The sequence below is a fragment of the Triturus cristatus genome, chromosome 3_2 (genome assembly GCF_964204655.1).
Source record: "Triturus cristatus chromosome 3_2, aTriCri1.1, whole genome shotgun sequence".
Taxonomy (NCBI): domain Eukaryota; kingdom Metazoa; phylum Chordata; class Amphibia; order Caudata; family Salamandridae; genus Triturus; species Triturus cristatus.
In genome coordinates, this window is record NC_140584.1 from 752,573,480 (window position 1) to 752,645,568 (window position 72,089).

A 72,089-nucleotide genomic window follows, 5' to 3' on the forward strand; every position below is an offset into this window, starting at 1 on the left:
TGCTGTAGCATCATCCTATTACTTAGCTCGTCCCTCGATACAGGTTTCCTTACACATAATGTAGCACAGAGGCCACATATCGCAGGAGCACACTGTATGCACAGACAGAACAGGAAAAGGATGGCTAAGATCATTCCAATGACCATCAGAACTTTCCAACCCCAGGCAGATATCAGTTCCCAGAACCACCCCACCAGTGACCAATCTCCTTTATCCACGTGTATGGATTCAGATATTTTATGCAGTTTGGAGATGGCTTGATAAACTGTTGGAGCGTTGTCTGGTATGAAAATGCAACAACTAGATTGGATAACCTTACATACCCCAAGGCAGTCTGCAAGTATAACATCTAGAACCATGCGGTTCTGCAGAGTCATGAGGCGATCCGCTTGGAGCTCAGCTGTCAAATTACCAAGGGCACCAGCCGTAACATTAACAGTGGATTCAACCACACGAGTCAGTTGTCTCAGGTTCCTACTATTGACCATAGGTCCCCAAAACGGCAGGAAACCCAAAAAGAAATCTCCCGCTTCCTGACCGGCAGTATCCTCCTTACTAATCACGCCTCTCACAACTCTGGTCTTGTGATAGTCAGAGGCAGCAGTAAATGTTGGCGGTAGCAAATTTGCCATATAACATGTGCCCGAGAAGTCAGGGGGCAACCATGTATATGCTCGGTCATTGCAGATAAAATATGTACCCTTGGCAGCCAAAAACGCAGGGGAAAACTGTGACGGAAAAGTGTACGTTTCAGTACAGTCACTTCTTCCCAGTTGAGCTCTAGGATTCTGACCATTACCTTGTAAACAGAACCGACCTATGTGGGGTACGACCCAGATTGGGGATGAGATTTTTCGCTGTCTTTCACCCAGACTAATACTATACCCCGTCGCGTTCCACCCTACATAAGCTCTCAATTCTTCTTTGGGAATAGATGAGTATGCATCGATATCTCTGCTCATATCGGCAACTCCTTTCATTAAAGCTTTGTTATTGGTGCTAGGTCTGATGGAACGCGGTTGTCGCGGGGAGTACGCATCTAGAGCAAAGAGAAACATGGTCTGGAATGCCCATGACGATCCATTGTAACTAAACGGCAGCACTAGATAGGGAATACCCTTATTAATGGTATGTGGCATTAAACCACACACCCAGCAATTGGTTGTATTCATGACTAGTTGGTGCTGGTGCAGGAGCTGAATAAACGAGTTGTTTACAAACTCAGACCGTCTAGCTTGTTCATGTTCAGGCAGAGGGTGAAAAGAGTGTGAGGAGACAGTAGGAGGAGGTATAGGCTGTACAGTGGGTGCAATGGGTTCTTGAGAGGAGAAGAATACAAATCCTACAGTAAACACTACCATACTACATAATATAAACAGACATACAAATACAAAATGTTTGCTCTTCATTATTTTACACATTCTTGCTTTAAAGTTCATTTCCTCAGTGAGTCTCTCCATCTTGAAAAACTCCATCCTCTAATCGTGCCGCTCGCGGCGGGTGAGTATCTTCTGCTAAGGAGTACGCCTGTTAGTCCAGGGAATGCCCTAGACCAACCAGAACCGTTGACCTAATGTTTTCGGCCTGTACCCCAAAGTCTTGGCACAGCGACCCTGCGGCTGAACCTGGATGGTGGTTCGAAAAACAAAAATCAAGAAAGTCCTTCAGATGGGAGAGCTCTGGTTATCAAAAAATAAAAAGGTAAAAGAAAAAGAATATTTATTTGTCTATAGGCCTTGGTCTTAGATTATAGTGGAGATGGCCAGGTACTGTTTGATCTTAAAACAAGAGTTCAGGCTCTGTGGTGTCCAATCGAATTGACGGTGGCACTGCTTCTTGCAAAATATCGTCACTCTGTTGTGCTGAAGTTGTGCCTTTTATGCGTGTATCACTGAGCGGCACAAAACGAGGTACAGTGTCTGTTTCAGAGTCAGCGATACCCTCCTGGACCCACTGGTCATACGGTAGAGGCAAAGGTATCCTTTTAACATGGGCGCCGTGGATCCAGTTCTTCTTCCCCTTTACTCGAACAGCTGATCTTGTAGATAGAAGTACGAGATGAGGGCCGATCCAACGAGGCTCATCGTTGCTCTTGCGCTGGAAATTCTTCACCAGAACCCACGTGCCAGGGTCGATAGGGTGTCCTGGAGCCTCAGAGGCCTGGGGAAGAGTATCGTGCACCTGTTGGTGTAAAACACGCAATTTAGCCGTCAATTCGTACAAATAATCAAGCAGTACTGGATGTTCGATTTCGCTGAATTTCGCCGGTCTTGGCACACCCCATACATTGGCCGGGCGGCCAAAAATGACCTCGTAGGGACTAAGTCCCACTCGTGAGTGTACGGTCATTCTGGTGGACAGGAGTGCTAGAGGCAGAGCGTCAGGCCATTTAAGACCTGAGCTCGCTTGGATTTTGGCCAGCTTGAGTTTTAGAGCACCATTGTAGCGCTCTACTAATCCAGCTGATTGGGGGTGATTTGCAGCGTGGAATTTCTGCTTAACCCCTAATCCCTCACACACATTCTTCATCACTTGACCCACAAATTCACTCCCATTATCACTCCACACCATTCTTGGCATTCCAAACCTAGGGAAAAATTCCTTCACAAGGGCTTTGGCTGTGGATAGAGCAGTGTTGTCTTTTAGGGGATAGGCCTCTATCCATTTTGAAAAAGCGCAGACAACCACCAATACATATTTCAGGTTGTTGCACCTTTCCATGTGGATAAAATCTAGCTGCAAAACTTCAAATGGATATGATGGGGGCGCAAAATGACCAGCTGGAGTTGGGGTTCCCCTACCAGGGTTGTACTTCAAGCATACCATACAATTCTTGACCACATTCTCTGCACACTTAGGAATTCCAGCATTCTGCCATACTGGAGCCAACAACTTACAGATTCCTTTCGTACTGATATGTGCCATTCCATGTGCCATAGTAACCACTGGAAGCACATATGCATCAGGTAACAACCATCGCCTATGTTCTGACAGATCAATCCAACAACCATTCTCATCCAACTTACCCGTACTTTCTCTCCACTTGCTCAACTCTTTCTCTGTGGCTTCAGCCTGAAGGGACTTTACACTCTCTATTGTGTTTTCACACATTCCAACATCACCAACCCATCTTGCAGGGCCTGCAACATACATTCGAGTCTTCACATCTTTTGCTGTTTCTTTCGCGGTTTCATCAGCAAACGCATTACCACGACCAACATCATCAGTGATTTTCTTGTGCGCACTGCATTTCATAATCGCAACTTGCAACGGTAGGGTCAGCGACTCAAGGAGATCATTCACCAACTTGCCATTCTGAATCTTAGCTCCATGCGAAGTCAGGAACCCACGTTCTTTCCACAATCGCCCAAAACTATGAGCCACGCCAAAGGCGTACTGGCTATCCGTATATATGTTCACTCTCATTCCTTCAGACAGTACGCATGCTCTCGTAAGGGCAATCAATTCTGCTGCTTGAGCCGAATTTTGTGGCACACGCGCAGTTTCCACAATCGTGTGCAAAGTCGTGATAGCATATGCAGCAGTCGTATCACCATTCGGAAGCTTAAAACACGAACCATCCACCCATAAAGTACCATCACACTCAGTCAGGGGAGTATCTTTAAGATCTACTCTCCCTTTCGTCTCTTCTTCGGTTCTGAACAGACAATCATGTTGCTCAATCTCATCTAGGTCTGCTGGAATTGGTAATAGTGTAGCTGGATTCAACGTGTTGCATCTCTTTATGTGTATATGGTTTGCTAACAGTGTCAGCTCATATCCAGATAATCGCGCAATAGTTAAGTGTTGTGTCTTGGTCCTGTTTAACAATGTGTCCACAGCATGTGGAACCATAACAATCAATGTATGATCCATCACTAGGCCAGCAGACTGTCGAATAGACATAGCTGCGGCGGCTGTGGCTCTCAGACAACTTGGCAATGCCCTCGCTACCGGGTCCAAGGTTGACGAAAAATATGCGCATGGACGCGGTCTATCGCCAAAGGGCTGTGTTAACACTGATAATGCGCAACCATCTTTCTCATGAACATACAATGTAAAAGGCTTGCTGTAGTCAGGGATACCCAACACAGGAGCTGAACATAATGCATTACGCAATTCCCAAAAACTTTTCTGACACTCTTCAGACCATGGGATAGGATTCGGTGTGTCTTTACATGTTAATGCTAACAAAGGTTTTGCCAACAAGGAAAAATTAGGAATCCAATGCCTACAGTATGAAGTAATGCCCAAGAAAGCACGCACTTCTCTCTGTGTTCTTGGCACACTCAACTGTGCAATGGCTTGAATTCGTTCTGGGGTCAGTTTCCTTCCCTCCTTCGATAAGAGATGACCTAAGTTGGTCACTTCTTGTCGACAATATTGCAGCTTTGAGAGAGACACTTTGTGATGAAAGGCAGACAAATGACGCAACAATGACAAGGTAGCATTTTTGCAAATCTTTTCAGTATCCGCGGCGATTAGTAAATCGTCAACATACTGAATAAGGATAGCGCCACTAGGTAAAACAAGTGCATCAAGCTGCGCTTTTAAAGCTTGACTGTATATTGATGGACTCTCACAGTAGCCCTGGGGAGCGCGTTTAAAGCGGAAGCTTCGGCCTTCTAAACTAAAGCCAAAAATGTCTCTGCTCTCCTCTGCAATTGGGATGCTAAAGAAAGCATTCTTTAGATCGATCACTGAGAACCATGCAGCGGAGGCTGGAATCATGGTTAACAAGGCAGTTATATCAGGGACAACTGGAAACTGTGGCACAACAATCTTATTAACCTCTCTAAGATCAATCACAAATCTGTAAACAGGTGGCTGTGAAGGGACCGTTCGTTTTAAGACAGGTAAAACAGGACTATTGCAAACGTTGCCTCTTGTCTCTTCAATTACACCCTTTTTAATCAAATCACTGACAATTGCTAAGAATGCTCTCTGACCTTCATTGGAGATCTTGTACTGGGGAATACGTGGCAATCTGACATTGGCTTTCAAAGTCACCACATATGGCGGTATTTCCAGGAGACCCACATCATTGGGACCAGTAGCCCAAAGGACATCCGGAAGGGACGATAATTCAGGTGGCATTGCATTCTTAGACAAATACATCGGGGAAATCACTTTCTTGCCTAATGTAAGTTGTACTCCTGAGGGAGAACAATATAGCGTTGCATGCAATCTTTTTAGCAAATCTATTCCTAGCAAATTTTCACCACAACCTGTTGTTAGGATGAGGGGTGCTTTTAGCTCACAAGGTCCAACAGAAAGTGACATAGGACTAGAAATCGGGTTCCTAACTGGGGCGCCAGAAAAACCTACTGAAACATTCATTTCGCCAGACAAAGGCGCGCCAGGGAGTTTTGAATGCATGATTGAACTCTTTGCAGCACCAGTATCCAGAATGAAAAGGCTCCGTTACATTTGCTGTAGTTACTTTAACATAAGGTCCGCTCTGAGCCACTGGCACTGAAACAACTCCCTCTCTCTGTCTACGGCTGTCCTAGTAATCGTTATCTTCTACATTGTCATCTTCTGCATAATAATCATTATTGTAGTACTGAGCTGTATTACCAGTCGCGTTGGCTTGCTGATCAAAGCTATTTATGGTATTTTGAGGCGGAAGAGGATGCGCGTTCTGGGGAACATTTCCACGCCCTCTGCCTCTAGGAGCTTGCTGACCACCTCTACCTCTTGTGCCATACGCATTACTGTTACGCTGCATTAATTTAGGGCAACTATATTTAAAATGACCTTCCTCTTTGCAATATGAACATTGGTTGGGACCTACAGGGATTCGTGGTTGATAATACCCATTCATTTGCTGGTTATTCTGAAATTGTTGGGGCTGCTGATAGATACCTTGTGTTTGCCTATAATTATTCTGTCCTCCACGTGGCGGATAGGCCTGCTGTAAAAGGACCTTTGTTTTCAGTTCTTTCGTTTTCTTATCTGTTCTATCCTTCTCATCTTTGTCTCTATTTTCATAATACTGTGCAGTAGCCAGTATTTGTGCTGAAGAGGAAACAGCCCAGGAACTTTCTGAGTCTTTTAATTTTTTACACAACTCGGGAAGTAGATTCTGCACAAATTTATCAACAAATAACCGTTGGCCACCTTCAGTGCTCATGTCTTGACCACTGTGGTCGATAAACGTTTCTTCAAACCTGGTGAAGAAATCAGACACTGTCTCATCTTTCTTCTGCTTACATGCGGATAGTTTATCCCAATTTACGCGCATCGCAGGCATTACAGTTTTCATTAAGGGTGGGCGTAGTTCGCGAAGTAGCACTTCGCGAAGCTACGCAAAGTGAAGTTCGCACTACGCGACCTACGCGTAGCACTTCGCGAACTGCGTAGTAACATGTTCGCACTGTGCAAGATGTTGTTTTCAATGATTGCACAGGGCGGACAAGCAACCGGCACTGTGCAATCATTGAAAATGGCATCTTGCACAGTGCGAGCTGTAGTTTTCTGCTGCTCGAGTAGCTTTTTACTCGAGCGGCAGCTTTCTCAGCGCGAACTGGTAGTTTCTCATCGCGAGCGGTCGCGAGCATACGCGACCCCTCCCAATGAGAAACCTGACCTCCTCGCGTTGGGAATCTCGCCGGGAGGTTTATTTTCCATGCTCGCGATAGCCAACTTGATGTTGCTGATCGCGAACAAGGAAAAAGTCTCGCCGGGATGTCATTTTGCTTGCTCGCGGTCGCCAACTTGACGTTGAGGACCGCGAGCAAGCAAAAAATGACCGCAGCACTACGCAACACTACGCTACGCGTGTTCGCACTGTGCTACGTGCAGTTTGCGTAGTGCGAAGTAGCGCGAACTTCGCAAACTACGCGAGCGTAGCGTAGTGCTTCACCCAGGCTTAGTTTTCATGTAGGTAATAATTTGACCAGGGAGTTCTGCTACCAAAGGATCAGGTTTTGCACCACCAACTTGTCTAGTGTCTGCGGCAATAATATTAGCCCATGTAGCACCTAGTTCTGCATCGTGGTCTACATTACGAATTGACCCCCACAAAGGCTGTGGAACAACATTTCCAAACAACATATCAATGTCAGCTAGATTCATGATACATGATCTTGCAGTTTGTGATAACTCCTTATAATATCCTGCAGGGTTTTTACGGGGGTCAGGCAATGTCTGTTTAAGCGCTATTACTTCAGATTGTTTCCAAGGGACATGCACCCAAACACGCTGAAAATGAGCTGGCATAGCAGCAATACCATTAGCGGCATTAGCCGCAACAGCTTCCTTCCATACCGGAGGGACTTCTCTCATAGGGTATTGTCGCGCTTTTCCCTTCTTCCCCACAGGGAATTCCTGTTCGAACAATGATTGCTGACAATCCCCATTTCTGAGGGACAGTAAAGTCGCAACTGCTTTATCTACATTGGGACCCACAATTGTACCTTTTTCAAAATCAAATCGCACTCGACACAATTCCTGTGGGTTTGGGTTTGCACCATTATTCTCCAATTCCTCACAGAGGAATTCACACATTTTGTCAAAGACATACCTCTGTGTTGGGGCATCCCATTGGTGAAAAACGGTAACAACTGATTCCACATTATAGAGTAAAGGGAAACCAATCCACCTACGCGCCAAATGATCTAACACCTCTTTCTCGTCGGGACCAGGCAGCTGACTGCGCAATTGCTTACGCTGTAAGGCAGGAGTCGCATTAGATGACCCAAAGAGAGGCGACATTAAACTAGTAACTGCATTAGCTAGTCGTTGTCGTGCAGAAGGAGAAGTTGAGGCGAGAACGGGGGGATAAACAGAGGGAAGAAAAACAGATTCAGATACAGGTACCTGGGTAGTGTAAGAAGGAGCGCCAGGGGAAGCCGCTGGCGTGCTAGGCAAAGTCGCAGGAAGCGCGGGGGTAACAGGTAACAAAACTGGCGGCCCTTGAGAGGGCTGCACTGCAGGGATAGGAGCCAGCTGAAGAGGAGCTGGCGGCTGTGGGAAGGCTTGCGGCATATTTACTGGAGGCTGCCCATTTACAAGCTGTGGAGGCGCGGTGGCATTTTGCGCATACGGGGGTGGCGAACTTAGCAAATGGGACATCAGGGAATCTTTCTCTTTCTCTTTTGTCTCATCTTACACAAGGGGTGACAAAACAGGGTAACATTTATCGATCCCTAGTTTGCGCTGTCTGTGCAATTGCTCATTCATTTGTTCCTCCTCATTATCTTTAAATTGCACAGCTGCTTGCATTACTGACATACCTCTCTCTCTCTTATTCCTTTTCGCTAGCTTAATTTCCTTCTGTTTGGCTTCCTTTCGCCATAGGTGGAAAGAATCAAACATCGCCGGCCGGGCTTTCTTTTTAAACAATTTCACTTCCAAATTATCTAAGATATCTGTATCAAAACTACCATTTTGGGGCCATTTTAAAACACCGTCCTTTCTGGTGTATCGGATCCACACTTCATTATATGCAATGGGGCCCACGCCATGTTTTACATAAAGCTCATAAGTTGGAGTTCCAATTGGAGGAACCGGACATGAATCCTCTAACTGGAAATCCCTTCTACAACTTAAACAAAACCAATTACCAAATACACTAGCACCAGGCATCTTCGCTCACTAGTCTAGTTCCCAACTTCAAAGGATTATCGATTACGATAGTCTCGTGAATACACGAGTCCTCTGGCTTTGGGGTTTGCAAACTCCAAATCAAAATAATCCCGAAGGATACCAAATTCAAACTGGGAGACGCTCCACTTGTACTTAACTGAATATCGATGATCAATGGCGTTACCAGAAGACTCTCTCGATTGTTTCGCTTTACCAAAATTGTCAAGGGTCCAAAACAGGGCGATTAATCAGGGCAGCAGTCCTTCGTAGCCGTCGGGACGCGGAGAACCTCGCAGAAAAGACTTTCGGACCACGTCGACATGCAGGGGTCGATGAAGTGGCGGCCTTCCTCCAGAATTTCCACACAAAGCTCCTCACGAACCTCTGGCTTGGACCGGTACCGCTGAAATCGTGCTGAGTTGGGCGCCAACTGAAGTACTGGGAATTTTAAGCCCAGCGGTGCAGGGGAACACACCCTATGACTTCGGGTTCTTCCTGTTTCAGACCTACAGAAACACAGAGTCTTCTGGGTGAAGTTAAAGATCAGTTTATTGGCTGCAGACCAATTACAGGTATCCTAGAAGTACAACAGCGTGTGTGTTCTCAGGAGACTGCTAAAAATCACAGAAACGGGCTTCTCCTTAAATACAAAATATCATGCTTCAGGCACACATTCCTTGGTTTACGATATGGCCATCTACATGTATCCATTACAAACGAAAAGGCAGAGTCATGATGACCATCCCACATTCCAGTTAAGCCAGCCCGCAATTATTTACCCAGCAAGGCTCAGATCCCACATCAGATATCGATAGGCCCCAATAAACATGAGCATCTCCTGTTTGGAAAACAAGCCATAAAGCAGGAACAGTCAGGTGCGAAAGAGATTAGCTGGAGGCTTGTGTAGGATGAAAAGACTTTATGGTGTGTCAAGCCCTGATGCTAATCACAGGTGGCCAGAGGACGGGGAACTCGTGAGACCGGACTGACCTGGGGCAGCGGAGCCAAGCTGCCCAGGTCACAGAGAAGTCAAAGGAAAGCACATGTGCTCTAAAAGGCCCGTATTTGCTTCATGATATGTAGCCTATGTGAGGGCAACCATAAGATGGCCACTGCTCTAAGATGGAACCCACGTAGTGATGTATAATAACGTATACACAGTGCATTCATAGCTAAAACGTTACACAAAGCACTTGTACATACCGCATTAACCATTCGCGGTTCACTAATACCGGGATAGACAGGGGTAGGGCCCTGCCTCCTACGCGGTCCCAAATTCTAAAGTACGACAAATCCAGTCTGTGGGGTTTGGCCTACTTCTGTCTGCATAGTCTCTCCTGTTTCTTCCTGAGGTGGCCCAGTTATGTCCTGATCTTTCCTGCAAGTTGTTTTCCCCATGGTGGAGCGATTGAAGTGAACCCACTGTCAGCAGCAGTATACAGAGTACTGTGGACTTTACTATTCCAGGGTGGGATAGTTGTGTGTAGTCTCCTAAAGCAATCAGCCCCTCAGGCATAGTCGTTTGGTGTACCTCCGGGTTTCCTCCTCCGCATGACCTCCCTGGCCCTAGTCCTGCCACATAAATTCCCCAATATATTTCACCAGAGTGGGGCACTCAGTGTCATAAGTGTGGTGCATGTGAGGTCACTCTCCCCTGCCCCGGGGCTAGGGCAGCGGCCTATTCTGCGTCTGCACTGCATTCTGGCACAGCCATGAATACAGGGGCCAGTACTCTTCATGTAGGCAGGGTTGCACCTCTTGGCTGTACTGGACGGGGTGTCCTCAAAACACAGTTCCAATGTCTGGACTGCCAGCTTCACACCATTCAAGGCTGTGGGAATAACATGGTTATTGCACTTTCCCTGGTAGGCCCAGCTAATTTCCACCTCTGGCCACCTCAGCAGCGCCGCTCACCAAATTGTCTGCAAGCTGCTTAAAGGCAATATAGGCTCCTCTCAGGCCAACCACATCAACCCATGTTGTATGTAGTTGTTCCCCACCAAACTGTCCCCAGTGCCAGTCAACAGTGTTCAGTTATACAGCAGTCCAGGATGACAGTTCCACTAACAAGGACTTTAGTGAGGTTCCAATTTTTAACCATAAAGTCGGGCCAGCCCGTTTACGTGTAGTGCTGGCTGTCCTGGGCTTTCAGGCTTGCAAAGATGGATATCTTCAATTTTCAGCCGTGTCCCAAATCATTGAAATGCACTGATTGGAACCTCAATAAAGTCTATCTACACTGCTGCTAACGTGTATATTATTTACATGTACAACCCTGGAGTTTCATCTCAGTTCACCTCCAGGTCGCCTTGTTTCTATCAATTGAAACACATCGAGACACTTATGGGCTCCCCATGTGGTCATTTGTGCTTATTAGTCAAAGGTTACCTACCAATTATTTTCCTTTTGGTGTAATTATATGCATATATTCCGGCATGATATCACAACAGGTTCCTTTTAATCATTTGAAGGAGTTGTGGCTTTCCTGAGCATGGCGTTTTTGCTGTAACATTCATAGAGACCTAAAGCCACCGTAAAATGGAAAACAAGAGAGTTATTGTATCCATGTCAAAATATTATCTAATGATCTTTAGAATATATGTAAAAAGAAACAAGAACATGGTGGTAAAGAATCAATTGATACAGAAAACGTCATGCATACTGTCTGTATGTCTGGGTGTGATGAGGATGAAGTGGAGTTTTTTGAAGAATAATTATTTGCACTTGTAGTTAATTAAGGATATAACTTTAATATAAACAATAAGGTAAATCTTGGTGATACTTATTTGGCTTCACCTGTTGCTTGCAGGTAGATATGCAAGGGACGTGGCGCCCGCCCCCTTAGTCAGCTAAGAGGCAATCAGGATTTCTCCCTAAAATTGTCCTGTGTGAGTTCAGCCCCACTTTTGATGGCTCTGTCTCTTTCAGTCTGCTTCCGAAGACCCAGTCTAGGGGATTGGTGGTGGGGTAGGAAGCCGCCCTGTCCAGCGTCCATCAGAGACAGTGGGGTTATGTCTAGGGGTGAGTGTAGTGGGCGTAGCGGGGTTACGCGGAGTGCCACGGAGACGAAAACAATATCTGCACACTCCGCGTAGCTCCGCTACGTGCCACCCGCCTCCCACCCGCGCTATTATCACTGTTGTTTATGTTTGAAAAAAGCGATTTAAAGATTATAAAAACTCCTTAACTTATCTGCGGCGTTCCTCTTCCTCCATCTCAATTTCTTCATGAAAACTGCGCATGCGCGGGCACCTGTGCATGCGCATTCCTCACGAGAAATGCGCAGGCGCCCGCTCATGTGCAGTTTTCATGAGTAAGTCGCGATATAGGAAGAGGGATGCCGCAGATAAGGTAAGGAGTTTTTATAGTCTTAAAATCGCTTTTTTTAAACATAAACTACATTGTTAATAGTGCCGGTGGGAGGCGGGTGGGAGGCCAACTCAGCTCTGCCGCGAGTGTCCGGAGAATTCCATGCCCCACGTACTTCGCAGAACAGGCAAAATTCTGCACATTCCGTGGGCAGAACGGAGTTGTCCGCCCACGCCTAGTTATGACCATCTTATGGTGTTCGAGGCTGTCCATAAAGCAGCCCAAGTCACCCAGATCTGTGTAGTCCTTCAAGTTGCAATCCGTTGTGATCCACATGGTCGCTGGTTCAATGAGACCAACTTTAAAGTCCTATTTGCGTAACTGTGATTGCAATGACAGGAAAGCCTTCCGGTTGGTGGTAGTCTCCACTGAATAATCAGCAATAAGCTGTATCATGTAGCCCTACAGATCATAGAGGTTCCGCTTTCAGGCTACTGAGAATACTTGGTAGGTTTGTTCATGTCAGGGGAATCAGGCGATGATCGGCTGGGTCTAGGAGTTAGCACCTCATGGATTCCTCCTGGACGCAATCCTGTGAGCCCTCTGAAATTCAATTTGCGGGTCAAAGGTAATGTCAAGCAGCTGAGGAAGAAGACACCTCAGCACATCACAGACATCATTATGTTGTTAAAATTTCTCTTGCACCTCATCAAAATCTGATGTTGTCCCAGCGGGCCCTGTCCTCCAGGCCAGTCACATTCTGTTTGAAATACCATATGTCTGGGCCCCAAGAGTCTGCGGAGTCCAGCAGGTATGTGCGCTGCACCAGACCCTCTACCTTGGTGTTAAAGTAGTCCTGATCTGCACAAAGAGTTTTAATTTTGGCCATTAATTCTGATCTCTTGGCATCCTTGGATCCCAGCTATGCACCCACCACAGAGATCTCTTTCAGAATGAGGCCCATTGCAGCTTTTTGGGCCCCACATGATAGATGTTCCTCTGGGGCATTGGGAACCATGGTGCCCTAAGGACCTGGCTCGAGTTAGATGTCTGGCAAGGAATCCCAGGAGGGTTTGGTGTGACCAATGGTATCCAAAAGCAGCCAGAGGTGTAAGGGGGCGTACCACAGGTAATACAGGGACAATCAAGTTATCTGTTGAATGACTTCTATCCCATTCCCATGAGACTCCTCTAAAAAATGATAGTCCCCATGGGGCACTCACTGGCCGGTATCATAGGGGAATTAGTATTAGAAACAGCAGTTCCTGTGTAAAAATAAAACCAAGTATTGGTAATAAAATGCACAATCACAATCTGCTGTTGATGGGCATCTCCATGCAGCCAGAGCTAGGGCTGCACAGTTAGAAGGGGAAAAGAGGCAGTATCAGCCCTTCTCCACTGGAAGAGAAGTGTCAGCCCCCACCCAGGCCCAAGGCTATGCAGATAGTTGCAGCAGATATCACATCTGGGGGCAGGAGGAGGAGGCGAGGTGAGCCCCCTATGTCTCAAACCATCTCCTCTACATGAGGGGGTAACTTGTCCACCACTGATGAGGGGAAATCGGATCCTCACCCCGCAGGCATGCAGAGCTTCATGCGCAGGCAGACATTGCTGTTGGTGGCCAGTAAATGGTTAGGGCAACAACCTATGAGAACGGATCCTTTCAGCTTAAGAAAACACTATCTTGCTATTTATGAGTCTTGTCCAATAAGAAAAACTGTCTTAACCCCTGGCAGATATGACATAAAGCTGCTAGCTTTCTGCTACAGAAATGTGTGTTAGGTTTAAGCAGCACCAAAGTCACATTAACATCTATAAACAAAGCAACACATTTCTAAAACAATTAAAAAAGGGCAAAAAATTTCAATAAGAAAAATATTATACGGTATATAGGATAAGGTCCACTGTTTACACAGATGTGTGGGTCAGAAATGAAAAACTCCACACAGTCCCAAATGCCCTTCAAATAAGACCTGGTCTCCTTTGGGACTTTAAAAAGCGTAGTGAAAAACATCCTGGAAAACAGAGAGTGGAACATATGTCTGAATGAGTCTGTGCATGCTGATTTAGTAGTACACATTTGTTATGAATTATGGCTGAATTCACTTACACAATTGATAGGGATCTCTTGGTCCTGATGACTGAAGAGGCAATGAATGGCCATACCATGTAGACGGATGATCCTGGAGTGCTAATACGCTCCCTGCATTCCTGGCACACTTTCTACTATTTTCTCCTTACCAAACCAAAGAATAAAATTATCTGGCAGGACTCTCCCTAGGTAATTTTAACTTACTCACAATTGATCCCTAGTAAACATCAAGAGTTCCCTTAAAAAGGTTGAGCCCCTTCAGATGCACTGCCATTCTGGATAGGACCTCAATGAAGCATGAAAAAGACAATCTGTGATTTCTGATGGACGCAGATGTACTTTGCTAACTACATTCCCACCAAAATCGGGGAAAGATCATATGTATCTAATTTCAATCCTACAAATATTAGAGAAACTGCATATAATGCGGTGAGCAGATTTACTATCCTAATTCAAGTTCCACATACGATGGGCCCGATTCACAGAACTAACTTAAGACAAAATCCTAAACTTACTACCATTTTGGTATTCACAGAAGGCACTAACTCATTTCGGTATTCACAGAAGTTAGGAGTCCTAACTTTAGGACTCCTAAATGTCTTCTGTGCATACCGAAAGTCTTAAAATAAGGATTTTTCTCAATTTTGTAGTAGTAAACTTAGGACTCCTAACTTTAGGACTCCTAAACTGCGAAAAATCCTAATTTTAAGACTTTCGGTATTCACAGAAGGCATTTAGGAGTCCTAAACTTAGGACTCCTAACTTCTGTGAATACCGAAATGAGTAAGTGTCTTCTGTGAATACCAAAATGAGTAAGTGCCTTCTGTGAATACGAAAATGGTAGTAAGTTTAGGATTTTGTCTTAAGTTAGTTCTGTGAATCGGGCCCATTGAGTCTAGCAAATTAACAAATGTAAATGGATAACTCTAAAACCAAATTATTAACATTACTTTGTGGGTCAGATTTAGTATTCTAACTTCGGTCACAGCAACACTGGAAACAGTTCATATATTTGGGGATCAGATTTACTATTATAACTCCAGTCACACAAACATTGGGGAATGTACATACATTTGGATGACTCTTACTAATTAGCAAATATAATTGAAGAGTTCTAAAACCCAATTATAATATAAGTGTTTTGATCTATAAAATGTACAAATATTTTATTTGTTATAATGAATATCAATACCTATACATTACGTCATATACGTTTACAAATAAAGCAAAATATGAAAAAATATGAAGTATGATATTTACAATAAAGAAAAAATATACCCATTCAATTCTACATAAACATATACAACACATTTTTAGATATATTGTAAAAATAGATAGCAAAATGTGGAACCCCAATTTCTTTTTATTATTATGAATCAATAAATCAATTCCATTTTGAAAAAATAATCAAATCATAATTAAACATATTGTTAGACCTGGCCCTTTTTGCAGGTTTATCCCCAAACTTTTTGCCCTTTGCCTCCTATTTTTCTGACCCTGTTTTTGTTTGCTATAGGATTCTGGGCACATTACCACTGCTGATCAGTGCTAAAGTACATATACTCTCTGTATAAATTGTGAATATGATTGATTATCCATGATTGGCATATTTGATTTACTGGTAAGTCCCTAGTAAAGTGCACGGTGTGTGCCAGGGCCTGTAAATCAAATGCTACAAGTGCCCTTGCAGCACTGATTGTGCCAACCACATGACTAGCCCTGTAAATGGATCTCAGACCTGCCACTGCAGTGTCCGCACATGTAGTTGTAAACTGCCATGTTGACCTGGCAAGTGCACCCAATTGCCAGGTTTTAACATTTTCTTTTCTTACACGTAAGACACCCAACAGGTAGGCCCAAGGTTCCACCATGGGCAGGGTGCAGTTTATCTGAAATTTAGGACATGTGCTGGTGTGTGTTACATGTCCTGGTAGTGAAATACTGTATATTTAGTTTTTTACTGTTGAACGGTTGTCTGTCCCATAGGCTATCATTGGAGCTACACTGTAACATTTGACATCTGTAACTTTCAATTGGGACAAGATAGAAAAATGGAGTTTGGGCTGTTTGAACTCAGAATTTACTAACACATCTTTTATTAAAGGTGTTTTTTAAATTGTGTGTTTGAAAATGCCACTTTTAAAAATAATCTTTTACAGTAACCCCTGATGAAGAACCTAACTGGTTCGAAATGCATTAGGTCACATGGAAAGTTGTAAAATTGCACATGTTTATGTTATAGCTTGGATGAGCTGCAGAAAACGTCTGAAAATGCATAAATAAAACATCAAGTGAATTTCAGCTGTCTCCGGATTGACTCTACATATTTATTAAGATGATGATGAGTACAACAGGTTAAATTTGATTGGTTCACTATGGATTACTTGGTTTAAAAATGAAAAATTGGATTATATGGAAGACTTTTTTCCTTCGCAGCAGTGCAACAGCTAGGGTCGCAATCAGCGTCACCTTTTTCAGTGTCTTTCGACATGCTGTGAGGGGACGTTTCACAGCGCTGCTTGCACGCATTCATTTGTGCAGTCACATCTACTAAATTAAAATACTGACGGGAAGGAGTGCATCCACCATTCTTGAATCTTACTTCGGTCTGCGTAATTGTGTATTCACTATCTGGTTTTGGAGTGACAGGAGCTGGGGTTGTGTATTCCCTCTAGACAGTCATAAGGGGGCTTTGGGGTATGTCCTGCCTTGCCTGGGTGACTCATTTCTAGGCTGGATAGACCTGATCTGCATTTAGAGTGGTGGGAAAAGTCTTGTTAGCACCTGAATAGGCTGTGTCTCCTTTGTTCAATGCTGTCTCCACCCCCTGTGGTCAAGCTGTACCATGGAGGTCAAAACTGGTTTGGACTGAGCTCAGAGACTCTGAAGCAAAGAGAACAATGAGAAAATGGAGTATAAGTATGATACCTTAAACCCCAGGACTTTAGTTTACGTCAGGAAACAAGAGGACCCTGCCAAGAAGAACAGCTTAAGAGCTGTGTGAGGAGCACCGCCTTTTCTGTGTGAGGGGTGGGTTGATCTGCAGTTGCTGCTTCTGTCTGTGGTGGAGGAAAAGGACTGACTCTTTTTGTCTTGCCGTGGTATCCCGCTTGCGAAGAATCTCAAAGGGCTTGTGTGTGCTTGCCTCCTGTTGGAAGTCTCAGGGAAATCAAAGACTTCAGGAAAGATCCTTGCTGGAACTAAAGGAAACCTTCCGAAAAGGAAAGCAGAAGTTCTGAATGAGGAGCACTGGCCCTGCTGTGTGAAGGGTGGGTTGGCCTGCATTTACTGCTCCTGCAGGAGAAGGCCTGGACTGTTCTTCACCCGTTTATGTTGAAACATGTATGAGGAGCGCCTTATCTTTGAGCTCAGCGTATGGGGAGTGCTTGCTGACCTCTGGGAAAACGTAGTGCTTGGTCAGTGCTTTATTTCGCCCTTTCCCCGGAAGCACTTCTGATTTCTACCCCAGCAAGTGGAGAGAACTCCTATTCCGTGTGAAAAGGTGACCACCACATTATGTAAGCCTCAATGCCGTCCCCTAGGAGGTTGCCACAGGAAAGAGGGAGCCGCAAAGCAAACTGGCCCCGCCCTCGGGTTGCCAGAGTAATCTAACTGTTGGAAGAAGCCAGGAATCAACAGAGAGGAAGCTCAGCATCCACTCAGAGTCCCCCACAGATACTCCAGTGCTGCTGAGTAGTTCCGCACTGTGAATGTTTTCAGGACCTGCCCTTCTGACCAGGGGGAGAAGTCGCAGAGGAGCGCATGCTCAGACGACAAGCATCGGGTGGCGAGGGATGCACCGCGTGTTTGCAGGCAGGCCCATTTGCTTATGATGGAGCAGGGTTTTCACGAAATGAAACATGCTCAGATTGAACCCCCATGATGAAAATTACTAATCATGTACAGTGTAAACTAAATGCGAAAAGTGGCTAACATAAGGGAAAATGAAATTGCGCAAGCGCAAACTAAAATGCTGGAGTAGGCCGCAAGTATTTATGACTAATGGCAAATGAAAGAACTAATGCTGCTTGTTTATTTTATACTAATATACGTTGGAAATAACATTAATTTAGGGGCACATGGGTAAATGCAACACAAAGGGTGGGTACATTTTGATATAGCATTGTAAGTGGTTAGTAATGGTTGTGTTAGTTTTCCATAGAAGTATGGTTTTCTGCTCTGCAGAAAAGACCCAAGTCATTTTAGAAAATAGATGCAAGAGAGGAGAGGGAATGCGGAAACTGTTCTCCTTCATGGGTCCTGTGTGCCTGCCAAAGTTTGCGTGGATAAACAAAATAATCTTCGGAGGAGGAACACTTCCTCAGAGAGCGGCTTAAATGATCAATTGAGGCACAAAAGTTGTTACATGACTGAGATGGAGTCAATTTGTACTATGATGACAGCTCGAATTTGTGTATTTCCTGGGCTGGAAGTTGATAAAATGAATAAAAAGGACAATGGACAGTCTTAACGAAGCATCATGACGTGAGTGGTGTGACAGTACGCCCCATTTTTTAAACCAATAGAATTAAGAGAAATTGGGTGTTATGATACAATGTGGGTTGGTCTTTTGGGTTTTAGAGTATAATATTAGGTACCCGGTGGGAGGGGTTTAGGAGGTTGCATGATTTTCTACTTTGCAAGAGGAGAGGGCTGTGTTGCTGTCTCCTATTCTTTATTGGGTTGGCTAGTTCCTGTTTGCTGATTCCTGACTTAGTCTTCGCTCTTCAAACTCTAATTGGGGGCCACAATGCTCTCATGGCCAGAGAGTAGTTTTCCTAAATTTCTTTGTTGGATAGTATGATATCTGAATTTGCATAATTATTTTGCAAATTACTATTATCTCTGATATTTTGTCTTTACGCCTTTCCACTCACTCATTACATTGTTATTGAGATGTTCTTTTGTCATTCTCATTTATTCTTCTGTATGATTATCTATGATATGTGCTGTGTTGTATTGATGAGCAATCATATTATTTTAGATAAAGCATTATAACTTTACAAGTGAGTTTGTCTTTATTAGAGTTATTGATTTGGTTTTGATGAGGGTTTCTAGATTCTGGTATTAGTTTGCCAAGCCCTGATTACATGAATAAAGATCGCATCGCCACAAAGATAATATGAGGATGATTTGGTAATCCACATTTGGTAAGTTTAATTATCACTCCCCCAGCGTAAAGGGACTTGTTGTGGGGTTATGAATCGGGCCCAGGTAATGGAAATGTGTTAGTCCCTGATCATTGGATCACTTATTTGGCCTGCGGGGGGCCCAACGAGGTCTCCCCACCAATGGTAGCAGTACGTGCTTGCCCCCGCCCGTCCTGACACCTACCTTGTGGCATTGACTGAAGTATTGCAACACAGGGCTGAACCTCGATGGAGGCCCCTGGTCGCCTTGAGAAAACGTGCCACTCTTTTCCCTATTCGGTAACCTACCATAAGACCCATAGTAGGTGCAAGGGTGCTCCTGTGGCCAACAAGTTATGACTGCATTTACTGGCAATGTTTAGGGGGATGTATGTGTTTTTCTCCCCATCTAATTGCTGCTTTTGTGGCCTGATGTTGGGGTACATGTTGAGTTTACTCACTTTTCCAGAGCTGGTATGGTAGGCCCAGCAGTTATGATTTATGTGTGGTAAAGCGTACATATTTTGCCCTGTTTAATGATATATGTGTGCTCACAATAGTGTATTGACAGAATAAGGATTACTCTGTCAGGACCCACATATTACGTAAAGCGATGCTGTTTTTCTGACGTGTGCAACCTATAGGTATCTGTTTGATTGCACTAAATGTGATCCCATGACATTTGTCTAGTTGGCAAAGGGATTATGATCTTTTTAATGTAATGACAATTGCCTAGTGCGGAAAGTATTTTATGTGATTGCGGTCTATGTGTTTTATATATAATATATGAGATAATTTTATATAAGCTGTTGTGGAGTCTCTTTTTGTGGTATGTGTATTGTGTCACTGGTGTGTGTGTTCCTCGTAAACGCTTTACACATTGTCTCAGGGATAAGCCTGACTGCTCTGCCAAGTGACCAAGGGGATGACCATGGGTTATCCTGGGTGTGTAACTCCTTAACTCGACTGGAATGGTGGGTTCTGCCTGGCTTAGGTGCATACACTAGCCACCCAGAAACCCCATTTCAAACACATATCATATAGATTAACATACCTTTTATATTAAGTACCAGCTCCTAAACCCATCAAAACTCAAACTCAAAATGACCCCTATATATTCAAATATATAAAATAATGTAAGAAACATACCCGTTGAAATTTTAGACAATTTTAAATAAATACATAAATAAATAAGAAAAGGTTAAAATTAACTATTATTATTTGAAATATATTTGAAGGAAAGCAATACTCCCCAAACCTTCAGAAAACAACAAAATCTAAAACAAATCTAATATGAATCATAAAATAAAATAACAAATAAATATTTTACATAATTCCCTTCCCTTTACTGTTTTCCTTACATTGGCCCCCACACGTGGTTACCAACATGAAATGTATGCATTAAAGCCCATGAAATTAGGAATTTTGTGTGGAATTCCACTGGTAAATCTGTGTTCACACAGTTTTTCCACGTTCTGTGGGGTTTCACTTATAATTGGTGGATATACCTATGGGCAACCAGATCTGAACTGGAAATTCAGGGCAACTTGAATCTCAGCACATATATCTGCATGATTCTACATCAGGGTCTCATAAGCAACTTACCATACTGATGTGCAACTGACATTATCAAAAAAGCAGCCAGCTGAACTCAGGTACATGACTTCCCCTCAGCATTTCTATACATGTAGGGAGAGTACCAGTGGTGAAAATTCTTGGTGGGTTCTTCCTTCAATGGTAAACCTATATTTATTTTGGATAGCGTGTTAACAAATTGTTCTCAATTTATTTAAACTTGAGGTTAACAATTCATTTCTTAATTTCATATTCATATTGTAGTTTGAACAGGTTTACTGAAAATATCATATCAAACATTTTCTCTCAGAATTGCCCAGCTGCCCGGTAAAGCTACCAATAGTGATCCAATAGTTGTTTTTTTGTGTCACTGTGTCCATTGCATTGTCTCAATTCTTCTAAATTGATATTGGAATGTTAGTGTGTTATATCTTGACGTTGTTTAACTAATGCCTAAACCTGAGATGTATTGCTTTAGGGGAAAATACCTGGGGGGATATTATCAAGACAGGCGATAAAATTATCGCCGCATTAGCGGCAGAAAACTGCCGCTAAAACGGCGATAATGCGCTTGATAATATGCTCTATGAAATTCCAATTGAAGCCCATGTTAGATGTGATGGACATCTAACCTGAGCTTCAATTGGAATTCCATAGAGCATATTATCAAGCCCATTATCGACGTTTTAGCGGCAGTTTTCTGCCGCTAAAGCGGTGATAATTTAATCGCCTGTCTTGATAATATGCTCCTGATGCTTGGTGCCCAAGCTACCAGTGGTTGACGTCAGGTTTATTAGCAAACTGTCTTTTCATCTTGCAAGGTAGGGTGTTACTAAATTGTTGTGATCTGTCTTCCGAAGATAATAATTGAAATTCTCTCATTCATGTAACGCTCTTGATTTAATAGTACCTTGGAATGCTCTCATTGGTAGTAATGGTGATGTTACACCTGTCAGCCTTCTGGTGGTCTTCCCCCAAAGTTTTTTTTCTTCCTCCTTCATTTTATGCTGATCTCACTTTTCCTGTCCTTAGGACTCTGCACACGTACCACTGCTAGTCAGGGCTTAAGTGCATGTGCACCATCCTTAAAACATGGTACCATTTGCTAATCCCCAATATGCATATTTAATTTACTTATAAGTCCCTAGTACAGTGGCACTACATGTGCCCATGTTCTGACATTCTCTGCTACTAGTGGACCTGCAGCACTGTTTGTGCCACCCACTTACATAGCCCCTTTAACATGTCTCAGGCCTGCTATTGCAGCCTGTGTGTGCAGTCTTAAACTGCCATTTAGGCCATAGGAAAATAAACATGTTGTCAGGCTTAAACATTCCTTTTTTAATCCACATAAGATATCCCTAGGGTAGGCCCTGAACAGCCCAGAAGGCAATGTACTGTTTATTTAAAAAGTAGGAGATATTCTTGTAAGTTTATAAGTCCTGGTGGTGAAAAATTCTTACATTTGTTTTCCTCTACTGCAATGTCTACATCTCCCATAGGATAACATTGAAGTTACATTATCACATTTAATAAGCTGTAATTTCCAAATGGGAACAGGTGACTAGTTCATGTTTAGTGTCTTTGGGATTGTAAAGAACAATCCTAACTTATGGTGAGTCGGATTTTAAATTATAATTTTGAAAATGCCACATTTAGAAAGTTTGCATTTTCCTGCCTTAGCCATGTAGTGCCTGCATCTTGACCCTGGGTAACATGAGTGGGTGTAGCTGACAGATGTGCTTTGTGTATTCCTCCTAGACAGCCACACACAATAAGAGAGTTTAGGTGTGCCTGGATGGGTCATCACCAGCAGGATGGGAGGGCGGAGCTGGGCCCATCCCTTCTTACACTTGAATAGGCTGTGTCCTGCCTCCATACAAATGACTGCACACGCACTGTAGATAGTCTGAAGCCACGGCAGGGAAAGACATCAACTCATCAGTACACTTATGGACCTGTGGATACTCTGCAAGGAAGGAGGACTGCTGTGCTGCTGAAAGGACTACCACTCTGCTGGACTACTGCTCCGAAGGACTGCTGCCCTTCTGTGTTGACCTGCTGCCGGCTCCCTTTTGCCTGGGTGAGTAGGACTGAGCCTGCAACTGGTGAACCCAAGACCCCAAAGTGACTCTAAAGGCTACGTGGCTGACCTCCTGATTTGAGCCTCAGGGATAGAAGACTTCAACCACTTTAACACAGCCCCTGGACTGTGAGTCTACCCTGCCAAGTGGTGCCACCTCAGTCTTTGACCCTTGAAAGTGGGCCTACGGTGCTCTGCCAACCTCTGTGGATGCAGCAGAACTGACTCTTTTACTCTGCTGCACAGCACAACACCGAGCAAAACCAATGCATTGCTGATGCTGCATGGATCAGAAGCCCCGTAAATACCCACATGGCCTCACAGTCAGTTGTGCGTCAGAACCACCACTCTGTATCGCATCCTCGGTACTGGCCCTTGCATCCCTCATCAACGGCAACCTGAACTATGAAGCAGAACTGTACATCTCAGCCTCGTGGTTCCTCGTAACTGGTGTATTGCCTCAACTAAGCGACGTATCCCCGACGCTAGGCTTCGCATTGCAAGCACTCATCAACAATATCCTCGATGATGACATAGGACGTACCCCTGCAGCCTTGCTGTATCTTGAACCAATGCATCACTTCAGCTGGGCGGTGCATCTGCGACGCGTATCCTCGCAATGCCCCGCAAACCAGGATTAAGGTACTTTGTTCAGCGGGCCTATCTGGGTCCCTGTAGCAGGCCTGTGCTCCATCATGCTCAGCCCGAGCTTGTGACTTTGTCCCAGTCCTGCACAACAAGATATCCACAGTTGGTGCTTTTTGCTTTTAGGTGCTATTTTTACTAAAACAATTAAAACATGGATATCTGCAGTTCTATTGATTGGATTGTTGTTGTTTTGGTCTTGTTTAATTTATTAAAAAAGTACTCTATTGTTCTAAAACTGGCATGGGATCCCTTTGTGGTGAGTTTTCACTGTGTTACTTTGCACAAATACTTTACAAATTGCCACTGAGTTAAGCCTGATACTCTTTGCCAAGCTACCGATGGGTTGAGCACAGGTTAATTTAAGGTTTGCTTGTGATTTCACCCTGAGATGAATTATGGTAAATGCTTAGAAGGGTTTTACCCCCCTCAAACCTCAACCAGTATCCCCATTTCTTACAGGTGGTAATAGATATAATTTGGAAATTTAGTGGAAATAATTGCCTATCAACTGGTGTTAAGTCTGGAGATAAACTGAAAACAAACTAAGGAGACTTTTTGAGAATGGAAGGTAATAAAAATGTAAACCAGTTGATGGTCACTGGGTCAGCCTGTGTGCAAAAAAGCATATGTTCATCCGCAGTATTGAATGCTATGGAAAGATCCAGCCTCGCTATAAGGCAAGCCTTGCCATCAACCACAACTTAGATGCTATTATCTCAGAAACCCAGGGCCAGATTTATCAAGATTTGATGCAGCGCAACACAGCAAGACAATTTTCTTCACTGCGTCAAATGGAGAGCGCAAGAATGCTCTATATTTACTAATATATGCCGCATTCCTGATCTATCAGTGCGTTGGAGCACTATGTGCTGCCTAGCGCCAATGCAATCACCCTTCCATGGTGCAAGGGTGCATGCAGTGTACCCAGGAAAGTTTTTGTGCAGGAAGGGACAACTTCCTGCACAAAAACAATCCTTAGTGACATTTTCCTCTTTCTAAGTGTGCTGTGAAGTGCATCACACTTCAAAAGAGGAAAGAAAACAAAGAGAAAAAAAGATAATCCTCCTAGATGTGCCTCTATAGAGAAGGGGTACAATTTTGACGCATTCCCTGTTTAACTTGACTTGGTTTATCTGGGGCTGAGCTAAAATACATGAGTGGATGCATAGGAAACCCCATTCTCCACCCATGTAAAACCTACATGGTGCAACGTAATGCAAGGCAGCAACTTGTGCTGCCTTGAGTTACTCCAGGTTTACCAAGCCTTGCAGGGGCAAATTAGGTGGTCCTAATACAGAACCTTTTGTGTCATACTTAGAATGGGATCCTCACTCTCAAAGCATCCCTGATGACAGTGGATGAGTAAATAGCTATGGGGGAGAACAGAGCATGATCTTTATACCAGCCACACAAGTGAAAACAAAAATGGCCCACCGCCTCAAGTTTATAGTTTCACCACAACATGTCCTGAACTATTGATTTGCCCAAGCATTTCAACAATCACGAAAATTAACATATCCCCATATTATCTTTGGATTATATAATATGTTGTTGATAATGACAATAGAAAGCAATATTTGATTAAGCAAATTAAAATGCAACAATGTGAACTTAAGTGATACATTCTGTGTTGTTTCCATAAATAGACTGAGTCAGAAATATGTGAGAACATTGGAACTTTTCTCATATTGTTAGCCAGTGCATAAATTGCGTTCATGGAAAAAAACAGAACTATGCTTTAGAGATTTGATATTCCATTCAAGGTCACCAATATTCACATGCCCTTTTTTTATAGAGGGCAAACAAAATCTGCTCTTTGATATGGGTACTTCTTGAGATGTCTTCTTCAGTGCCATGCAAAACTTAGGAAATAGACGCATAAGAAAATAATTTTAGCAAAGACTCTTAACCACACAGAAAATTACATCCGATGGTCAGTACTTTTTGTAGTGCAGAGGGATCACAGGGGTGGCTCCCTTGAGACTATTTTAAACATAACAGAAGCCAAGATGATTGAAACAGCCGGGACAGCCACAAGCGGACTCCATAACCTAGCTGAGATGTGGGCTTTAATCAAATAAGCCCACATGTAACACCTATACCTCCCGGCCCCCACACAGCGAGAGATAGTCATCACTCATGCTTAGTAATAATAATGATTGATGGGTTTTTGTCCTTTGACATATGTTACATGTATTTGTATCCTTTTAATATGTTTCTTGGATATCTTGAATAAATGTGCACTATAAGCACACTGACTTAGCATATCCATGTGGTTACATAGAGGTAGAATCTGACTACATGGTTACCCCCACTTTTGTTCCTGGTGTTTTGGTGGTTTTTGACATAGTTTGGATGGGAACCTGCTATTCAGGTCCCCAGTCTATCTGCTTTCTCTCTAAATTGATTGTATGTACTTAAGGTACACTCCAGATTGGATCCTGGGGTACCCTTGTGAGACCCTAGTATATGGTATACTATGTACCCAGGGTCTACCAGGAGCTGAAGCATGTATTGTGCCACCCCTGGAAAGCCATTCAAAATGACACCACAGCTCTTCTACAGCAGCCTGGGTAAGGTGGTGCATGCACCCCTTACTGAGGTATAGGGTCACTATACCTCACCTAACACTGCACATAGTAACCTTTCAGTCACCCCTATGGCAGGCCTTATCAATCTTGAAGGCAGGGTGCTTGGCTATATGTGAGAGGGTGCCCAGGCATGAGCTGAGCCCCTCTGCAGCCTTCGGAATCTCTTCTTCTGGGTTGTCAGTGGTGCAGCCTGACCATATACTCTTAAGTGCATTATATCTTAAACGGTTAATGCTAACTTTGGACTGACTGCACGGAAACATGTTGTGTTTGATATCAAACACCTTGGAATCCTACCCCCACATCAGTTCTTGATGTGAGGATATGATCCCACCCTTCTAGAGGGAGAGACATGACAGTACTGGTATACCCGGTAGAAATCTAATAGAGTCCTGGCATCACATAATGGATGCTGCAGCAACAGACACAGGTCTGGCCTCCTGCTGCTGACCGAAACTCCGGCAGGGTAGGCCTGGACAATAGGTTTCCTGTCACAGGGAGGTGTAACCACCTCCCAGACAGGCTAATGTGTACTGGGACTGGGTGGGAGCACTATCTGAGTGATTTGAAGCCCTGCACTGGGGGCACATTTGGTGTCCCTGTGCATAGTCCAGCTCAAACTGGTTCAGGGGCTTCCAGCCACTGCTCTGGCACGAAACTGGACAAAGGAAATGGGTGTAGCCAACCCTCTTTCCAAACCCTTCCATAGGTGTGTCCCTAAAGCTAGTCCAACCCCTTCCTCAGGTATAAGTAAGGAACCTCTGTAACCAGAACTTTAGATATCCCTGGACGAAACTCTGAAGCTGAATCCTGGAGCTTCGACGCTCTACTAAAGACCAGAGGACTGAAGAAATCTCCCTTGGGGTCAAGGAGTGACTCCCCTGCTTGGCAGGCACCAACAAATCATTTTGCTGGTCTGCATTTCCGAAGCTCCCGCCGGACTCCAAAGTATTTGCAGCCCAGGAAGAGGATTTCAAGACATCTCAGAGGCTGACCCGAGTTCCCAGCAAAGCTGAAACCCACAGCCCTCGTGAGTAGCGTGGAACCGGAACTCCTTGTCACCGTGCACTTTTGGAAGTGCATTGACTTCTTGACGTCTCTTGAAGTTGTGCTTGAGGTTACTTGTATCCCCCACCTCGTGCAGAAGATCCACCAAAGATTGTTGGCTTAGTCACCCCGAGTGACCCGTGGGCCGACATTTTGTGTTTCCGCTTGAGGTCCCTTTGCGATCCCTGGTCCGTCAACTGGTGGGTCCCTGAGGGGGTAACTTTGAATTTCCTTGGGCTTCCCTGGTTGCTCCAGATGTGCCCTGACTCCCTACCAAGTGGTGAGTTTCTCAGACCTTGCTGGTCTGCACCGAAGCATCTTTCTCCTTTCTGCGTGGGTTGGTGTTGCCAAGGCTTGTTGTGTTCAATCTGGGCACCGACACTGCAGCACTCGACATCCTTTGTGGGACAGCTCGAATCCAGTTCCTGGTTGTCCTCAGTGCCTCCTGGTCCTTGTGGCTGAAGAGTCAAGCTTCACCTCCTACACCTGAAATCACCCGACATCGGTGGGCATCTGCCTATTGCCTTCCTGGTCACTGGCTAGTGACCCAGACTCTGTCCCCTCTGCTTTCAGGCTCTTCTTGACTTCGATCCAGGCTTGGATCTCTTCGGACACTTCGCATCTTCCCGGCAGCAGCACTTCTTTGCCAGCTCCCATTGAAATCGACGTCGCGACCCAACACCATTTGACACCTATTCATCCGGCTTCCCTGGGTGAAGTAACACGAGTACTCCGGTGCTCCCGTGGGTGTTGGCCCTAGATATTCCTAAGGAACTTCCTAGGTTTGGTCCTGACTCATTTCTAAGTGTCCCTAATCTTTAAAAATCTAACCAAGACTTTCCCCATAGAAGCTAATGGGAGCTTGTGGCTGTGTTCACACACTGCACACGGCCCCCGTGGTTCCCCTGTGTCACTACCTTGGGTGGTTCCTTGGGGTCCCAGCGATTCTACAGGCTCTAGGCCTTGTGTCCAGTTAAGTCATCGTTTTTATACCACTATTTTAGTATATGGTTTGGCTCGCCCCTAGGGCCTGAAGTGTATTTGTGCTTATTACTGTGATATTTGAAGTGTAACTTATGTGTTTTGACCTCTAGCCTCATAAAGAGACTAGGAGGGTGTGTTTAGAAGTAAATACATATATTTTATATATATACCTGGTGTGGTTGTCTTTCATTTAGGCACTCAAGGGATTATAGACTGGTAAAACAAGCTGCTTTACATTCCTTCAAGACTTAGCCTGAAGGCTGCTCTCCATAGATACCACTTGGATAGCTTTCAATACAGGTTGTTTTAACCTATAACCATTAAGGGGTTGTTTGGACTGGTACAGGGTGCGCACTATAACTAGTGGACAGCATATACCAGGCCAACTTCTCAGAATGTGGGTGTCAGCTTGATCTATATGACTAATGTAATGTCCAATGTGCATTCTCCAGTACATATGTATACTTTACCAATGGGCATCTTTGCCATCTGCCGCTGTTCTCAACTTTTTGGCAGCGACCATTCATTTATCCTTGTGCCAATTACATGGATATTTTTCCTCCTTTTCCCAGCCGAGTTGTACTGTAATAACTTGCACACACACGACATGGACCACGTGACCCACCAGGCACTCACATATAAGACTTCCTCCTTTGAGCTCCCATACCCTGGAGCGACCAGAGCATCCGACCTAAGGATGCTGACTTGACTGACCCCCAGGGGACTCACTGAGCCTTACAAGTAAGTGTGAGACCTATCTGCTGCCGCATGTGACCAGCATCATAGATCCTTGCTACGCATTAATATATATTTCTTTCTCTTGCAACACAGTTCGCTAACAGAGCAGCACTGTCATGCTCTACCCGAGACAGCTTGCCTCAACCACATCCAAGCAACATACGGGGATCCTGTCTCAACTCTGAGTAAGCGCAGCCTCCCCTGCTGCCTTTGATAGGCATATTGTGCTGTATCACTCCCCTCATGAGCCCCTCAAACCCATCTGGCAAGCTATGTAACCAGCAACATCCTGCCATATTAGCACGCGCATTGGTGCAGCCTATCTCCGCAAGCCCTGGAAGCCACGAGACTGAAATCGCATCTGCTTCTTCTGATAGGCACCTAGATTATACTATTATTGTAAGCGGAACTTTGACCTCGCAGCCCACATTGTTTCTCCTCCTTTGCTGCACAGAAAACTGATGCTTTCAGATCTCCCAAACACACCTTACTCCCCCTTCCACTACGACTTCTAGAAACTGGCCAGAGCAGACGTAGACTCATGCTGCATAGCTCTCAGACAGCGTCCAGAGCCCTGAAGGCAATGTAAGTTTCCTTGAGACACTTTTTGTGCCTCCAGGTCACAGAGACCTTGTTTTTAATCCTCACTCATGCTCTCTCCCTCAGACTCTTGCCCCCCAAAAAGTGTACAAAGGTTTTTGTCGTGTTGGCATTCTCCCTGTCGTGCGAGGGGGCTACTGAGCGCGTGGAGAGAATGCCAAGACTCCAACTTTCAATGGGTTACCGTTGGGCACTGACAGTTGTCCTATGGCCAGACGAGCCTTGTGCTTGTCACTTTTCCTCTGAGGGAATAAATTACATGAAACTTACCACCGCTTGGTGTCATCTATTGCCACAATTTGTCGATGTCTGGACTTCAGATCCCTGCGTGTTCTTATGGCATTGGTTCCTGTGCTGACTTCCTTCGCCTGGCTCCACTTTCATCAGCGCTGTCTTCTGAGGTGCTTGCGGCTGATCTTTGGCGTCCGTTCCTCATCTCGGTGCCTGCCACTGCATAGAGGGAGAGCGGGGAGTTCATAAGGTGCGCAACGTGTGGACTGAGGAGCACATTGCAGGTACTTTGCGCGTTGTGTGGAGAGGATTCTGCCTGCCGCTTGCTGGTTAATCCTCCCACCAACTCTTCGGCCGCACCTGCGCGCACTTCTCTTCTGCATTTCGCCACCTTCCTCAGAGAACTGACAGCACATCTATTTTTGACGTTGCTGTCCATCATGTTTCTCCACCTTGCATGTCACGATGAAAATCAAACCTTCTCAGAGGAATTTATATCCTTTGGGTGTACCTATTCCTTCACGCTTTGCGTGTACAAGGATACACAATCCTTAAAGCATCGTAGCCGTGTGCTACAATTCTACTCATCTTCAGGATATCTCTATTTCTTTAGTCTGGTGTGTCGTGGTGATACGCACACCTTGTTCATGCTATTCGTCCAGCGCATTACAGTGAATCTATGCATTAAAATTCTTTCTGTGGAGTTCGGCGTGTCACGGTGATACTATCTATTATTCATTACATCTCTACGCCAGTGACACACTCACTACAGAGTACCATTCCTTTGGAATCATATGTGTCACGGTGATACACACACCTTTGTTTGCTTGTTTTATTCCTTCCTTCTGCCTATTTTGAACATTTCTATGATATCTTCTGTGTACCTTACCCTGCATTATCTTTACTGAAGTTGTTAAGCTATGTGTGCACAAATGTTTTTGCTGAACACTCCCTTGCCATTCTTACCTGGTCCTGGTGAGCCACAAATGAAGTGGCCTGAGTGGAAAGACTACTTTATGAACTACTTATCAGCAATTGAAGAGGAAGGTTAGGAAGAATTTACTCCCTCGCGTACAAAGAAAATGTTACTACATAGTCTGGGACCATAAGGTATACGCATCTACCTCCAAATGGAAAAAAAGACTAGACCTGGAGATGGAGATGTTTTTGTTCATGCACTGGATGGCTTGGATCACTACTACTTACCCACTGTATGCGTAGCCATAGAGAGGTTCAATTTTTTTCAAGAGGAAGCGGTTGAAGACTATGTATCGGCTCTTAAAAAATTAGCTATTACATCTAAATTTGGGCACTTACATGATGAACTAATTAGAGACCAAGTCATCATGCACACCAATGACACTAATGTACAAGAAAGACTTTGGGTTAGTGGGGATTCATCACTCAAGGCTATTGTAGCACTGGTTAAAAAAGTGAGTTATCTAAAAGATGTGCCAAAGCAGCTCATTCATCAGCCACTTCTAGTGAAACTAAGGAGGGTACAATGATTTGTAAAGTTTCTAAAGCCAAGAGTTTTAAAGCTACAAGCAGTTCTGACACAAGAAAGAAGCCAGCAGTCAATTGGAAAGGCAAGAATCTTAGTTGCTTTAGGTGTGGTTGTAAAGAGCACCTTGCTAGTGATAAGAACTACCCAGCAATTAAAGCTAAATGTTTATTATGGGGTTTAATAGGCCATAATGCCAAGGTATGGAGGAAGAAAACAGGAAGTACGCTAAGGGTTAAACTTGTCGATAACAAATCAGATTCTGATTTGTCTGACTCAGGCCTAATTGATGAAGATTAGGTTGTACTATGCATTAAATGTCCTGCTCTAAACTTATGCAATGCTACTAGGAATAAACCATTGTACAATGTGGACATCGGAGGGGTGACAAGAAGCATTACTGCAGACTCTGATCCGCCTTTTATGATTGTGAACAAAACAGTATGGGAGAGTACGTTTGCATAAGTAGTAAATAAGCAACTAACTGAATCTGATATTCATGCCGTCACTTTCACAGGGGCGAAAATACCAATGTGTGGATTTTGTGTTTTACCCTTCACATTTAAAAGCAGAATGACCATGGCTAAACTGTACATGTTTGAGGTAGGACCCGCAGTATTGGGTGGGTAGATCAAAAAGCCTTAGACATTACTTTGAACCCCAACAGTGTGGAGCAAGTGTGGACATTACCGACATTGAGTGGGATTTGAAGAATGCGATAAAAAAACCAATTCCCAGAAGTAATTTTGGGGAAAATGGGGACACTTAAAAACTTTGACCATAGGATTGTTTTAAAAAAGAATGCTATACCTGTGTCACACAAAGTGAAGAATATTCCCTTTAGTGTTAGGGATAAAGTTACTAAAGAGTTAAAAGACTTAGGGAGCAAAGACATCATAGAAGCTGTAGAATGTGCTGAGTAGATTGCCCACTGGTGGTGGCCAGAAAAAGTAATGGTAAAGTGAGGTTATGCATCGATTTGAGAGACCTATAGTTGAGGACACATTTTTCCTTCCCAAAATAAATGAATTGCTGGCTCTCACAAAAGGGGTTGAGTGGTTCTCCAAAATCGACCTGGCATCAGCTTACCACTAGGCCTGGGCTAAAATTCCGTTCCGGTCGCGTAAATTGCGATAATTTGACATTTTTGCGTTCCGCGGAGAGCGCGAAAATGTCAAAATTTCCGCAATCCGCTTTTTACCGGAAATGTTTTGCTTGCTCGCGCTGTAAAATAATACATTCTCGCGTGCGCACGATCGCCTTACCTGAATCCCCGCGTTCGCCGACAAGTTTTCCCGATCAGGTCGCGTTCTCCATGAGATTTTGGATTGTTGGTAGCCATTTGCGCTGTCTCGCGACAGTTCGCGCCCGCAGTGACGCCATTCGTCGCGCGATCACATCTTTCTTCTCGCGATCATGCACCGCGAGACAAGTGAAAACAAGATGGCCGCGCCCGCGAGCAACCACATGGGTAAGTTGGCGAGCCGCGACCATGCAGAAAATACCGCGAACGGGCGGGAAAAAAACTTCCGCATCTTCGCGATATTTCCGCATGTTTGCGGAGATTTTTAACATTTTCGCGATAATTTGCGAAAGTGAATTTCGCAAATTCCGCCCACCCCTACTTACCACCAGGTCATTTTACATCCTGACAGCAGGGATCTAACTGCATTCATAACACCATTTGCATGTTTTAGGTTCATCCACATGCCATTCGGACTGGCCATGGCTGCTGCAGTCTTTCAAAGACTCATGCACAAACTTTTCAAGGATTTGCCTAGTGTAGCTTACTTCCAAGATGACCTATTGATCATGGGCAAGAGCAAAGAAGAGCATGAGAGCAGACTCCACGATGTACTAGACAAATTGTTGGCTTGTTTTTTAACGGCTGAAATCAACAAATGTGAGTTTGGAAAACATTCTGTTACTTACTTAGAACATGAATTAGGGTGCAGCAGCATCAACCCAGAAAAGGAAATCCTTGAATCCATTAAGAATGCCCCTGCTGCTACATGTAAGGACAAGGTTATGTCATTTTTGGGCTTGGCTGAATTTTATGCTAAATTTGTTGAAGGCTTTGCAGAAAAAAATTAACAATTGAGACAGCTCCTTCATACCAGACAAGAGTTTGTGTGGAGTAATGAATGTCAAAAGCAATTTGAACTTATCAAACTTAGCATATGTGGTGCCATACCACTGCAAGGTTTTGACTATAGAGCTAACACATTAATTACCATGGATGCCAGCGGTAAGGGACTGGGTGCGGTCCTCTCCCAGATTTCATGTGATGGGGTGTAGGGCATAATTTTTTTTGCTTCCAGGTCCCTAACCTCTCCGGAAGAAAAATATTCAGCGATAGAACGCGAGATGTTAGCATGTGTATGGGCCACTTCCAAGTTCAGACAGTTTGTGAGGGTAAGGAGTTTACAATATGTACGGATCATAAACCTCCTGTGAAGGTAATAACAGCAGAAGGGTCTAGCATAGCAACTCCCCGCATCGTTAGAATGTCCCTCCGCTTACTGGATTACGCTTACAATGTTGAATGCATCCCTGGTAAGAAAAATAAGGTAGCTGACTATCTCAGCAGGTCACCCTTAAAAAATGATGGTATGAATGTATGTGAATGGGAAGATTACCGTGTAGATTGTGTCGAGCACAATACTGGAAACATTACAGCAGCAGCATGGGAAACTGGTTACAAGGAGGATGGTACCTTATGTAAGGTGATGGATTACACATTGCAAGGTTGGCCTGACAAAAAGACTATTGAGAAGAAATGGAAGAACTTTTGCAAGCTTAGAGAGGTAATTTCTTTCTTGGGATCTGGATTCCTCCTCAGGAATAACAAAATAATTCCCCCACTGCGCCTAAGGGAGAGAATCCTTAAGCTTACACATGAGGGACCCCAAGGTATTGTTAAGTCTAAACAGAGACTTAAGAGTTCATATTGGTGGCCCGGTATTGACATGGCCATGGAAAAATTTGCCAGAACATGTGAACATTGCAGCAATTCTGATAAATCTCTGGTGATGTTAAGACCACCCTTAGGTAACAGAATTTTACCTTCTGGTCCGTGAGAGGATTTGGCCATTGAAATCTTGGGTCCTGTGCTAAATGGGGTAGGGTTAGCCAAATTCATCTTTGTGTTATATGACATGTATTCAAAATGGTCGGAATTGAAGATCTGCGAATCTTCTGACACTTCTAATATCGTCGAATTTCTTGAAACTGTATTCTTGAGAGAGGGCATTCCTAAATCCCTTTTGAGTGATAATGGACCTGAATTTTTGTTAGACAAATGTACTTTCCTTAAAAGAAATGGCATCAAAAGCAGAAAAACCACTGTTTATCACCCTGCTTGTAATGGAGTGGTCGAGAGATTTAACAGGGTCATTATGGGCTGCATTCAAGCTGCCATTTGCGCTGGTAAGAAGTGGAAGCAAGAACTTAGTGAACTAATATGGGCATATCACATCACTCCCACTGTAACGGGTACAGCCCTTTCAAAATTCTTAGGGGTAGTGATCCCTTCACCAGAGACCACTTGGCATGGATGTCTCAAGAAATGCAATGCAAATGGTCTCCAGAAATTGTCAAAAATAACCTAGAAAAAGCCCACAACATGTACAAGGAATACTTTGACAAAAAGAAGAGTACCAAGGTTGTTACCTTAGTCGAAGTAGAGTGGGTACGTGTCAAGTCCAGTAGGTTGGTGAGGAAAGGTAGCAGACATTTTTCTGAACCTAAAAGAGTGAGGAAAGTCTTTTCATGTTCTACCGAGTTAGACAATTGCAAGGTTTGGCATTTCAGCAAGCTTGCCAAATGCAATAAAATGTTGTCTTGGAAGAGGGGCTGTGGTCACTCTTCAAGTTCATGGATTTGGGATGAAGATGTATCTATGGACACCACCTGGGAGGGCACACCCTTGGTGCAAGCAGATGATACACCCCCTGAAGAGGTACAAGGGGAAAGTGTGGTTAGGGTTGAGGGTGAATCACCTTCGCCGCTTTTTACACAGAGTGCTTCTGTAACTGATGGTGGTGTCAAATTTTTGCGTCTGGGTAGCAAAATCAAACTACCTGTCAAGTACAATGATTATATTGTCGATTAACAATCACATTTCTGCACCATTACTTGTTCTCCTATTTTAGAACTTTATTTCTGTAATTTATGGTAGTGTCTAGCCACGCGCCTAGGAATTACATATCTATTTGCATGTCAACTAGGAAATTATATTGCCTATTACCATGACATTCTTGTTCTATGAAATGTTTTCCTGTTTCATCCTTTTATTATTTTATTATCCTGTTTTCACCTGCTTATCTGGTGATTTACCCTGTATATTTTCATCTCTGTGTATAAAAAGGGAAGATGTGTTGTGTTGACATTCTCCCCGTCGTGCAAGGTTGATACTGAGCGGGTGCAGACGATGCCAAGACTCCAACGTTCGATGAGTTACCGTTGGGCTCTGACAGTTTTCATACGGCTTGACGAGCCTTGTGCTTGCTGCTCTTCCTCTAAGGGGAATAAACTACTTGAAGCCGCTTGGAGTTATTGACACAGTTTTCGCTGCAACTTGAGTAATGTCTGTCTCTTCTACCCGGTGCTCTCTACAGTTCCCCTTGCCCTGGAATACTCTAAGGCACACTCTAGTGGATGACAGTGTTTGACCCTTTACACCCTTCTGTGTTGCCCATACAGTGCCTGCATTAAGAAGCCTCAAATATGGCTTTCACACCACCGCTTGCACCCACCAAGTGCCTTAACAGCACTAGCCATGGCCACCTGTAACTGATCTCACATTTAGACACATGACATGATCTCACAGTGTTCAGAGACTATGGATGGCAGTAATGCATACACCCAAGCACACGTGTCTGCAATGCATTCTGCCAGTTAAGTGCAAGCATCGCATAGCCGAGTTATACATTTGTAACACCCCAGACAGAACCCATAGGCACTGTTCATCACACCCCACACACAGCTGTATTATTCACCATAGCCAGGAATGCATGACAACTTGGTCTCCACGGTACAAATGATTTTGAGAACCATTGCTGATTTTAGCCTTCCAAAATTCTTTTAAAGTATCAAAACTGCCTCTGCATGGATAGAGCTCCAGGTACCTGTACCGGGTTTTTAACCTTCTAGTGCACCATAGAAATGTTGAGCACCTGTACATATGGTTACATTGTATGTATATTATTTTCATAGATACTTCCGTTCTTCCAATGTCCTGAAGAGTCCCACAGTAACAAGGGCCGAAATGTGTTGACACTATCTTTTGGAAGCGTCATTCATTCTTTAACACATTAAGCAATGCTTTGGACACATATCTAAAAAACAGAGGACAAAATTGTCCTCCATGTGAGACCATCCTTTGGGCTACCTTCCATGTGGACTGTGCAATTAATAAAGAGGGCAGTCACAGTCCCTGAATCAACTGGAAAACTGAAGCATGATTCTAGTTATCACATTTATTTTGTCTTATAATATATTTTTTGCATGCACAAGTTAGGTGATTGTCTTCCCTGCTTTGCTATGCATGTGTATTGCTGTGTTTAATGTTAACCTCAATGCGCACTAGGGTACCAGGACCCAGAGTGATGATTATTACGCTACCCAATGAGCAAAACAAATCATGGTTTGTGAAATTGTGCAAAACAACAAGTGATTAATTTAAGTATTCACTGTGGAAATCTGTTCCCAGAACATACCATAGCTTCTGTTTAACTAGATGTCTTCGATTGTCGCTTTGATATTTTAGGTGCTATTTTTCACTTTAAACTTCGAAAATTCATAACTCCAGTTCTACGGATTGTATTTTTGTTGTTGAGGCATCAGATAATTTATTAAAATTAACTCTATTACTCTAATTTAGTGCCTGATTGCTATGTCTAATGGCTATGCTATGGCTATTTGAATTACTATCTACACAGCACCTTGGTAGAGATACAAGCAGAACAGGGCTACAATCGATCACATCTTATCACGGCCTCACTTAGTGCACTATAAACGCGCAACGCTGATACCACGATGTTTGAACTAAATGCGACCAACTTACTACACCCTCGACTAACTACACAGAATAGCGGTCACAGCAACGTTTTAACCTGTGACTTTTTACTGATATTTACATCTTTTTAAACGAAAATACGATCCAATTGTTATAAAGAGTTCCCTCTCTTCACATAGCCGCTCTGTTTCGGGCCATTTGCCTAGATTTGATTACTCATTAGCCCACCTAGCCATTAACCTCACAATTTTTTAATATAACGGTAGCCCCACATATGAACCCATGAGGCATAGATCCATTATTATATGTATCACCAGGAATACCCGAATACTATTTTCTTTATTCCAGTTAGTTACAGATACCACGGATCTGACCACATAAACATGATTAGTGGATAACTTCCACTAAATAAGGAGCCACAACGCGCCCTCCTTCATATCGGTCCTGACGAAAGCCTTTAGACTATGACAGAAGTCTGAAACATGTCGACCCTCATCATTTGATAAGTACGGTTGACCAGTAACTCGGTCTTCATCCGTACTCGAACTTTTTTATCTTTCTCTAGTCAATATTCTCAAAATAAAGCTACAGCAGAAAAAACAATTTAGAGAATTTTAACTTCACTTGATCTCAACACTTTTCACACCCTCCCTCATATATTTTTGTCTGGAAGCTACTGTACAACCAGTTGGTCTTCCTCCAGGCGGAGGTCAGCATACATACTAAAAAAGACCCGAAGATGATGTTGTACTAATACACACAAGCGGTGACCCAGTTTATACCGCCTTCGCACTTGTGTATAGTTATGAGGGTTCTTTTATGACGAAACCAAGAGCAAAAAGACCCTGGCTACACAGGACAAGTGGTCCACTCTTCTTTGATCCTTTGCATTAATAAAAGGAAGCCGAATGGACCACAGCTTCTCCTTCCCTCCCCATTGATTATTTTGTAATTAAGCAGTGCACAGCTGTGGGAAATCCTAAAACCAGAGTGACCACCGGAACTGAGGCAGAGTCCCTGGTATTCCCTTAAAACCACAAAACTGTGGTTTCGATACTGAGGAATGAGCTATTAATTTTATTTTGAATCGTGGAAAAATGGCTGAGAATCAGGGTCTGAGCTATTCTGAAGAAGAGGTGAATGCAATCCTCAGTGAGTCATCTTTACTACAAGACAAAGACTTAGCACAAACATTAACACAGACCAATGAATGGGACGATCTTACCGAGATGAAGAAAGACGAGGTACGAACTGCCATACATGGCATCATCATGAAGGAATATCTACGTGCAAACGCGGCCCCCAAGGGACTATGGATACAGAATGCCCCACAAATTTTTCTGAAAGACATGATTTTCAGTAAAGATTGGTCCTCTATATCGTGGAAATGCACTAGAGATTATCTGGTGCTCATAATTAAAACAGCCACAAGATTGGTAGAAGCCCTGACAATTAAAATTCAAATGAGCGAAGCAAAACTCAAAACGACAGTCCAGATCTCAGTGTATAAAAAAAGACTGGAAGAGATAAACAGGGAAATGAACGAAACCAAGGAGTATATCACTCAAAACAAGATACAAAAACTGAGCAAGGACCTTAAGAAATTCTCAATCGAAAAGATGCACCCCTACGCCAGGGAGGATTACATCATACCAGATCAAAATGATGACGACTCTACAGGAGAAACGTCCAGCAACAACTCTGATTGGAGCAGTGATGATGGTATCAATCCCAGACGAGGAAGAGGACAATACAGACGGAATCAACGTCGACGAGGGAACAATTGGTCCATGCCACGCTTCTATGACCAACCACAACAACTTTTTCAACCATACTTACCTAATTTCCAAGGATGGATGAACCCGTACCTTCAAGGACCACATACGATGGGCCCCATAATGAATACCCAACCACCTCCTTTTTTAGGGAGAGGCCAATACACCCAAAGAGGGAGAAAGAAAGGAGTAACTTGGAGCGAACAGGAGAGGCAAGTACATACCCACAGTATGTCCAAAGACCAACCAGGCCCCAGCAACGCGAGTCACTGGTGATAAATCTAACAGATACAACACTCACGGAAGACCAAGAGAAAATACTAAATAAAGGACTAGGTTTCGTCCCTACTCCTCCACTAGACATCATCAAAGTGAAATGCGAACTATCAGAGTTCTGCAGAAAAAACAAACTCAAGGCTTTTTTTAGGAACAAAAAAAATGAGACCCCGAGAAGTGATACCAACCTGAGACCAAAATCAACCTTCTGTCCACCCAATCACCTGGTCCCAGTAGAAGTACTAGCCTTTGAACAAGCCATCCTTAAAGAAGTGGATAACATCAAACCCTCGTCCAATAAACCATACATCAACATCACGAGGCGAGAGAAACAAGCGATGGAAGAATTGAGCAGGAATGAAAATATAATTGTCAAACCAGCCGACAAAGGAGGTGGTATTGTCCTCCTCGACAAACAAGGATACGACACACAATGTCTGGATCTACTGTCTGACCAGAAATTCTATGAGAAGATTGTGAGTGACCCAACCAAGAGGTTACAAGGAACCATAAATTTGATGATAGAAGAAGCACAGGTCAACCAGTGGATATCTAACCATGAGGCAGACTTTCTCAGAACCATGTCTCCCAGAGTACCATATTTTTACTCTCTGCCCAAGACACACAAAAACAGAGTCCCACCACCAGGACGACCTATCGTCTCAGGTATTGGTTCAGTACTAGAACCCTTATCGCAGTTTGCAGACCAGTTTCTCAAACCCCTAGTACAACACACACCTACGTCTTTGAAGGACACTCAAGACCTCTTGAACCAACTAAACAACCAAATCTATAATGAGAATACCATGTACCTAGTAGGACTGGATGTAGAGAGCCTTTACACCAGCCTCCCACAACAGAAAACACTGAACACCTTAGAGAACATTTTATTCTCAGAAACTTGGAATTATTCTACACCAAGACACTTCGTGTTAGAATGCTGCAAACTAGCCCTCACGGAAAACTATTTTGAGTATAATGACACCCTTTACAGACAACGCCACGGTACTTCTATGGGAAGCACATTTGCTCCTAGTGTGGCGGGTCTGTATGTGAGTGATTTTGAAGAACAATACATACGGAATCCCATTAACCCTTACCTCACACGAGTAAAATTCTGGAAACGCTATATAGACGATGTCATCATGATCTGGGAAGACACTGAGGAAATCCTACTAGAATTTCTAGGATGGATTAACTCCAGAGACGAATGCCTAAAATGTACCTGTACATCAGATAGGAAGCGACTCGACTTCCTTGACGTCACCGTCTACTCGGAGAACAATAGTCTTCACACCAAAACTTACCACAAACCTACATCAAAAAACAGTTTACTATCCTACCAAAGTTTCCATCCCCGTCCCCTCAGAGATAACTTACCATACAGCCAATTTCTCAGACTGAAGAGAAATTGCAGCAATCTCAGAGATTATAAGACACAAGCTAAAGAACTGGGAGAGAAACTTGTAAGAAGAGATTATCCAATAAAAATAATCAACAAATGCCAAAAAAGAGCACGCAATCAGCCAAGAGAAAACCTCCTACAAATGATCACACGGGAAGAACCAGAAGACCTCCTGACCTGTGTCACTACTTATAACACGATAACCTACACAGTGAAGAAAATTGTTAACAGGAACTGAAGGATACTAACCTCAGAAGCATTACAATGGCCGAAACCCAGGTTTGCGAACAAGAGAACGAGAAACATCAAAGAATTTCTAGTACACACAAGACCATCTCCAAATAGAACGAGGGAGACAATCACAGCAGCTTAGAACCTAGAACCAATCACAGGACATTATCCCTGCGGCACATGTTCAGTGTGTAACTTAACAAAAATTACAAAAACCATCCAACTTCTCCCTAACTTAACTTGGACGTTACGTCAACATACAAATTGTAATACTACTCATGTAATTTACATGATTACTTGCCCCTGCGACCTTAGGTACATTGGAATGACCTGTCGCAAAATAAAACAAAGGATCACTGAACACAAAAGCAATGTGAATTGTAAAAGACTGACTACCAAAATGAGCAGGCACTATATAGAGAGCAATCACAACACCAGCGATCTGAAATGGGTTGTTTTGGAAAGTCTACGATCTGTAAACAGTAACGCTGAACGTGTCCTTTTCGAAAAAGAACTACGCTGGATTCATCGCTTGGCAACAGATAAACGAGGTTTGAATGATAATATCCCCTGGCACACACTGGCTTAACTCCTTAAATTTGACAACTCTGAGAACAGACTGAGGCCCTGAAACACTGTATAAACATTTCAGACATGTGAGATCGATCACCTTGGTGATGTCAAAACTAAAAGTATCTATAACAATCCACAATCTGCAATTTGTAATTTTTTCCACTATATACATATTACAACGTATTTACGAGATGATGTTATGGCATGTACTTCCAACTCCTTTTTATGCCAAACTAACGCCGTCTCATGTAAGTATCCAATGAGTCTTTTTTCTACCTCTACGACGACTCCCTATGTAAACGGGAACACCGAATGGTTCCGCGTCATCGGGGGTACCGCAGACAGAGCCAAAACAAGTCCACGAACGTGACGGAACCGGTAAGCACTGATGGCCGCCGCAAGTGGAACGACGCGCTACACGGAAGTAAGATGCCTCTAATCCTTTTCACCTCTTCCGTCCCACTACTTTAGAATGACAGTTCCTCTCGTACCTCTGGGCACCTCCGAGAGAACAAAATACCTGTTCTCGAGGTAAAGTTGTTTTATTTGTGATTTTGTGATGTCCGACCTCGCTTAAACACGTAAATCTTTTACTCCTTGATAAATCACTGGCTATTTGAATTACTATCTACACAGCACCTTGGTAGAGATACAAGCAGAACAGGGCTACAATCGATCACATCTTATCACGGCCTCACTTAGTGCACTATAAACGCGCAACGCTGATACCACGATGTTTGAACTAAATGCGACCAACTTACTACACCCTCGACTAACTACACAGAATAGCGGTCACAGCAACGTTTTAACCTGTGACTTTTTACTGATATTTACATCTTTTTAAACGAAAATACGATCCAATTGTTATAAAGAGTTCCCTCTCTTCACATAGCCGCTCTGTTTCGGGCCATTTGCCCAGATTTGATTACTCATTAGCCCACCTAGCCATTAACCTCACAATTTTTTAATATAACGGTAGCCCCACATATGAACCCATGAGGCATAGATCCATTATTATATGTATCACCAGGAATACCCGAATACTATTTTCTTTATTCCAATTAGGTACAGATACCATGGATCTGACCACATAAACATGATTAGTGGATAACTTCCACTAAATAAGGAGCCACAACGCGCCCTCCTTCATATCGGTCCTGACGAAAGCCTTTAGACTATGACAGAAGTCTGAAACATGTCGACCCTCATCATTTGATAAGTACGGTTGACCAGTAACTCGGTCTTCATCCGTACTCGAACTTTTTTATCTTTCTCTAGTCAATATTCTCAGAATAAAGCTACAGCAGAAAAAACGATTTAGAGAATTTTAACTTCACTTGATCTCAACACTTTTCACACCCTCCCTCATATATTTTTGTCTGGACGCTACTGTACAACCAGTTGGTCTTCCTCCAGGCGGAGGTCAGCATACATACTAAAAAAGACCCGATGATGATGCTGTACTAATACACACAAGCGGTGACCCAGTTTATACCGCCTTCGCACTTGTGTATAGTTATGAGGGTTCTTTTATGACGAAACCAAGAGCAAAAAAGACCCTGGCTACACAGGACAAGTGGTCCACTCTTCTTTGATTCTTTGATTGATATGTCTGTCATAAAGCCTCTGACAGACAGTTGGAATCCAACAGTCTTTCCGACTCGGACTGTCCGACACGAAAAGGCTGGCAGAAACTGACTTTGGGGGCCTAGCAGGACCCCTTCATCTTGAGTCCTCTAGTTTGGGGTCGAGGGGGTACCCAAGGGACCCCTCTGTAAAACCATGCACAGTGCGGCTGGAACCATGGGGTGCGCACAACAGGGTGCAAGGTTTTCTGCAGACTCCCATTTTCTCCATAGAAGCCTTTGTTGTTGGTTGGAACACAGGCTCCCATTCAAGTCAATGGGAGTCCTTCCAAACAGTGTTCGGAAGCCTCATAATAGGTCAGGCGGAACCGCAGACCGCGAGTCGGTCAGAACTGAATCGTACTGAGGCCCTTAGTGTGAGTTTTTTTGTGTTTTGTGGTTTCACTTTATTACTGTTTAAGTTCTGCAAAAATACTGCGTAGCAGTTGCTAAAGAAGGGCTCACACCCCCTCAACCAACAACCCAATTTCTCACACATGGATAAATATTTTTGAGACCTATTAAAATTCAGTATGAATATGCATGAGCACATTGTCTTAACATGTATGAAGATACATTAATGGCAGTGCCAAGGCATAACAAACAAAAATGTATATCTTTCCAGAAGGTGTTTGTGATATTGAAATATGTGTGGCATACCTGTCTGGGTGGCAAGGATGCACTTAGGTGCACTGTACGAAATTAGATTACTATTTGGGGAGGGCAACTGCTTACCTTAAGGAATAATCACAGCTCCTGTCAAGATGAACACTCAATGTCAGCTAAATTAACCTGAGCTTAACTCCCAAGGCAGCTATAGCACAGATGAAACAGTCTTAATTTACGGCATTGTGGAAAGTATGCTTTCAGCACCAAAACAGTAATAAAGTAAAAATGCCAAACAATAAAAATCTTAAAACAAATTAGAAAAATGGAGTAAAAGTTAGTGAACAAAATGACACCAAAATGGTAAAACTCGAATAAGGAAAGCCAGAGATATGACATTTAAAATCTTTAAGTAAAAATGGTACTAATAGCACAAAGTCTTAATGATGATCATTTGTCACGGTATACCAGGACCTAGGTGCAAAATTAGGCTGACTGCAATGGAGTTCTGGTTTGATACACCAGCCAGGTTTATCATGGTCAAAGATTTTAAAGTCTAGCATAGACTTTTAAATTCCAGTCAACCACAGGAGTAAACTTCTAATGCACCCATGACCGAAGGGAAGGCACTTAGGGGCTCATTACGATGGTGGGCGGACTGCGTTGTGGTGCTGGGACCGACCAGCAGACGTGCGGCAGTCCCACCACACATATTAGGATGCGTCCACCATACTGGCGGGTGCATCCTGGGCTTTTAACATTGCGGATGGTGCTGCTGGCTGCAGCACCTTATGCAATGTCAAAAGTGCTTGCACTGCATTTCCTGCACTGCGTGGCAGGCACCTTGAGGTGACCGCCACTTGTTGCATGGAAATGCATGGGGATTCCATGGGTACCCCCCAGTGCACCCACCCACACAAAGGGGGCCCAAAATGGGCCCCCGAATTCAGCCTCCGCCTGTCTTTTTGCGGCGGGATGACCGCTGCAAAAAGACAGGCAGAAAGGGATCTCGTAATCCCTACGGCACCGCTGCAATGCTGACCTGTGTCCTGGTTCCGCAAGGAGGGCGGAAAAGGACCCTCTTGCGGAACCATGGCAGACATACTTTCCGTCCGCTGCGGACACATTGGGATTCCAACCACCCTAATTTGGAGGTGGGAATTTCCTGTGTGATGGCGGAAGGACCGCTACCGCCGGGTCAGCAGTGGCGGTCCTTCCACCACCATAATGAGCCCCTTAGATACTTGCAGGGTGTCGGGCAGTGAGAGCAAGGTCCAGTCTAGGTCCAGTTATCACTGATCATCTGGATACTTCCAGAAAAACGCCTCTTGCAGCTTGTTGTCTCCCTGTAAAAATGTAGGAGGTTTGTCAACCAACCCTTGGAGTCCACTTCTTTTCCCTGGGTAGAAGAGGAAGCAGGTCCAGTCCTTCAGGGCTCTTTTCATGTCACACAGTAGGTCCCTTCTGATATTCTGCAGGTCCAAAAGTGTTAATGTGGATATGCTACATTTAATCCACGGCATCACCATGATCTCCTACGCCGATGACACCCAGCTCATCCTCTCAATGTCAGACAAATCCCCCACAACTAAATCCAACTTCACCAAATGCATGATCTGCGTAGCAGAATAGATGTAAACCAGATGTTTGTAAATCAACATGGACAAGACAGAATTGCTTATCTTTGGGAATAAGAACCCCTCCTGAGACTCCACCTGGTGGCTATCAGAGCTTGGCCCAACACCATGTCCCACTATACACAGACAGCACCTGGGATTCATCTTAGACGATATCTCAACAAGACCTCATAGGTGAATGCAGTTAGCTCCTTCTGCGTCCACATACTACACCTCCTCAGAAACATGTTGAAGTCTTGAAATGAAAACCTAAGGACACCAGGCATACCGTCACTCAAGCCTTAGCCACCAATAGATTAGACGGCGGCAACACTCTGTATGTCGGAATGCCCAACCATCTCCTCCATGGTCTCCAGACTACCCTGAACATCACATCCAGACTCAACTTGGACCTCCCAAGACACACCCAGATCACGCCTCACCTCAGAGAGCTCTACTTGTCACAGATACACAAACACTGCTAATTCAAACTCCTCACACATGCATACAAGGCACTGCACAACATCGGATCAGCTTATCCCAAATTCCAGCCTTCCCCGCCACAATCCCACCAGACACCTCTGATCTGCGTCACTCTCACCCTTCACATCCACAAAGCAAAACAGGAGGCCTAGCCTTCTCCTACCTTGCAACCAAAACTTGGAACAACCTCGCTCTCCACATAGACAGCTCCTCCTTGATTCCAGAATTCTGTAAGAAGCTGAACACCTGATTTTTCAACTAACTCCCAACAGAAGAACTACAGACCTGCTCTAGTGACTGGATCCCCTTCTGGTGATAAGAGGCACTTCACAAATCCAAATATCATACCATAACAACATTCCTGGCATGTGCTAGTGGGTGGGAGTGACTCCTGGGCACTCCCAAACCAGCGGAGTAAAGGTTCCTGTGCCAGCCTTACCCACTTGTTCAGTAGTTCCTACTTGCATTACTGCATACAGGCCCAAAATGCAATGTATCAGGGAAAATCCAATATGGTGAAGGTCTTTACCGGACTAAACCTGGGCTCTGTGGCTAGCAGTTTCAGTGGGAGTGTGCTATGGTAATCCTAGTATTCTCCCACATTTAACACTAAAATCCAGTTGAAGTGCACCCTGTATCTCTAATAAACCCAGAGACAGAACTTCAGCAACTTGGCATCCTGTTCTCTCCATTTCATGTGTTCCCAAGTTTACATGTCGCTTATCAGACCTATCAAGCAAGACTTGGTACTGTGCTGTCAAAATTAGGCCGTCAGCTTCCAGCATGCACATTCTGTTGAGCACAGAGGAGTCAACTCTGCCCGTTCACGTCAGCCTATTTTTTTACTCCATGGAGGCATTTCACAACTCATTCACACTTATTCGAGGCTGAGTACTGGCTGAAAGAAGCTGTAGAGCTAATGCAAACCAGCCTCCAGGAACTTAAGGCAGGGAAAAGGATACTTTTAAATGTTACTTTATCCTAATATTTGTTAAAAATTGTACTTCACAATCGAATTGATTCAAAAAATAAATATCTATAAAAATAGTTGTTTCATTATTTCTCTAGCTTGTACTGTTCCTGAAAAACAGTATTAGTAGTTTAATATGTACTCTGGGTTTTTGTTCATTGAAAAGATAGGCCTGCCACTGTGAAAATAGAATGTTGGGCCTTGTCACTGTAGGGAGATGGTAACATACATTTTTTACATGTCCTACTTTTGAATTCTGTTACGCTATGTTATGACTTTTTGTAGAGAGCAGAAGTCTGAGGTCCAGACAAAGCATCACATCTTCAGTTTCTTGTGGTGGACCTGATATTGCCCTAATGAAGGGCAGGGCAAGGTCACTCCAGGCCTTGGGGGTGAGGTATGAGAAGGTGTGACTACCAAGTCTGGCTCTGTGAATATGGGGTAGATGAGTGAGCGGGAGATCGGCCGATCATAGCTTTCTGGTTGGGTGGGAAAGTTGAGATAAGTAGGGCCTAGGCAATGCAAGGCATTGTATGTGTGTGTAAGGAGTTTGAAAAATGTGCATTTGTGGCCAGGGAGCCAATGGAGCTCTTTGAGGTGCGGCATGACAGGTGTGGGATGGGAGCCTGAGAGTGAGTCTGGTTGCTATTTCAGTTGTTATAGTCCAGTTTGCTGGTGATGAGGGCCTGGAGAATGTTGATTGGGAGCTGTTTGAAGATTTTTCTGAGGAACTTCAGTGTGTAGAATCAAGATGAGGTGACCATCCTGACTTGGCTTGTAATCAAGAGTTGGTTGTCCACCACTATGCCCAGGTCCTTGACTTGATAAGTCGGGCAGGGAGTTGGTCGGAGGACTGCTGGCTAACAGATAGCCTTCTTGCCAAAGAGTACCACTTCTGCTTTGTCTTTGTTGAGTTTTAGACAGTTGGTCTTTACTCAACGGGTAACTTCGGACATGCATGATGAGAGGTTGGTCTGGGTGTTGGATGTTTTTGTTGGAGTGGATGAGCTGAGTGCCATCGGCATAGGAGATGATGTTGATTTTGTAGAATCAGAAGATGTTGTTGAGTAGTCCCATGCAGGGATTACACATTGTGGGGCTACAAGACTATCTTTAGAGTACTCTGCAGATGAATTTGGTGTTGGCTGAGGTATAGGGGGCCAGGCTAAACAACTGGGTGCATCAACTGAGGAAGATTCAGATCATGTTGAGGGTGAGGCCATGAATGGTGATCTCCTGGAGCTTTTGCATGAGTATCGGGTGGGGGATAGTGTCGGAGGCATCAGATAGGTCAAGTAGGATGAGGGCTGTGATGACCAGTCTATCAATGATCAGCCAGATGTCACACAGTGCAGCAAGTCACCTGCTGCTCTGCGTGTCAGGTAATGTCAGGAATGCACTAAAAATTAAAAGAACACTGTGCATTCCTGCCTTTGTCCCTCCACTGATACCGTTTTAGCAGCCTGGCGCCAACGCAGGCACCCTTGAACCATGCACCCTTGTACCATGGTGCAAGGTTGCCTGCGTTGTAAGGAGGATTCTTTTTCTGCAGGAAGTGGCACCTTCCTGCTCAAAAACAATGCTCTGAAGATTTTTCGTCTTTCCTTGTGTGCTGTAAAATGTGGCACACATAGAAAGAAAAAATAACGAGGAGAAATAAAGATATTCTTCCTCGTTACACCTCACCTGGGAAGGCGTAGCATTTTGGCACATTCCCAGATCTCACAGCAAGGATACATCTGAAAATGCGTCAAAATTCATGGGAGTTGCGTGGGAACAGCCACCGCAAAGCCCATGGAACACCTTCCCAGAGCAGAGTGAAGCTTTGCAGCAATTTGCGCTGCCTTGCATTACTCTGGATTTATGAAGCAACTCAGGGCCACGCAAGATGGCCTCGCGTGGTTTCATAAATCGCATTTTGGGCTTGCATGGTGCAAGCATGATGCAACTCCTCTGTGTAATGTAGGGGCATATCATCAATGAGGCGATAAAAAATTATCGCCGCTTTTGCGTCCGTTTTCGGGCAAAAAGCGGCGATAATTTTATCGCCATATCAGCAAGGTCACGCTATCGTGTGAAACCTTGCATTAGCGCCTGAAATCTGAACGCCCAGCTTTGCATCTCTAATGAGATGCAATGTGGGCGTTCCTGCCCTGACATGACTGGAGAAATGCCGCTAAGCGATATTTCTCCTATCATCAAGCCCCACACTATGAAGCATAGCGGCAAGAAAAGTAGCGATAACCCCTGTTATCGCTACTTTCCTTATGCCCGCTTCAAGACTGACTTAGCCATGATATCCTATGGAAGGTGAATATCATGGCTAAGTTTGCCTTACCCTATCATCAAGCTAACGCCAAACTTTGTGAGATTATTGCTGGATTTCCAGCGATAATCTCACGTTTGGCAGTTAGCGCTAGGATTTTTATCGCTTTTGAGATAAGCGTTGCTAATAGCACGCTAATTCAGCGATAAAAATCCACGTTAGCCGGCGATAATTATCCTAGCGCAAAGTGCGCTTGGCGATAATTATCGCCGGTCCTTGATGATATGCCCTGTAGTTCTTTAAAGTAGCCACAACTGTTATTACTTTGAATCTGATGTGTACTTGTCTGGAGTGAGAAGACAAGACACGTTTACCACAATTTACTCCATTTAATGAGGCTTCCTAGTGCAATCATTTGCAGATGTGCCAGGTCAGATGTCCTGCACATTTCTGAGGATGTCTGGATTTAAATTTCAGAATACATAATGGAAAGATATACCTTCTAAGAAGAGATGGCTATATATACCGGATATTTTTAAGGAACTTCAATATGCGTGAAAGAATTAAAGCAAATTGCATTCATTTTGCCTACAATCACCCACGTATGTTTATCCAATATGAGTAAAAAAGTATTTCGTCTTAAACCGCGGCCTTGTGTTTGATTATATAGAAATTCTTTAACAATGCGTCTGCCGCATTGTCCTTTTCAAGGCATCACGGGCAGCCTTCTACAGGCAAGAGAAAACACTCTCTGCCCCAAGTTATAATGCTCTATGTCACTTTATACCCAGCCCCCTACTCCTGGCTAGTCTGTACAAAAGAAAAACCTTTCGTGGATAATAATTTGAGAAAAAATATATTTATGAGCTATTGTTGGAGTTGCACTGAATTCCTAACACTATGCTTGCATTAACTGAGCAATTGGAAACTTCCTACATGTAGGTTAGCAATGTGTGACTTAAACAATTCTCTTGTGTATGCCTGGAAGTATTGTGAACCAGTTCTTCCAGTCGTTCCATATGCTCAATATCTTTATCTGGCCTACAGGCGAGAGTTGAAAACGTGTTTTGATCAAATGTCTTTGTAGGTGAAAGGTTACTTGAACCCTTGAACTCTCAAACCCCCCGGTGATTTTAGCTTGAGATGGGCTGACAGGCCTGGACAGTTTTGGGAAAGGTATGATTCAGCAAGGATGATGTCTGCTTTGTATCCTCCAGTGATATTCTCCACGGAATTTATTGCCCACAAGACCAGATGGCCAGTGATGCGATCACATTACCCTGCTGGAAATTCACTCAGATATCACAGACAGCCCAATAGTCATGTTTAAAGTATGAAGCATCCATTCCAGATCAAACTAAGACAAAAAAAGGGCTTCTGTCTAAATCTGGTCTTAACCAGGCCCAGGAAAAATCGTGGTTACGCTGCCCATATTGCGTAATTTCCAGCATTTCACATTGTGCTAGATATGTGAAATTCCCAAGATGTTGCCCTTAAGCCACGTCGCATAATTTCATGTCCGTTCAGGTAAAACTCCTATTAGAGCATGGAAACAATGTTAACAAACTGAATAAGAGGGGGAGGTATTTGTGTTTTTTGCATTTTACTATAAAATATAGTGCTAAATTGCAGACTTGCACGTCGTGTAATATCAATGTTTTTTTCCTGTATACTTTTTTACATACATTAGTGTGTCACCCTAAGTGGGATGGGTATGCCCCTATGTAGGTCCCATGAACTCTCTGTCATTGGAGCCAAGTTATACCTAGTTGATGAGTCTTAACTAGGGTGAAGCCGGCCCTGGGTTGCTTCTATTCTGCTTCAGGAAGGACATTCCTTGGCAGTTTGTGCTGGACAGTTCCCATTAGAGTGGGATCAAGACTGATTTGCATACGGCTGGGTTCAAACTGAGTTGGCATGGTGGTAAAAAAATGACGGATTGCGATGCAACCCAAATCAATCGCCAGTAGCTTAGATTAATTCAAGTATTCCACCCATCACTTTGTGTTTTGATGCCGTAAAAGCATATTTAGAACAGTTTTCAGTTTTCTACTCTCCTTGGTCCTAATGACTTATTCAATGTACCAAACCGTATCAGAAACCCAGTTAAACTGCATCCAATACACAACTAACTGAACAATTGTTACATAAAATGTGTTTCTGGTCCCAAGAGATAAGTCGAGGTTGATTAATAGAAACCCACATCCTCTTTCATAAATGAATAACACACTCAGGAGCACTAGAACTAGGAATAAGCATTTATTTTAAAATCCCAATCTAGTGAATTGTAACCACACAGAAGATAAACAATATTTCAGCACAGAAATTTACAAATATTGTGAATAGTAGGAAATATTCTTACATGTCTTTCATATGTATAGTCCCAATAGATTATTTTTCTACTTCTAGGCACTGGTTTTAGTAGATTAATGAATAACAGAGAAAAAATATAGGCCTAGATTTACTAAGGACTTGCGTCAGCATTATGTGATGAAAGTCATCGCAAGGCAATGCAAGCCCTTATCTGGGATTTACTAAACCATGCAAATCCCCTTTGCGTGGTTTAGTCAATTTAATGAAACGAAAGGCAGTGCATAGTACTGCCTTGCGTTACCTTGCATTAGGAAGGTGTTCCATGGGTGGAGCATGGGCGTTCCCATGCATCCACCAAATAATTTTGGCACATTTCCAGATTAACAAAGACTTGTAAGATGGGAATGTGTCAAAATGCTACACCCTCGCCAGTGAGGTGTAACAAACAGAAATATCTTTATTTCTCCTTTTTATTTCACCTCTCGATGTGTGCTGCATTCTGCTCACATATGAAGAGGAAAACACTGTTAAGGATGGTTTTTATGCAGGAAGGTGTCACTTCTTCCACAAAAACAATCCTGCCTGTAACACATGCACCCTTGCACCATGATGTAAGGGTGCCTGTATTTGCACTAGGCAGCAAACAGTGAGCCAGTGCTAGGAGACAACAGGAATGTGCCATATCTTTGTAAACATAGCGCATTTCTGCTGTATTCCTTTCACACAACGCAGCATAGCAAGTTGCCATGCTGCGTTGCATTGTGTTCTAAACAAAATTATTAAATATGTCCACAAGTATTTACTGCAGAAAGAGTCTGGTAGATCTTAAGATGGTAGAGCAACAAGGTTGTGTAGAGCACCAGAGGGCTGGTACAGAAGGGAGCTGTTAGAACAGCAGGAGACAGGTAACGCATCATGAATCAGAATGGCAAGGAGAGTGACAGCTTTGAAACAAACATTTGCAATTCAATAGGTCTCGAATTTACGAGAGTTTGAGCTACTGGCATTGTAAATGACAATAGCTTAAATTTTCGCAAATGTGAGACCTATTGCATTGCAAATATTTGTTGTTTACAAGTGCCCTATGCTGCCCTAGGGGGTATGCCCCTTTCTTTAGATGAGCAGTGTCTAAAGAAAGGCCTGCTCCTAAAGTGAAAGCGCAGTATGGGGCGCTTTTACGAAAATAAGCATTTGTTTGTCAAGTTGGTAAAAGTGGCCCATGCTGCGGTTTTACTTTAATAGTGGCTGCGGACCATTCTTTAGACACGGCTGGTCTAAAGAAAGGGGTGTGGCTTCTATTAATGTGAAAGCGCAGCATGGGGTGCTTGAAAACAATCAAAAAGTGAACGGATAGTAAAAAAAAAACATGCAGCCGCATTCGGCCCCGAAAATAAACCAAAGGCGCAGCCACACTGTGGTATTAAAAAAATACATTACTAATAATACAAAAGCATACGGCGTGCTGTGATGTTGTGGGTGGAATAGGGGTTAGATCATTAAAGAGAATAGTGCTCACCAACTACATAACGCAGACCATGTAACAACACAAGTCTAAAGTCCAGTCGCTATCGAAGGCTACAAATGTAGACAAGGCGGTACCAAGGAGGGACTACTAAGCCTAATCACAAATTAAAAGTAACTATTTCTCAAGGACAGTAACAGGAGTCAATTGAAAAGATGGGCGGGAAATGGGTGGAGGTTCTTTACCATATCTCATTACAGCATGTCTCGCAGACCAGCGCATGCGCTGCCCAGGCTCGACCTAAAAACAGGAGTCAGGAGCATGTGGTGGTTTGGAGCATTTTTGGGAGTTGTATAGAATCACTGGAGAGGCGTAATTGATCAAAGCATGGGAAAGAGGCAGGGACTTAAACAGTATCACGTTGCTGGCTGGCTGGATGGCTGGCTGGCATGTGTTTAGTATGGCAGTAGATATTCAAGAGCAGCAGGGATGACACGAGAGAAAGAGGGTAATTGCGAGGCAGGATGGGGTTGGTGAGGATAATTTAAATTAGATTTGGTAGGATTAGAGCCAGGGGTCTGAACTGGCAATTCAGCACATCTTGAAAAGTTTGAAGTGGTTGGACTGACACAGAGATGCATTGCATAGAAATGCATCGCAATAGAGACGTATATATTATAACTAACGGAGCAATCTTCAATAGGTTATATAAGTTTATTTGTATAAAACTAAGCCCTATCTGGGATGAGTAGGGATGGGTTGTTCTTTTACAAACAATTGGAGCAGCCATTAATCCAAAGTATCAAAAGATGAGGGTAAAATACTTTTTTTCAGAATAGTACAACACCAAATATGCTTATAAATTGAGCAGAGATGGAAGTGAAAGAAAGTGCAGACAGAGATGGATTGGTAGAAAGTGGTAGTTTAGTTAGGATGGATAAAGAATCGATAGATAGAGATTGAGATAGAGTGAAAGGTTTAATGCAGGTCTAATTAATGAAAAGGGTGACAGATCAGAGGAGGGTAAATCGAAATCAAATTGGTTATATGGGTAGAGGAGATGAATGGAGGGTGGGATAGGGAAAATGGGAGCGACGAAAGGGATAAGTCAAATAATTTAAGGTTCAGGTGAGTGTTCAGATATACATTTTTTAAAAGATTTTTTTGGTATTTTTACAAAGCTAAAGTTGGTCCTAGAGACAACTCCACTCTTCAGGCACATACTTCCACAGTTAAGGTCCCACTTCAAAAATATAGGTATGTGATAGTTAAAAGATGTCTTCAGTCCTAAATGTTGGTCCTTATGAAATATTCAAGGAAGATCAAAAGTATACAGGTTGTTGGGTATCAGGGCCTTGACGGGGATACCCACTTTGGTACCCGACACGCCGCCCTTTGCCCCACTTAACTCTGGGACAGGGCCTATTTGTATCCAAGGAAACTCCTCACACTTAGATTCCAATACAACATATTTAAATATGTTAATGTACAGTTCTTTTCTTCATTACATACATTACTTTCAGACGAGAAATTTCAAAATTGAAAATAGAAATATTGGAGAAAATTTGAAAGGGCTAGGTAAATAGTGAGGATAATGGTGGGTATAATAGTTAGGTACGTTAGAAAGGAAAGGAATGTTTAAGGTCTAACAGTATAGGTGTGAAAACACACAACACCCTCCCTTTGGTCAGGATAATACCACTAAAGTGAATACTAAATGTAATAAAAGTAATCATAAGGTAAACATACTCAAAGCATAGTTCAGAAATCGGAGTTACTGAAAACTAATGAAACAAAAATGTAAATTTGGAAAAATAATCAAAGTATGGCACTTCGGAGGAATCCATTGTGTCACTCGCCATCTCAAAGGCCAAACACTCCATAAAGGAGTCTGAGTCCTCATGTGATTATTGGTCAACTGCCCAAGTCACGAGCCAGACTTGCTCGGTTCCAGCCGAAGCTAAGACAGTTACCGGGAACCCTGCATATGTGTTAGTAAAGCCTGTATCCTGTGATCCATGTGCCAATACACATGTTTCCTCGTAGGCTAGTGGCTCAAACCTTGCATTGTGAAGAAGATGCAAACCCAAAGCACGGTCCTGAAAATAGGTCACTAAGGGACTCATTAGCAGTCCAATGTCCAAGGTAGTGGATGTCTGCGATGCCAGGCAAATGTCCACTGCCCTTTCAAAGGGGCTCCAGATACAGTGGGTTGTACGCAAATAAACCATACAGATCAAAATGCTAGGGACTAATCAAGATCCAGTTCCGGTAGTAGAAACATTACAGAGATCTGAAGCATACTCTCACAGTAGTGTTGGAGTGGTGCCAACTCCAGAGAGCCCGCAAAAGGAGCCTCCATGGCAGTGAGGCAAGAACAGGATAATAATGCGAAAAATGAGGAATAACAGCAACGGGAATTCTCCAAATACACTAGAAAAAATGGAGTGAGTGGATAAAATCTGATATTCCTCCAAAGATGGTTTGAAAAGAACAAAGACAACAACGACACCAACTCCACCACCCTGATCGACAACCTCGGACTCAGACAACTCGTCACAACAACCACCCACTCCGTCGGCCACACGCTTGACCCAATCTTCACCGCCAGCCCCCACGTCTCCTTCAACCACACCACCGAGCTCCACTGGACCGACCACCACTGCATCCACTTCACCTTCAAGAAGCCCACTGCGCACCACCGCACCCAACAGATGCCTCGCCGCTGCTGGAGCAAAGTCACCGAAGACCAGCTAACCACCACCCTTGCCCGGAGCCCACCCTCCGACCACACCGACTCCGACACCGCCACCCGCAACCTCAGACAGTGGATCGACGACTGCGCCAACACCCTCGCCCGTTCAAGAAACCCCCCAACTGTCACACCAGCAAGAAAGCCAGCTGGTTCACAGAAGACCTCCTGGCCTCCAAGCAAACCTGCCGAAAACTGGAGAAGAACTGGCTCCGCGAACAAACACGGACACCTACGCTGCCCACAAGAACGCCACCCGCAGACACCATCACCTCATCAGATCTTCAAAGACCACCTAGACAACAATGCAGACAACAGCAAAGAGCTCTTCAACACCGTGAAGGAACTCTCCAACCCCAACTCCATCACCAACGACATCCCACCTTCGCAAGACCTGTGTGACTCGCTGGCCACCTTCTTCCACCGCAAGATCGCAGACATCCGCGACAGCTTCAACGCCACGACCGCCCCAATAACCAATAAGATCTCCGCCCCCACGACCACCACCCGCACCAACCGCATACTCTCCTGGACCAATATCGACGACGACACCATCAAGATCATGAACACCATCCAGTCCGGATCTCCGTCAGACCTATGCCCACACCACATCTTCAACAAAGCCAACACAGCCATCGCACCCCATCTCCGGAAAGTCATCAACATCTCCCTGCGAGACAGCAACCTTCCCAGAGAGCTGGAAGCACGCCGAGATCAACGCCATACTCAAGAAACCCAAGGCGGACCCCAAGGACCTCAAGAACTTGCGGGCCATCTCCCTGCTCCAGTTCCCGGCGAAGGTCATCAAGAAGACCGTCAACAAACAACTGACCCGCTACCTCGACAAGAACAGCATCCTGGACCCTTCCCAGTCTGGGTTCCGCAGCAACCACAGCACCGAAACTGCCCTCATCGGCGCCACAGATGACATCAGGGCCCTGCTGAACAATGGAGAAACAGCGGCCCTCATCCTCCTGGACCTGTCAGCCGACTTCGACACGATCTGCCACCGCACACTAAGAACATGCCTCCATGACGCTGAGATCCAAGAGAAGGTCCTGGACTGGACCACCTCCTTCCTATCCGGCAGAACACAGAGCGTCCGCCTCCCCCCTTCCGCTCCGAAGCCACCGAGATCATCTGCGGCGTACCCCAGGGCTCATCCCTCAGCCCTACGCTGTTTAACATCTACATGGCACCACTCGCCCACGTCGCCCAACTGCACGACCTCAACATCATCTCCTATGCCGATGACACCCAACTGATCCTCTCCCTCACCAAAGACCCCCACACCACCAAAACCAACCTCCACGAAGGAATGAAGGCCGTCGCCGAATGGATGAGGAACAGCCGACTGAAGCTGAACTCGGACAAGACGGAGGTCCTCATCCTCGGATCCACCCCTTCGGCCTGGGATGACTCCTGGTGGCCGACCGCACTGGGAACTGCTCCAACACCCACCGACCACGCATGCAACCTTGGGGTCATCCTCGACTCCACCCTCTCCATGACTAAGCAGGTCAATGCCGTCTCTTCCTCCTGCTTCAACACCCTCCGCATGCTCTGCAGGATCTACAAGTGGACCCCCACCGAAACGAGAAGAACGGTCACCCAGGCCCTCGTCAGCAGCAGGCTGGACTCCGGAAACACCCTCTATGCAGGAGCCTCGGCCAAACTCATGAGACGGCTTCAACGCATCCAGAATGCCTTGGCATGCCTGATCCTCGACATCCCTCGCCGCAGCCACATCACACCCCACCTGAGTGACCTGCACTGTCTCCCCGTCAACAAGAGGATAACCTTCAAGCTCCTCACCCATGCACACAAGACACTCCACAACACAGGACCAGCGTACCTCAACAGACAACTCAGCTTCTACACCCCAACCCGCCAGCTCTGATCCGTCGACCTCACCCTCGCCACAGTCCCCCGCATCCGAAGAACGACCTCCGGCGGCAGATCGTTCTCCCACCTCGCCGCCAAGACCTGGAACACCCACCCCATCCACCTACGGCAGACCCAAGACCTGCTGACCTTCAGAAGACTCCTCAAGACCAGGCTTTTTGAGCAGTAGAAGCACACCCCAGTGCCTTGAGACCCTCACGGGTATGTAGCGCGCTTTATAAATGACATGATTGATTGATTGATTGAGTGACGTTAAGGGAAGGCATGTACATGCATCTCCCCCATAAATATAATGAAAAACATACCTGCGATGCATCTAAGTATTCCATAAATAGCAGCCAGAGTGTTTAGTCACAAATGTTACAAATTGGGAGCCCTATAGTAATCTTCCTGAGGTGAGCAGATCATGATTATCTGAAAGTGGCATTTACTGGTATGTTCATTGCAAGGGATTGCAAAGAGTGGTGGCGTAGCAGATGGCAGCGCGTCATTGGTGGTTTTAATGGACATATGTGACAGTATTTGCCAAGGATAACTTTTTACACTATCACTGAGTTCGTGAATTAGATGACAGTATACTGGCACATGTTTGAAGGAGCTGATATTTTTTGTTACGATTTAACAGATTGTGTTCACGTTAAAATTATGCAATTGTCACTGTATAGACATGGACGCACCCTCTCAAAGAGTAAAGAAGGAGGTGCCCCATGTAACTCCACTCAGACTCAAGAATCCACCCCTACACCACACACAGGTTCGAGACTCACACCTTCACGGCACTGAAGAGCAAGAAAGCCAGACACTACACGCGGGCATCACTGCATTTTAAAGACGAGTTTTTTGCTGAATCTTATCTCAGAGTGCAGAATCCAGTCCCGGATTATCAAATAGGCAAAGTGGGCACTGGCCTATGGTCTCCACTCCTTGTAGGAGAACCGCGACAACGGATCAAAATAACATTGATTTATTTTTAAAGAAAATTATAATCAAGCTTTCTTAAATTGTTTCCAATTAATTTTTGTTTACTAACATTAATAATTGTTAGTGTTTAGTTTTGTTCAATAAAATTGGTTAATTAAAATTGTTGGTTGGTAAAATTAATAAAAACGTATTCGGAGATAATTTGCGAGGGGGGTGGCCCGAAATTTCGACTGCCTGGAGGCCTCCACAAGGTTTAAAATTTGACTGCCTGGGGGCCTCCACAGGGTTTAAAATTCCACACTAGACACGGCTCCCTTCCTATTAACACTGTGTCAATACATTTTGCCAGCTTACTGCAGTACTGGGCACGTACATTGGCAGTTATTTCCACTGGCTCATGCTGGAATGTTTGGTTACAGCAGCTATGTCTGACTAGAAAAACACGGCCCTGGCGCAGTCTACTGTGCTTGTAATGGGGTCGGGATGCAGGACAAAGCTTATTTTGAATTGAAATAGTATTTTTTGTAGAAAATACGAGCTCGGCGTAGATGACACAATTTGCTTCTTTTATTTGTTGCAGATTTATATAGCGCAGACTCAGCCCGAAAGTATTGGAGCGCTTTACATGAGCACTGGTTACGTTACACAAGGACACATTCTTTTTTTATGTTTTTGTTTTGTTAGAGACGGGGAGATTTAGTGATTTGGACGCGACCCCGAGGGTCGAACCTGGACACATTCTTTTTTTTGTTTTGGTAGACACGAGGAGATTTAGTGATTTGGACGCGACCCCGAGGGTCGTACCTTAGTTTCCAGCACCAAAGTCGGCAGTCTAGCCGATCGCCCACATCCTCTCCCCTCTTCTCATTAGGAGAGCCAAGTAGCTCCATCCGAAAGAACCGTCTGATCTGTCTGTTTGCTCACCCAAATTAACATTGGTTACTCAGGGCTTCGCTGAATGTGTGCACTGCCTGTGTCTGATTTCCTAAAGAAAATGTAATTTATACACCTAGGGAAGAATGTGCTGCAGTAAAACTACCGACTCCTTCACCCACAGTTCAGTTCTCATTGTTTTAAAATTTTAGAGTTGAAGAAACAACGCATTAAAATGCGCCACGAAGCAAAGCACTTTAAATGGGGAAGGGATCCCTGCACTGGAAAAACATACATTTGAACATCAAACTTGTAGAGTAAGCCATGACAAATATTTCTTATTTGGGCAAAACTATGTTCCATCTGTTTAAGGACTGGCTACCCTTTCTACAATTCCAGGAGTTTTAATCACATCTTTTTTTTCTGTTTGTTTTAACACCCCAGTCATGCACTCGACCGAGGATGGTTCTTTTCCATCCATACAGACCTTCGTGAGCTCATGGGTGTTGTTTAAAGTAAGCTTGATCATGTCTAATTCATCTACATGTTTTCAATGGTAGATATATTCAATTATTTAATCATTTGTGCAGTGTGAAGCAGGAGCAGAATACATGGAGATGAGGAGGATTTCGATTTTATCTTGGTTGAGTTTTAAGTGGTTAAGCGTCAGCCAATGTTGGATTTCTTTTACAGTGACATCAAGTCTGTGAATGTCATCTATGGAGGAGGTTTCTTTACCGGTGCTGCTCCCCCGCTCCCAAGGATAGTAGCCAAACTGTGGGAGCCATGCTTATATCTCCCCCCCCAGCGTAGCTCGCCCCAGCTTGTGTTCGCCCCTCATTGGCCCATTCGTATGGCGCTAGGGCCCCTATTGGCCAGGGGGGTTGGCGCCACTCCAGCGGCTGCTGCTGGAGGGGGGGGGGGGGGCGAGTATCTTCCCGCACTGTGGGTGCTTCTTGACACCAAAATAATGTTTTTTGCTACGGGGGGGGGGGGGTGGGGGGGAGGGCTCGGCGTTGGTTATGGCGCCGGCCCCTCATGCCCCCGTTGGGGGCTACCTCTGCGAGAATACATGGTGCAGAAATAGCGTTTTGTGAGACAGAGAAGTAGGTGGAGTATACAAGTGACTGAGTGTCATCGCTACAAGGACCATCAAGGGGGAAGTGAGGGAAAAAAAAAATATTTGCGGCGGGGGCAGGGTTGGTATTGGGGGTGGTGGCGATGGTTGATGGTGGCAGTTGGGGTACATGGTAATACTTGGCTGGGGACACAGAGGTCACATTTGGTGACGGGTTCAAAATGTGTGCTGCAGTCATGGGGTAGTCACGGTGCATGTGGCAGACTCTAAAAGCTATTTGCTTTTAGAGTCATGGGGTAGTCACGGTGCATGTGGCAGACTCTAAAAGCTATTTGCTTTTAGAGTCTTCCACATGCACCGTGACTACCCCATGACTGCAGCACACATTTTGAACCCGTCACCCACTGTGGGGAGTGAGTTGTCTTTTTACTTATTTGATTATTTTTGTTACCGTGCACATGCTCACTCCTTCATTGCTATACACGCGTTTCATTTTGCTCCCCATGTTTTTATCTTATTTAGAATCTCGATAACTCTTCTAGCTCTACACATGGATAATTTGAGCTATTCTTTATATGACACTGGATTTTGTGCTAATTCCAAGATTGATTGTCGGTGATGAGTTGCTACTTTTTCCCCACTTTTCATGCTAATATTGGTGACTTTATACATGCTCACTCTTTTATCGATACTCATTTGTCTAATTATTCACCCCATGCTTTATTATTTTCATTTTAGAATTTCACCTAGTCTTACGTTTGGATACACTCGGTTACTCTTTACATGATATCGGATTATATTATTAATCCTTTTGGAAACATATTACGATCATTGTCCATACTTTATCGTCAATTTGGGGGTAAGTCACCGTTTATTTTTATGCTTGTTAATCTCCTACACAAGCACCATTTTCTTTATTAATCATATCTACGATTACTTTTGATTCGTTTAAATATATCCCCTTGTGCCACAACTTGGACGATTGATTATTACCCAGCCCCTAAACATTGGACCACAGGCTCAGCTCATGGATTATTAGCTCGTGTGGCTAATGTGATCCCTCTGTATATACTTAAAATTTTTGTGGGTGAAATAGAATCGGTCTCTGCCTTTGTACATTTGGGTATCACTTTCGATTATCTTTATTTGGAGTAGACACCTGCTTAGCATCCTCATGCTTTATTTTTCATTTCAGGTTAATAAATTGAAAGGTTCTCATTATTTTTGGGATTCCTCCTCCTTTATTTCTCTATTTTTTCATCTTATATTCTTTATATTCGTATGCTTTGTTCTATCATCTCCTTTCTGATTCACTTCATTCTTTGTTCTACAGTTCTGGGCCGCTTACGTTCGCTTTGACTTTAATTCTTTGATTACACGTATTGGTTCAGGTCCTGGCACTTTTTTAGCCTTTTTGATTTATTCTTTCTGGATATTCACAGATTTTCGGTGATTTCTTTCTCTTCTACTCTTATTATTCTTTCTCATTTTTTCACGACAATTGGTATTTCCCACTTTATATTCTATATATTACTGGGTGTTCTGGGCGGGTAAAATAAACCTGGGGGGGAGCCTAACGTTGTTAAGTTGCCCTTTTGTGAGTGAGCTGTCCGTGTGGCTTCTAGGCGGGGCCGAGGGTAAGGAGAGGCGGGGGCCATGTTGGGGCATCGGTGTTAAATTGCATGAGGGTCTGGGGAGGGGGTTGGGAGTCACGTATAGTGGGTTGAAGTCATTCAAAGTGGGTTGGGAGGGATGGAGGGCAGGGGTCGGTTGAGGATGGTTGCGGATGGGGGAGTAGAGTGGTCTTGTTCTCTCTGGTAGTGTTGGGGGTGGTGTCTTGCGGCGGTGCCATGGGTGCGGGGAGGCAGGAGCCGTGTTAGGGCATCGGTGTTAAATTGCATGTGGGTTTGGGAAGGGGGTTGGTAGTCACATACTGTGTGTTGAAGTTGTTCGAAGTGGGTTGGGAGAGATGGAGTGCAGGGGGCAGGTGAGGGTGGTTGCTGGAGGGGGGTAGAGGGGTCTTGTTCTTTCTGGTATGTTTGGGAGTGGTGTCTCGCAGTGGGAGGCAGGTGTTATTACTAGGGTGCACCGGAATGATGGGTGAGTTCTGTTGGCGGTTCGGGTTCTTCAGGGAGAGAAGGATGGGTGGGCAGGGGAGGAGTGCGTGGGAGGGGGAAAGTCAGGAAGGATGGTAAGAGGGCGTCAAAGGATTCTAGATTGTCATTGTTGGCTTGTATCAGGACTGTGCCACTAGAATAGATGGTCGCAGTGGTGTTCCCATTTCGCCTAGTGCGGTTGGGGGCTGAGAATGTCAGTTTGCAGCTATGGTAAATCTTATTCATTTTGGAGATATTGAGTTGCGATCTGAGGATGGAGTTCCATATTTCGGGTCTTTCAGTGTGGAAGATGAGATCCATTTTTACGTGTCCTTAGGAGGCGAAGTGATAGATGTCCAGGAATAGTTATTCAGGATGTAGTCTGATCAGTTTTTTTAAAAAGTTTTTTTTGCTTTGGGCGAGAGGTTAGAGGGAAAACTGATCGAGAAGGAGTTTGGGCCATGCGGTTTTAAGTGGTTCGGAGAGGCAGGGTTGTAGTTGGCTGATGTCGCGGATGGCATTGTGACTCGGTGGTATGGGGGCAGGCACCCTATAAGGAAGGGTGGGATAGAGTTTCCAGAGCCGTCCTTTGATGGTAAAGTGTGGGTAGTAGAGAGGTTTGTGCTATTGCTCTAGGGCTGGTCGTTGACTCCGGAGCATAAGGCTGAGGGTGACTCCTAGGAGGCCATTGAATGGCGAGGTATCAAGGGTCAGGCAATGGGCAGATACAGACTTTGCATGGCAGTCATGAAGGTGAAGGCTTGTGCGGCCATATTGGGGTCAGGCACCAAGCCCCGAGATCGCCGACTCCCGATTGTTGAGGCGGCTCGGTGTGAAGCAGTTTCACTTACAGGGGGCTGTTGCATTATCCTGAGGGATTGGGGGTCTAATGGTTAGATCTTTCCCGTTTACTGCACGGGGGTTCAGCCGGTGAGAGGAAGATAATATAAAATAAAAGCACAAGGCATGCTGCGAGGTAGTGTGTGGAATAGTGGAAGAGCATTAAATAAAATAGTGCTCACTGACATTTAAAGCAGACCATGTAACAACACCAGTAAAAGGTCCAGTCGTTATGGGAGGTAACAAATGCAGACAAGGCGGTACGAAGGAGGGACTAACAAACCAAATAACCAGTTGGAAGCTAGCGTTTACGAAGGACAATGACACAAGCCAATTAAAAATATGAGCGGAGAGTGGGCGAGACTTCAAATCCATACTCTACTAGTGCCCCGTTTAATAATCTAGCACATTAATCTATCCCAAGGGATAGGAAGCTGTCTGGTAACAAGACAACTTACCACTGGTAACCCAGCTACACAGTCAAGCCTTACAATGTTGCATCAATGCGATTCTGGGCATGGTCAAAATATTCGTCATTAAAGTGGCACCATGTGCTTCTGGCCGCTATGACAATAGGCCTGCGTTTGGAAGAGCAGCCAAATAGTTTATGTTCCATGACTCTGAAGGTCGAAGCACAAGCCAGGGTAAATCATATATTGCGCACCATATATTGCGCCATATATTGGCAGGCGGCTCAGACGTGGACCGTAAATATCAAAGTAACTGTTAGCCGTGACTTTCCAGCGAAGTACACTTCAGACTTCAATGTTCCCCCAACCATAGCTCTTCTTCATGCTATAAGAGCATCGCCATGTTGTATATTTTTAGACCTGGCACCATTGGCGTGGGTCTCCCCTGCATTTTTTGCCATAGCCTCCTGTGTTTTTGCTGTGTGTTGGACTCCGTTTTGCTGGTCTAGATGCTTTGGGCACTTTGCCACTGCTGTTCAATGCCAAAGTACAAATGCTACCTTTCTAAATTGTTGTTATGGATTAGTGATTCCATGATTGGCATATTTGATTTACTTGTCAGGCCCTAGTATAGTGCACTGTGTGTGCCCAGGGACTGTAAATCAAATGCTGCTAGTGGGCTGCAGCACTGATTGTGCCATCCAAAGAAGCAGCCTTTAAAAATGTAACTCTGGCCTGCCATTGCAGAGCCTGTGTGTAGTCTTGGACTGCCATGTCGACTTGGCAAGTGCACACACTTGCCAGTCCTTAAACCTTCATTTTCTACATATTAGTCACCTCTAAGGTAGACCCAAGGTACCCCTGTGGGCAGGGTGCATTGTATGTGAAATATATATATAGTGAAATACTGCCAATTTCATTTTTCACTATTGCAAGGCTACCTGTTCCTATAGGACAGAACGGGGAGTTTGTTTATAACACCTTATAAACATAACTGGCCCTGGGAACAAGGTGAAAAATAAAGTTTAGTATGCCTGAACTCAGAATGTTAAAATGCATCTTTTAGTGAGGTTGATTTTTACATTCTGTGTTTGAAAATACCACTTTGAGAAAGTAGGTATTTTCTTGCCTAACCATTCAGTGTGCCTCTGCTAGGTTTGTGTATTGCATGTCTGGCTTTTGGATGACAGGGGCTTGAGACAGGCAGCGGCTCTAGAAGTCTGATGAGTCAGGGCTGGGCTCAATGGGCCGGGGCTGCATTTAGAGTAGGGGAGGAGATTTTCTTCCACCTGAATGAGCCTGGTCTGTCTTCAACAATGCTGTCTTGCCTCCTGCCAGGAAGAGGCACCAGTGAGGACAGAACTGGTTTTGGCTGGGTACAGACACTCTCTGCCTTCAGAGAACAAAGGATTTTGTGTATAAAAAGAGGGGCCCAGACCTCAGACTTTTAGATCACTTCTGGGAGATCAAGAGGAACCTTTGCCAAGGAGAAGAGACAGAGAAACTGAGGATGAATACTGCCCCTGTGCTGTTTGCTTTCTGGGGTTGGCCTTCAGTGGCTACTTGCTACCAATGAAAGGAGAAAAGGACTTTGCTGCCTGCTTTGTCCCCCTGCTTGAAGAAAAGATCTCCAAGGGTTTGAACTGAGTTTTACCCCTGTTCTAGTGGTCTCAGGAACAGCAAAGACCTCACCGTGTCTGTGGGCACCGTCCCTGATCGTCTCCGCAGAAGAAAAAGGGTAACCGACTCTGTCATCAAGTCCGTTGCAGAATTACGTGTCCTGAAAGCACCGCTGAGAGCAACGCCTCACTTCGCAACACAACCCTGGTCTCACCGACTCCGTCAACGAGTCGATGCTTGCACCGCGTCCTGAGGGCACCACACTCCACAACGCTTCGCTACATGCTGCAAGGATGCCACCGACTCTGTTGCTGCCCAACCCGAACTTCGACCGGCTCCGTTGCCACACCGTGGCCTGCCAGCACTGCCGCGAGCTCCGTCTCACCCTTCAACGCAAGCCCTGGTCTCACCGACTCTGTCAACGTGCCGCTGCCTGCACCGCATCGTGAGGACACCACCTGCCGCAACGCTCCACTTCACAATGCAACCGCGACGTTTGCCCGGACGACTCGCACCAACGTGTTGGTCGCAACAAGAAGGGTACTGTGTCCGAGTCTGTTGATGCTTTAGCTGGCCCGTATCGGCGCGGTCTGCTGGAATTGTTAGACTCTGTCGTATTCAGTATCACGTTAGCCCCAGGAGGAGCTACTGAGTCAGAAGAACTGTGTTTTACTGATTGTCCTGCAATTTAAAGGCTATTTTGCACAAGTACTATTTTTCAAGGGTATTGTATGTTGGATTTTTATCGTAATTTGATTTTGTTGCTTTATATAAAGATTTTGTATTTTTTTAAACTGGTGTGGTGTCCGTTTTACCGGTATTATTGTATGTGTTCACAAATGCTTTACACACTGCCTCTTAGATAAGCCTGTCTGCTCACGACAAGCGACCAAGGGGGTGAACACGGGTTATTTTAGGAGTGTATCCCCCTTACCCTGACTAGAAGCAAGGGTCCCTATTTGGACAAAGGTACATACCGATGCCAACTAGAAACCCCCTTTTCTAACAATGGTGGTCAGAGGTGAGGATCTAGGACCTGCATTTGTGATTTTCATACAGTGATCGGTGTACACTACTAGCATAGTGCAGACCATTACATGACCACAAACCTTTACTGAACGTTTTCCCTTGGATTGTTTTTTCTGCAAAGTAAAGTACTGCTAATTTTGTCATCATGACCAAGCCAGCATCCATTGCATTCATTGATATCGAATTTAAGGAAGATAGGGTGGAAACATACACTGTGTCTCAACTGAAAGCTATCTGCAAAAAATGTAAAGTCTTTGTGAAAAGCCTCACCAGGAAGGATGAATACTAAAAGGCGCTGAGGGCCTAGTTGGAATCCAGAAATGCCAGTGGGCAGAATGAGGAGCCTCTGGTGGAGGCAGAGAATGTGAATGAGCAACAGTAGGGGAAATTGAATCTGCCAGGACACTGAGACTTCCCGGCTGACATACTGACCAGAGATGCTGAGCTTCCTGCATGCAGACACTCCAGCTCGCAGTGGTTAAACATCTCTCGCGGGGTGTCCAGCTCGAGACTAGGATGGGGTCCCACAGTCTCACATTTCAGGTAATGGGGTTGACTAAATCCTTGAGGGATTCTTAGTATAACACCTACACCCATGCTAGGTACACTTATGTACATCTAATTAGGGAGGCGTCGTAGGAGTACGCATCTTTTATCATGTTTTTTATATACTTGACTATATTCATGATTTTAGTAAGGTGGTAGAACGATACCATCCTTTTACCTTTATGGTACTGCTAATCACTTATATCTCATACTGTCTAACGGTGTTGCAGCACATCTATTTTACACCAGAATAACAACAGTTCAACAGATACTTATTGAAAACGCCCAGCCTGTGGCTTGGCAGTTCGGGCTGGACTGTTCCCATGAGGCACAGGGTCAGACTGATTTGCACATGGCCATGTCTGTACTGGGGTGGCGGAGTGAGCTAAAGAATGATGATGGATTAAACCCAGATCAGTTGACTGGTGGTGAGTGCTTGCAATGTTCAACACTCCGTCCATCATCTCCTTGTGTTTTCTTTGTTTGCCCTAAGTTGGCAGGGTATGCCCAGAAGTGGGTCCCTTGCTCACTTTGCCACTGGATTCAAGCTAGCCTGGCTGATGACTGCTTATTAGCCAGAAACCGGTCCCAGGATGCTTGTTTACGGTCCAGGGAAGACATAGCTTGGCATTTCGGGCTGGACTGTTCCCATGAGGCACAGGGTCAGACTGATTTGCATATGGCCATGTCTGAACTGGGGTGGCAGAGTGAGCTAAAGAATGATGATGGATTAAACCCAGATCAGTTGACTGGGTGTGAGTGCTTGCAATGTTCAACACTGCGTCCATCATCTCCTTGTGTTTGCTTTGTTCGCCCTAAGTTGGCAGGGTATGCCCAAACTTGAGTCCCTTGCTCACTTTGCCACTGGATTCAAGCTAACCTGGCTGATGACGGCTGATTAGCCAGAAACTGGTCCCAGGATGCTTGTTTCCGGTCCAGGGAAGACATGGCTAGGCAGTTCGGGCTGGACTGTTCCCATGAGGCACAGGGTCAGACTGATTTGCACATGGCCATGTCTGAACTGGGGTGGCAGAGTGAGCTAAAGAATGATGATGGATTAAACCCAGATCAGTTGACTGGGGGTGAGTGTTTGCAATGTTCAACACTCCGTCCATCATCCCCTTGTGTTTGCTTTGTTCGCCCTAAGTTGGCAGGGTATGCCCAGGCGTGGGTCCCTTGCTCACTTTGCCACTGGATTCAAGCTAGCCTGGCTGATGACAGCTGATTAGCCAGAAACCGGTCCCATGATGCTTGTTTGTGGTTCAGGGAAGACATGGCTTGGCAGTTCGGGCTGGACTGTTCCCATGAGGCACAGGGTCAGACTTATTTGCATATGGCCATGTCTGAACTGGGGTGGCGGAGTGAGCTAAAGAATGATGATGGATTAAACCCAGATCTGTTGACTGGGGGTGAGTGCTTGCAATGTTCAACACTCCGTCCATCATCTCCTTGTGTTTGCTCTGAGACAAACTAAGTAAGCACGAGTGACTGAGTGAAAGGTTGTATATTCCTTCCACAGTCCTGAGGGAACAGGGTTGTCATGTTCGATGGTTGCCAAGAACTATTCTCTCCATGGTAAGAGGAGATTCTAGTGGCTCTGTGAGCTAGTGGGTACAAAAGGGCCAACATACCCGGTGGGGGTGATCAGAGTTCGTCTGACACCAATCCTACAGTGTATGTTGTCTAAACATGCAGATCCTGTATTCTTTTTATAGGAACTACAAAACATGGCGCACAAACTTTGGTTGGGTGCTTAGTAAACAGTAGAATCTGAGTAGTTCAGTCGTGCTATTCTCAGAAATCTCTATTCACAAAACACCAGAGACGTCTGGAGTGGTTGGGCTAAACTCCGCCACAGTTGAATAGGCGAAAAATCCTATTTATTGGCAAATTTGAAGGACACAGTGTTCCTAAAATTGTGCAAAACACCTTATCTTAAGTTTCCTTGAAAAGTTCTTCTCTAAAAACAATGACTGAAGACACGGATGACGCGGAAAGATTTGTGCAAAACTTGCATCTCTCAGATAAAGAAGAAAACGCAGATGCAATTCACATTGCATAAAATATTAGAAATGCAGTCACCCTGAAACTGCTTACGCATGGTCTAACACCTAGGGGTGGCGTAATAGCTTTTGTGATAGAGGCACGTGAATCATACAGAACAGAGGTATTTTATATTTGGGTTACATTCCGAGCAGCAAATGCAAGAACAAAAACATTACACTTCTACACAGATGGTGATGCACCAGCGGAATATTGTCTATATAAGGACATTGAGGCTCCGCTCACATACCAGGAACACTTATACTGGTTCAAAGGTGCCCTACCCCATATAAGAGGCAGTGTAAGACTGCTTGGAAGAGAAGGAGCAACCTGGCCAATATTAGCAGCCTACACACCACATCCTGACATTGAAACAATGCCAGGACCAGACTTACTCATACTTCACAAAGAATTAATAAAACTTAATAGAAATATGACGCAATTTATCATGAGGACACTTACAGCCCAGCCAGCGATGGTAACAACCAATACACCTCACGTTCAAAACACTGCAACTAAAATTACCCCACAAACATTACATGCAGCAATGGGTAAGATTCCCGCAAAACGTGAACAAATGCCATTCTGGATAACTCAGAAAATAACACAGCTATAAGCAGTATTCCCAAATACTAGTCCTTATGAAAAACACAGAATGCTGACAATCTGCCTGCCCATGGGTATACCACCACAAACAGAGGATTGTACCTCGTGGGGTACAGTTTTCGCTGCCATATATACCAGAACTCATGGTATCCTGTCATTAGCTGTAATACCAGATGTATTAAGACAAATACAAAATGAGTATGGAGCAGAAACTGCTCTCAACCTAAGGTAACTATGCCCAGGTATCAGCAATAATATTAGCAAATATTAAAGGTAAGGCAGCATCAGTGGCTATCCGCCAATGCCTAAGGGAGTTCAGTCCTTTACAACAGGAGCACAAATTACTGAATATAATTGAAACTGCGTATGCAGAATTAGGAAGGGACAGTTTGAGTGGAAAAGCATTAAAACCACAACCGATGGGTAGTCCTGAGAAGGAGACATTAAAGCAGACACCTACTTCTTCTAAAAAGAAGTAGGATAATAACAAAAACCAAAAAGTTAAAGAAAATAGATCTCAATCCAGAGGTGGATCTCCTCCACAGGAGCCCTCCAAAAGGAGGTATAACCTTAGGAATAGGGATAATATTAGGAAACCTGGCAGGTATCAGGATACTGATACATGTTCCTATCGTTTATTTCAGGGTTCATCGAAAAACTCTGAGAGGGAAGTACGGTCAGACAGACAAGAAGAGCGTACAAAGTCCAGAGACAAGCAGAACTCTCAAGACTATACTTCCAAAAAAGAAGATAAAGCCAAACCAAAACCACAGTTCAAAGAGAAGAAGGTTGCAGGTCTAAAGATCAGACATGCCAAGAATTCTGAGGATCGACTATTGAACGGGAAATGGGATCTGACGATGCTAGACAGTGCGGCAGAAGTAACAATAGCTCGCCAGAACCTGATGAAATTTCTGGTGACAAGGGACTTGAGAAACGGTAATTTTACCAGCATTTTCTGACCACGTTCCCAAATACCTAAAATATGCATATGCACGGGAGTGGGCGGTAGCCCAAGGCGCGGCATTTTTACAAAAACCATGTTGGATGGGATGAGGATTCAACCAACCACATCATTCCCCTAAAAAATACTCCAACTGCACAAAGGGAGTATCCAATAAAGCAAGAAGCTAAAAAAAAAAGTCAGGGAGATCTTAGATCAACTTGAATATCAAGGGATGATTGAAACTTGCTTCTCTCAAATGAATAACCCTTTGTTTCCAGTATAAAAACCAGACAATTCATATCATTCAGTTTTAGATTACAGACATTTAAACATTTTCACTAAGACGCTTGCAGTTCAAAATGCACACAGTGCCGCATTAATGAATAACATTGTGCAAGAAAAATACGAAACAACAATAGATATATCAAATGGCTTCTTTTGCCAAAATATAGTGCCTGAGAGCAGACTACCCCAGGGGTATAAGAACAGCCCGGGGTTGTTTTCAGCCACAGTAACTGAATTACTTCCAAATTTGGATGAAGAGGCATTGTCCTATGTGGATGATATTTATCTAACGGACGATGACTTGGAGGAACACTTGAACAGAGTGCATGCCATCATTTTGGGATTTGCCTCTGAGGGTTACAAATTCAACTTACAAAAATCTAAAAATAGCCCACCTTAATGTCCTTTTTCTAGAATAGGAGCTTTCAAGTCAAGGGAAAAGCCTAGCTGCTAACTTTTTAGAAAAGTGTGCCCTGCTCCAACCTCCAAAATCATTAAAATATTTACAATCAATCCTAGGATTCCTGAATTTTGGCACAATATACATTTTGAATTACGCAGAAAGAGTAAAACCTTTGTACGATTTAATAAAACCTGATTTCTCAGTCACACAATGGACCTAGGAATACACAGAAACTCTTCATTCCTTACAAGCTGACATGATAGCTTCAAAACACTTACAGACACGTGTAAACGTATGCAACCTGGTGATCAGTGTGAGAAGTTGGCCTGGTATATGCTGTCCACTAGTTATAGTGGGCGCCCTGCACCAGTCCCAACAACCCCTTATTGGTTATAGGTTAAAGACAACCTTTATTGAAAGCTATCCTAGTGGTAGCTATGGAGAGCAGAATACAAGAAAACACGGAAGGTCTAGAATTATATGTAACCCACAAAAACAATGACCAAACCAAATGTGAGAAGGGAGACTTATAGAAAAATGAATGAGATCCCATCACCCACCGAACTAGCTTGCTTCATCATCTGGGAACTCTTGATGAACCTAGCTCTCATAAGAAGATTGAGAGTTGTGGTTCAACAGGGATTGACGAATAGCAGCAAAAGCTTCTCATATACGAGAAAGCCAAGTATTTATTTACGGGTTGATGGTTGCAGTGCTGGCAGAAAATTATGCAAAAGGAAGTGATTTAAAATTGATTAACAAGACACAAACAATTTTATTCAGCGCTGTCTTGGTGTCAATGTAAAAGCAGTGCATATACAGTTTCAACAAATAACTGTAAGATGTATCAGTCTAAATGTTTCAGCCCTTGGATATTAGAATCCCGGCTTTCATCAGGACCTCTGTTTTATAGCTACTGCAAAGAGCTAAGTGCTTCAGTGCAAAATACCAAAACAAAATAAAATAAAGGTTGATGAACCATACAACCTGCGC